This window comes from Piliocolobus tephrosceles, chromosome 5, assembly GCF_002776525.5.
Source record: "Piliocolobus tephrosceles isolate RC106 chromosome 5, ASM277652v3, whole genome shotgun sequence".
In the NCBI taxonomy this organism is placed as follows: Eukaryota; Metazoa; Chordata; class Mammalia; order Primates; family Cercopithecidae; genus Piliocolobus; species Piliocolobus tephrosceles.
This window is the reverse complement of record NC_045438.1, coordinates 148,825,786-148,893,588: the sequence shown is the minus strand read 5'-3', so window position 1 is coordinate 148,893,588 and position 67,803 is coordinate 148,825,786. Positions and strand designations below refer to the sequence as shown.

Sequence of the window (67,803 nt, the reverse complement as noted above, 5' to 3'; positions counted from 1 at the left end):
ACTTTAAGTCAAGAATAGTTTTTTTAAAAAGGACAAAAAAGGTTATTATATAATGATAAAGGGATTAATCCAGCAAAAGGATATATAAAATTTCTGAACATATATGTACCCAACACTAGAGCACCCAGAATCATAAAGCAAATATTGTTAGTGGGGTACTTCACAAAACTAGTGGGGTACTTCAATACCCCACTCTCAGCACTAGACAAATCATCTAAATTAAAAAACCAACAAAGAAAAATTGGATTTAAACTGTATTTTAGATTAAATGTGCCTAACAGACATTTACAAAACATTCTATTCAGTGACTGAATATATGAAGCGTTTTCTAGGACAGACCATGTTTGGCCACAAAACTGTCTTAACAAATTTTTAAAAATCAAAATCATATCCAGTATCATTTCAGACCACGATGGAATAAAACTGGAAATCAATACCTAGAGGAACTTTGGAAACAATACAAATACATAGAAATTAAACAATATGCTCATGAATGACGATGAGGTCAATGAAGAAATTAAAATGAAAATCAAAGAGTTTCTTAAAATAAAAGAAAATGACAAAACAGTGTACCAAAACCTGTGGAATACAGCAAAAGCAGTGCTGAGGGGAATTTGTAGCAATAAACCCCTAGATCAAAATGTAGAAGTGCTACAAATTAACAATCTAATGACACACCTCAAGAAACTAGAAAAGCAAAAACAAAATAAACCCAAAGTTAGCAGAAGAAAAGAAATAATGAAAATCAAAATAGAATTAAATGAAATAGAGACTTAAAAATACAAAGGATCAATTTTTTAAAAAGTTGATTCCTTTAAACCAGTAGCTACACTAACCGAGAAGAGAGAAGACCCAAATAAACAAAATCAGAAATGAAAAAAGGGGACATGAAAACTGATACCACAGAAATATAAAACAATACAGAGACTATTATGAACAACTATATGCTGACAAATGGAAAACCTAGAGAAAATGAACAGATTCCTAGCAACATACAACCTCCAAAGACTAAATCAGGAAGAAATAGAAAACCTGAACAGACCAATAATGAGTAGCAGGATTGAATCAGTAATAAAAAGTCTCCTGACAAAGAAAAGCCCAGAACTAAATGTATTAATAGCCAAATTCTACCAATCATACAAAGAATTACTAATATTAATCCTCCTGAAACTCTTTCAAAAAAAATCAAAGAGGAAGGAATTTTCTCTAACTCATTCTATGAGGCCTGCATCACCCTAATGCCAAAAACCAGAGAAAGGCACAACAAGAAAAAAATAATTACAAGCCAATGTTTCTTTTTTTTTCTTTTCTTTTTTTGAGATGGAGTCTCGCTCTGTCACCCACGCTGGAGTGCAATGACATGATCTCGGCCCACTGCAACCTCCGCCTCCTGGGTTCAAGCGACTGTCCTGCCTCAGCCTCCCAAGTAGGTGGGACTACAGGTGCACTCCACCATGCCCAGATAATTTTTGTATTTTTAGCAGAGACGGGGTTTCACCATATTGGCCAGGCCAGTCTCGAACTCCTGATATCGTGATCCGCCTGGCCTCCTAAAGTGCTGGGATTACAGGCATGAGCCACTACACCCAGCAGGCCAATGTTTCTGATTAACATAGACACCAAAGTCCTCAATAAAATACTAGCAAACCAAATACAACAGTACATCAAAAAAAAATATACCTCAATCAAGCGGGATTTATACTGAAGATGCAAGAAGGGTTCTGCATACATAAGTCAACAAATATGATACATCACATAAACATAATTTAGGACAAAAACCATATGATCATCTCAATAGATGTGTAGAAAAAACATCTGATAAAAATCCATCATATTTTCATGATAAAAGCTCTCAACAAATTAGACATAAAAGGAACACACTTCAAATTAATAAAGACCATATTCAACAAACCCACAGCTAACATCATACTGAATGGGAAGAACTTGAAAGCCTTTCCTCTAAGCATTAGAACAAGACAAGAATGCCCACTTTCACCACTCCCACTCAACATAGTACTGAAAGTCCTACCTAGAGCATGGAAGAGAGGAAATCAAATTGTTCCTTTTTGCTGATGGTATAATCTTATATGTAAAGAAAAAAAAAAAAACCTAAAGACTTCACCAAAAGCTCTTAGATTTGATCAATGAATTAAGATGCGAAATACAAAATCAACATACAAATCTCAATAGTGTTTCTATAAACCAATAATAATTTAGCCAAGAAAGAAATCAAGAAGGCAATCCCATTTACAATAGCTACAAAAAAAATACTTAGGAATAAATTTAACCAAGTAGGTGACAGATCTTTACTAGGAAAATTATAAAACATTAATGACAGAAATTGAAGATGACACAAACAAATGGAAAAACACCCCATGTTCATGGATTGAAAGAATCAGTATCATTAAAATGACCACATTGCCCAAAGCAATCTACAGATTCAGTTCAGTCCCTATTAAATTAATGGCAATATTCTGTACAGAATTAAAGAAAACAGTCCTAAAATTCATATGGAACAAAAAGCCTGAAGAGTCAAAGCAATCCAGAGCAAAAAGAACAAAGCTGGAGGTATGACATTACCTGACTTCAAAATATATTACAAGGCTACTGTAACCAAAATAGCATGGTACTGGTATAAATATTTTATATATATATATTATATATATATATATGTAGATCAACGGAAAAAATAGAAAAAAATCCCAGAAATAAAGTCACATATTTACAGCCAACTGATATTTAACAAAGCCAAGATCTTTGGGGAAAGGACACCCTCTTCAACAAATGCTGCTGGGAAAATTGGATAGCTACATGCAGAGAATGGAACTGAGCCCTTATCTTTCACCATATACAAAATTCTAATCAAAATGAATTAAAGACTTAAATGAAAGACCCAAAATGTAAAAATACTAGAAGAAAATCTAGAAAAAAACTATCCTGAACATTGGTCTAAACAAAGAATTTATGATTAAGCCCTCAAAAGCACAGGAAACAAAAACAAAAATTGACAAATGGTACTTAAGTAAACTAAAAAGCTTCTGTACAACAAAATAAATAATCAACAGAGTGAAAAGACAACTTACTGAATGGGTAAAATATTTGCAAACTATTCATCCAACAGAATACTAATAATATTAAGAATATACAAGGAATTCAAACAACTCAACAGGAAACAAATAAATAATCCCATTAAAAAGTAGACAGAGGAAATAGACATTTCTCAAAAGAAGACATACAAATGGCCAACAGGTATATGAAAAAATGTTCACTGTCACTAATCATCAGAGAATTGCAAATCAAAACCACAATGAGATATCATCTTAACCTACTCAGAATGGCTATTACTAAAAAGACAAAAAAAAAAAAATAGCAGATGTTGGTGAAGATGCAGAGAAAAGAGAATTCTTATACACTGTTGGTGGGAAGGTAAACTAGTACAGGTAGTATGAAAAATAGCATAGAGTTTTCTCAAAAATATAAAAATAGAATTACCATTCAATCCAGCAATCCCACTACTGGGTATCTACCCAAGGGAAAAGAAGTAATATATCAAATGGATATCTGCACTTTCGTGTTTATTGAAGTACTTACTATTCAGAATATAGCAAAGATATAAAATCAACCAAAGTGTCTGTCAATGGAAGAATGGATAAAGAAAATGTGGTATAGATACATAATGGAATACTATTTAGCTATTTAAAAAGAATGAAATAATGTCATTTGTAGCAACATAGATGAAACTGGAGGTTGTCTTACAAATGAAATAAGCCAGGCACAAAAGAAAAATATCATATGCTTTCATTTATATGTGGGAGCTAAAAAGTCTGATTACATGGAGGTAGAGAGTGAAAAGACAGAAAACAGAGACTGGGAATCACGAATGGGGGAGCTGATGTGGGGAGGATGAAGAAAAATGTGTTAAAGGGTACAACCATACGGTAAGATAGAAGGAATATATTCAATGTTTAATAGCGAGTAGTATGACTATACTTAACAAAAATGTATTGTACATGAGTAATGAACACCTTAAATACCCTGACTTGATTACTATGCATTATATACATATTATAAAGTCACATGTACTCCATAAATAGGTACAAATAAAAAAAGAAGATGGGGACTTGATTCATTAGTAAGCAATTATCCTTACAAGGAAAGAAAAGTTTTTCATCATAATATTCTATTTGCTTAAACACTGGCCAGCCATTTGCCACAAACAAGACAAAAACGTTTGGATGAGTCTCTCCAAGTCAATACTTCATTGGAAAATCAACTTAAAATGTGTATCACACCATGAGTACCCAAGGAAAACACATTATAAGACAGTAGATGGAGAACCAAAAACTTTCCTATCCAACTGAGAACACTAGAGGTGGCCAATAAGTAGAGGATAATGATGGTGTTATCAACACCTATCTGTAGCTCTGTGAATATAAGAATAAATATTTTCTACATATATAATACATAACCTTTCATAGATTATTCAGTCAATGCTCAGTTCATACCTGCCAGTACTTATTCCCTTATATTATCTTTAAATAAAGGCCATATATTTAAAATTTTTTAAAAATTATAAATCAGTGTGTTACATTTATCACTAACATAGAACAGAGCTTTAAAATATGGCTAACCTGCACTTCAAGTCACCTCTTCCAGGCTGATGGTGGTGCCTATTTAGAATAGTAAAATTTCACCAAGCAGATTTCCTCCAGTTGTAGATAATGGTGAAAAGAATAAAAAATTAAGTGAGCAAAGAACATGAACAGACACTTCATGAAAGAAGACATTCATGTGGGGAAAATATGAAAAAAACTCATCATCACTGGTCAATAGAAAATGCAAATCAAAACCACAATAAGATGCCATCTCATGCCAGTCAGAATGGCAATTTTTAAAAGTCAAGAAACAACAGATGCTGGTGAGGTTGTGGAGAAATAAGAACGCTTTTACACTGTTGATGGGAATGAAAATTAGTTCAACCATTGAGGAAGATGGTGTGGTTATTCCTCAAAAGACCTAGAAGCAGAAATACCATTTGACCCAGCAATCCCATTACTGGATGTATACCCAAAGGAATATAAATCACTATAAAGATACATGCACACATATGTTTATTGCAGCACCATCTACAACAGCAAGGACATGGAATCAACCCAAATGCCCATCAATGATAGACTGGATAAAGAAAATGTGTTATATAGACACAATCGAATACTTTGAAGTCATAAAAAGGAACAAGATCATGTCCTTTGCAGGAACATGGACAGAGCTGGAAGCCATTATCCTCGGCAAACTAATGCAGAAACAGAAAACCAAACATTGCATGTTTTCTCTTATAAATGGGAGCTGAACAATGAGAACACATGGACACAGGGGAACAACACACACTGGGGCTCTTGGGGGATGGGGTAGGAGGAGCTAGACATCAGGAAAAATAGCTAATACATGCTGGGCTTAACACCTAGGTGATGGGTTGATAGGCGCAGCAAACCATCATGGCACACGTTAACCTATGTAACAAACCTGCACATCCTGCACAGGTACCCTAGAACTTAAAATTTAAATTAATTTTAAAAATTAAAGCATATTTTTAAGACAATTCTACATATTTGAAATAAAAAATATTATATCTTGGGTAATATTAATATACCAACATAATTAGGCAACTCTCCAAAATATTGATGAATAAAGATATATATTCGTGAACACTGAAAAGTTATCAAAATGACTCAGCATAAAGCTGTAATACATTAAAGTACAAGGGGGCACTGCCTCCACCCAACTATTTTTTTCATTTATTACATTAAAAAAATTAGTAAGATACTGCTGTACATAAAGTACTATTCTGGACATGAGAGGAACGTAAAAATAAATTAAGCAGTCTCTACCTTCGAAAATTTCATGACTTATTTAGTGTTCAAATACACCCTAATTTGGGGGATAGAAGCCTCAAAATCTGTGTCTGGCTCTGTCCATCCTTAGTTGCATGTTGCCACCTTATCACACTTTAACTTTGATTTATCCATCCTACTATTTTAGGATTTTATGAGACTCTATTCCTATTTAAGGTGAAAAGCTTTGTGCTTCCTTCTCCATTTCTATATATTTTTTTCTCTCTTCATTGACAGTTGAAAGAAAAGCCTCCAAGAAAATCTCCCTGCCCATAGTCTTCACTTATGTAATTGGCTAGAGTAACTACTACTCAGCTTTCAGGAGTGAATTCTCTACAGAAGATTCTCTTTGAAGGTCAGGTAAATTACACTGCATTGAATAGGGCTAACATGTTTAACGTATTAATTACTGAATTGCTGCTGACTCTTCAAAGCGTTGGGGTAAAAATTTTAAGAACCATTTTAAAACAAAAGTATACAGTGGTTATTTTGGATGGAACAATGAGCAACTTTTTTGCAAATTCTGACAACTAAAGGCACGCTTGAGACTCCAGTCCTGTATCACAGGCCTGAGGGTTACCATTACGAATAGAAAATGCAGCATTTCAGGGTTTGAGTAAGATGAGTTCCTACACTTCTTTTTTCTACTGATCAGATTAAGTCCTATTTAAATCATTGTCAGCCACCTGTCAGATTATCTCAGAAAGAGAACATATAGAAAAAAAAAATAAAGAAAAAAAAGACAAGAATTTTCCAAACCCTGGGTTAGCTAAAAGTATAAAGTGTGATAAATGTGATGGGTTCTTTCTATTTGCTATGACTCTAAATTATTCAGTAGCACTCTTGGATATAGAGAAAAATACACAAATCTTGAGTTTTTATGTTTGGTCTATTAATGTCACAGGTTCTATACAATGTGACAGCATTGCATAATGTACACTGGAAAAAATGCATTGTTCTATTCATTTCATTCTTATAAAGCTTAATTTCAAATCTTAGAGTGGAGGTAAATTTAGTGGCATTGTCCTAAGGCTATTATTTGAATCTCTGCAACCTTGGGCATGTAGTATATGACTATTCACTAATAAAGTTATTTAGTCTAAGGTCAGAAGGGTGTTCTGAAATCTATTTTCAGAACAATTACTATAGAGTTTCCAGTTAGGAACAGGCAAAGTCTGAAGACTCTCTTGATACAAACTTTTAGAAACAGTTAATAAAAGATAGCCAGACTCCTTTTAAATGCTTAGCTGAGCTTTCAGGAATTAGAAGGTAATCTCTAGAAGCCAGAAAGAAAAAGGAATTTAAAAATCAGATAGTAGGACTTGAGCATACTCTGTGGCTGTCTTGCTTGGGGAAAGGGGAAGATTCTATCTTGGTCACTTTGGGGCTGGTTTTTAGTATCCACGTGATGAGCAAACATAAGGCCACCCTCTATGTAAAAAAAAAGAGAAAGAAACCAGCTCATAAAACTAGGATCCTTGAAAAGCATATAAGGCAAAGAGGACAAGGGGGAAAATTTGACAGTAGGCACAGGAAGAGAACACGAAAGGCCAAAGAATCTTGTACTTTTCTGGGCTCTGCTGGAAAAGAAAAACAAGCAAACAAAAAACCTCCCTTGAAAATTTTGGCTGGGCGTGGTGGTTCACCCTTGTAATCCCAGCACTTTGGAGACGGAGGTGGGCAGATCACCTGAGGTCAGAAGTTCAAGACCAGCCTGGCAAACATGGTGAAATCCCGTCTCTACTAGAAATCCAAAAAAATTAGCCAGGCATGGTAGTGCATGCCTGTAGTCTCAGCTACTGAGGCAGAAGAATCACTTGAACCCAGGAGGCAGAGGTTGTAGTGAGTCAACAACACGCCACTGCATTCTAGCCTGGGCGAAAGAGTGAAACTCTAACTCAAAAAAAAAAAAAAAGGGAAAAGAAAATATCAACCCACATATATTTTCTCCATGGTCAGATACGACGACGTGGTCTAGGAAACTCCAAGTTGATAAGTAATACAGAACTTGGTCCTGAACCATTGATAGTCCCGGAGCACCTAGACATTTCCAAAGCTCAGACCCAAAGGATTCTCATAGAAAGAATAAGCCCTACCTAAAAGATGTGATCACAGTGAAAAATTGCTAAACACAAATCAATCCAACATGCACAAACCTAAGCAAGGTTTGAATTGGAAGAACTTCAGATGATAAAACAAAAATCAGAAAGTGAATAAAGAATAAGTAAAATAATTAAAAACATAAAAGCCAGTTGACAAGTTGCTTAGGCTAAAATAAGACAATGGGGGAAAAAACTGGAAAAAAAAAGTCACATAGAACTTATACAAATAACAAACATAATCATTGAAATTAAAAAGAGAAAGAGACTGCAGAAGTAACAACAACATCCATCAACAGATGCACAAAAATGAATAAACAAATATGGCATAGCCATACCCTGGAATATTTTTTGTCAATAAAAATAAACAAAGTACTGATACATGCTACAACATGGATGAAACTTGAAAACGTTTGGCTAAAAACATTATGCTAAAAATTCAATGCACAACTTAAAAGATTAGACACAGCTGAGGGAATTTGTGAACTATAATATGGATCTAAGGAAACTGCACAGAAGAAGGCAGTGAAAATCACAAAGTTAGAAAATATAAAGCAGTGATAAAGAGACATAATAGATAAAAATGAGAACTTTCAATACATGACTAAGATAACTTCCAGAAGAATAAAGGGAGATAATTTGCAAGGACACAATAGCCAAAATTTCTTAGAAAAAATGAAATACTTAAGTTCTCAGATTGAAGATGCATGTCCAGTGACTCTAAAAGAGCATAAATAAAAGTAAATCCACATCTAGACACATTATTGTGATACCAAAGAGTACTAGAAAAGATAAATGAATTGGCCGAGCGCAGTGGCTCATGCCTGTAATCCCAGCACTTTGGGAGGTCGAGGCGGGCGGATCACAAGGTCAGGAGATCGAGACCATCCTGGCTAACATGGTGAAACCCCGTCTCTACTAAAAATACAAAAAATTAGCCAGGCATGGTGGCGGGTACCTGTAGTCCCAGCTACTCAGGAAGCTGAGGCAGGAGAATGGCATGAACCGGGCAGGGTGTGGTGAGCCGAGATAGCGCCACTGCACTCCAGCCTGGGCAACAGAGCGAGACTCCGTTTCAAAAAAAAAAAAAAAGAGAGAGAGAGAGAAATGAGTTTAAAAGGCACCAGAAAGAATAGTAAATTATCTGCAAAGGGACAAAATTAAATAGGTAACAGACAATAGAGGCTACATGACAATGGAATTATATGCTGAAAATATTTACAGAAAATAATTGTCAAACAAGAATTTGTCTTTAACTAAACTATACTTTCCTAAAAGTGAGAAAAATAAATGTTGGCAAAAAGAAAGAAAATCAAAGGAAATGTACCACTTACAAATGTTCACTAAAAGAAATGCTAAGTAAGGCCAGGCGCGGTGACTCATGCCTCCAATCCCAGCACTTTGGGAGGCCGAGGCGGGCAAATCACAAGGTCAGGAGATGGAGACCATCCTGGCTAACATGGTGAAGCCCCATCTCTACTAAAAATACAAAAAATTAGTCGGGCGTGGTGCCGGGCGCCTGTAGTCGCAGCTACTCGGGAGGCTGAGGCACGAGAATGGTGTGAAAACTCGGGAGGCGGAGCTTGCAGTGAGCCCAGATCGAGCCACTGCACTCCAGCCTGGGTTACAGACCCGAAACTCTGTCTCAAAAAAAAAAAAAAAAAAAAGAAGAAGAAGAAAAAGAAAAAGAAAAGAAAGAAATGCTAAGTAATATTTACTGAAAAAGATAATTGAGGCTAAACTGAAGGAGTAAATGTGATAAACAATACTAAACAAATCAATCAATGAGCAAGTATGGACTTCATAAAATAACACCAACTAAATATAAGACAAGGTGCAAATTAAAATATTACACAAAATTACTCATATATGGCATAAGAGATTTGCAGATTTAAAAATTTAGCTTCTTTTGTCTTGAAAAAGTTAAAGATAACCAATACTTAACTTTAGGTTAAGTTTAGGATTTCTTATTCAAATTTTAAGTACAGCTATTAAGAAAATACAAACAAAATCTTTATTTTCAAAACCATTAGAAAAGGGAAAAAAATGAAGACAAACAAACTTTAATACATTTAATAGATACCCGTAGAGAAGAAAAAAAGCCAAGAAAAATGGAATAAATAACAGCATAAAAGTAGGAATTAGAAACACAAATTGAAATAAATGTAGATAGACACAAACCAACAGCTGAAAAACAGGGATTCTCAGATTGGATTTAAAAAGTTAAACCTACCCATAGACAAATTCGGCACTGTTGATACCCCTCATTTCACCTGAGCTCCCCTGCAGCTGCTACCTGTACCCTGACAGCTCCCCAAGTGTCCAGTGTGTCTCTAATATCTCTGTGCAGGACCTGTATGCTAAAAACTGCAAAACACTGATGAAAGAAATTAAACATGTCTATATAAATGAAGAAATATATCATGTTCACATATTTAATAACTTGATATTATTAACATGAAAATTTTTCTCAAATTGATGTATAGATTTAATATGAACCCAATCGAAATCCAAAGGGAAAAGTTTGAAAAAGAACAAAGTTGGAGGATGCATACTATGTGATTTTACAATCTACTATAAAGGTGTAGTTATCAAGACTAAACTTATAATATCAGAATAAACCCACACAAATATGCCCAACTGATTTTTATAAAGGTATAAAGGCAACTTGTTGAAAGAATAGGCTTTTCAACAAATGTTACTAGAATAATTAGACACTTGTATTCAAAAAGCTAATCAACCTATACTCACACCTATTACTGCAATTAAATTAGAATAGATCATAGGTATAAAAGTAAAGAACAATGTAAAACTGTTAAAACTTTTTAAATAAATCAGAAAAAAAAAACTTTTGATCTTGGGTTAGGCGAAGAATTCTTAGCCAAAATACCATAAGCACAACCAATAAAAGAAAAAAAGATCATTTGGACTTGCTCATAATTAAAATTGTTTGCTCTGTGAAATACATAGGAGAATGAAAGGCAAACCACCAACTGAGAAAAAATATTTGCAAATCACATGTCTGACAAAAGACTTGTATCCAGAATATATAAAAAACTATCAAAACTCAATAATAAGGAAACAAACCAATAAAAGAATGGACAAAAATCTGAATGAACACATTATCAAACAAGTTACAGATGGCAAACACCTGAAGCACAATGAGAAACTGCTACACACTTATTACAATGGCTAATGTTAAAAATTCATAGATAAGTAACTGACCATGCCAAGTGCTGGCGAGAATACAGAGCAACTGAAACTCTCACAGAGTGCCTACAGGAATGCAAAATTGTACAGTCACCATAAAAAGCTGTTTGATAGTTTCTTATAAAATAGAACACACTGAACAATTCTACTCCATTTGCCCAGTTAGAAACAGACCATTGTAGGTGTATGAGCTTAGGATATGACAGAGCTACCCTTACAAATCACTGGGGAAAGATGAGCTATTCAATTAAATGGTGATAAAATAATTACTGACGTATAGTAAAGGATGCAACTAGATCCTTACCTTGCATTGCAGACATGCATATGCACACATGCAAACACACACACACAGACAAATGGATTAAGACCTAAATGTGAAGAGTTAACTCTGAAATTTTGGAATAAAATATAAAGAATAATGTACAATATTTGGGTCAAAGAGAATTTATTTTTTTATGTTTTGCTTTTTATTTTTACCAGGAGCTCACTCTGTCACCCAGGCTGGAGTGCAGAGGTATGACCTCGGCTCACTGCAAGAGATTCTCCAGTCTCAGCCTCCCAAGTAGCTAGGACTACAGGCATGTGCCACCATGCCTGGCTAATTTTTGTATTTTTTGTAGAGACACAGTTTTGTCATGTTCCCCAGGCTGGTCTCAAACTACGGAGCTCAAAGAAATCCACCCGCCTCGGCCTCCCAAAGTACTGGGATTATAGGTGTGAGCCATCGCACCTGACATGAGGATTTTTATATAAACACCATACCACAATAAGGTAAAAGAAAAGATGCTCAATCTGACCATTACAACTAAAAAATTTCAGTGTGAAAAGCATTCCCTAACTAAGGAAAAACAAACAAAAATGATCACAGATTGGGAGATTTTGTAGTACTATTTTGTAGAAGTCTATGTTCTGTATTATACAAGTACAAATGACTAATACTATCCAGGACATAGGAAGAAATCTTAAAAAAAAAAAAAAACACACACACACACACAAATTTCAAACAGTGAGCAAAGGATATAAATTGAAATGTTCTATGCCGGGTGCAGTGGCTCAAGCCTGTAATCCCAGCACTTTGGGAGGCCGAGACGGGCGGATCACGAGGTCAGAAGATCGAGACCATCCTGGCTAACCTGGTGAAACCCCGTCTCTACTAAAAAATACCGAAAAACTAGCCGGGCGAGGTGGCGGGCCCCTGTAGTCCCAGCTACTCGGGAGGCTGAGGCAGGAGAATGGCGTAAACCCAGGAGGTGGAGATTGCAGTGAGCTGAGATCCGGCCACTGCAGTCCAGCCTGGGCGACAGAGCGAGACTCCGTCTCAAAAAAAAAAAAAAAAAAAAAAAAAAGAAATGTTTTAAAAGCTTGAATAGCTGTTAATTTATAAAATACACTGATTTTTTATATAGTCTTTCAGGGAAAAAATTCATGAAAAAATCTGTGGTTTATTAATACAATGGAATACTACATAGCAGTTTAAATAAATGAACATATATCTACACAAACCTTAAAACATTTTGTTGAGCGAAAAAAATAAGTTGCAAAAGCACACTTTCAGGGGAACATAAAAAATAAACATTTTTAAATCATATTGTAAGTTTTCATGCATTTATAGTTTCAAAAACATTTCAAAATGCCTGGGAAAAGTCCACATCAATTTCTCAAAAGTGTGTTCCTCTGAGGGTGAAAACGTAGATGTAGCCGTAGAGTGCTGTTTGTATAAAAATCTGTGTGTGTCTGTGTGTGTGTGTGTCTGTGTGTGTGTGTTGTGAAAACAAAGAGACAGAGAGAGAAAAAGAGAAAGACTTGAACTAAACATGGCAAATGTTAACAACTATTTATACTTGGTGTTGCATACATTTTCTGTGTGTTTGAATTTTTTATAACTTTTAGACAATTTATTTAGAGAATCACAGCATTTCATACATGTTTTAAACAATGTCAAAATTATTAGAGCACGCATTTATCCTCCCAAATAGCTCCATAAAAGGGCAACATTCTTATGTACTTCTGAAAAATAAACGTTGTTCCTAGTTCACATGTCACTCTTGTTTAAAGACTGAAGTAAGCCTGGCACAGTGGTGGGTGACTATAGTCCCACCTACCCGGAAGGCTGAGGCAGGGGGATCCTGTAACCCAGGAGTTCAAGACCAGTCTGAGCAACAGAGAAAGACTTTGTCTCAAAAAAAAAAAAGAAAAGAAAAGAAAAAAAAATAGATTGGAGTAAAACATTGAGCTTTAATATCATTAAGAATTAAGTTCATATCATTAAGAATTTCCAGCCAGGCATGGGTGGTTATGCCTGTAGTCTTAGCATTTTGAGAGGCCAAGGTTGGAGGATTACTTGAGGCCAGGAGTTCAAGGCCAGCCTGGGAAAGAGGGAGACCCTGTTTCAAAAATAATAATAATAATTTCCCAGGAAGAAAAGGGGTATAGTTTCAGACTAAAGCTGTATCACTTATGACCTGTCTCTTCAATGTTCTTATCTCTATTTAATTATTGGCATTGTATATTTTTTCAGCAAATATTAGAGTAACATTCTAAGAATATTTCTTCCTTTTGCCTGAGGGGGCACAGCCTTAGGTAAAGCAATGAGATTAGGACTGGAAACTAAGGAAAGTCAAGATTTTAATTGTATGCCCCAGTCTAGTTGCCCCTACTGATGCCCACAATTTACAAGAAGTTGTCAAAGTTGCACCCAGGAAATGATATTCAGAAAAGTCTTCATGTTTCCTCCACTTCTTGCAGGATGTAATGAATTATTTAATTTTCTAGAATTCCTTAAGCTTCTTTTTGCAAAAAATGTTTTCCCTCTACTTTGACAGTCATATCACTTTTTCTCTTCCGGTGTCTTCATGAAACTCTTGATGTGAAAACCTTGCCTTCCTAGACAACTGCTATTTGAAATGAAAAGCTGCATGGGTCTTGTCAGCCTCCATCTTACACTATTTAATTTTCACTCTGGAGTTCACAAAATGGCCATTTCTATAATGCATTTCATGTTTCCGGATAGAGAAGATTGCTAGCACAGTAAATATCCATCTAAGCCTCTTTCTCATCAACAAAACATGTCGTTTGTAGTACTCACACATCAACAGAACTTCCTCAAGCCTGCCACTATTGCTTTTTCATAATTATATTTTATAATCCTCCTTTACACACGAGAGCTCAATTCACTTCCTCCTACAATGCATTAGCATCCTCTTCAAATCCATTAGTGGTATCACAAGCTCCACAGCATCATTCCCTCTTCAAAATATTTTATTATTAAGTTACTGTACTGCGAGCTGGGAGTCTATGAATATTTAAGCAAGGCATCGTATGTTTATGTACACTCTGCCAAGCCAAAAAAAAAAAAAAGCCTATTCACCCTAATATTTTGGCAGTGGATTAAAAGCTGCTATGTACCTTAAGAAAAATGTTTGCTGAAGTTGCAAATGATTGTTAAAAATAAGTAAATAATTTATTTTTAGAAATTCTTTATGATTTAATCCTTACCTTTTCTTCATTCTGCAAACGAAGTCTCAGTGCGAGCTAGCAGCAGGGATAGGAACAGGCGAACTGACTCTAGTATTCCAAGAAACGTGGACAGTCCTTAGCACTGAAAACGCATTTCAATTTTGCTGGCTCTGCTTCACTTTTTAGCATTTGAAACTCATCAGCTCTACGTATTGTTGGTTATGGTAAAATAACCAACATTATTGTTTATAATTTTCTAAGCTTACTACTCTCTTGAGTTAATTTGGTACATGGATAACCACTAATATCCATTAACTTCATCCGGAATAATTATATGATTTGATGCACTGCATAGTTGAGATGCAAAGATACAAAAAGAAGGAAGAGACTGCAGAAGTAACACTAATGTCCATCCATAGATGAGCAAAAATGAATAAACAAATATGGCATAGCCATACCCTGGAATAATTTTGGCAATAAAGATAAACAAAGCACTGATACATGCTACAACATGGATGAAACTTGAAAACATTACGCTAAGGAAAAGAAGCCAGTCACATACACAGACACAAATACACACACACACACACACACACACACACACACAGAGAGAGAACATGAATTATATGATGAGTTCATAGGAAATGTCCAGATTAGGAAAATCTATTAGTGGTTATTTAGAACTATGGGTCTCAGAGTTGGGGATAAGAGACAAGGGGGTGATAGCTAAAGGGTAGACGGTTTCTCTTTGCAATGATGGAAACATTATAAAATTGACTGTGGGGATGGATACACATATCTGTAACTACACTAAAAACCACAGAATTGTCCAGTTTACATGAGTAAATTGTATCATGCATGAATTATATCCCAATACATTTTTTTCAGAAAATGAATTTAGTAATCAACTTCATTTTCTGAACAAAAAAAGCCGTGAATTAATTCATTAGTTACACCATCTTGGACCCTTGCCATCAGGTTCTCAAGGTGTGTATGGAAAGGAAGGTGGGATAGGAAGAGTATCGATGTATGAGATGGCAAGGAAGGGATGACCTAGAGCAGAATCACTGTGCAGTTTATCAAACTACGTGCATCTCTTTTCCCTACAGGTAGAGTGCGGTTCCCCACCCCTATGTCAGGAACTACTGCTCCATGAGGAAGCTATTGAAGGTGATGGGTCATCTGTCTAAAAAAGAGTGATGGAAAATGTCTGTTCAACTGATGGTATCTATAAGGTGCTAACAACAATAAACAAATGCAGTGATCAACATTAGAAATTTATTTAAGGAAACGTCACTACCATGCTATCATTTAACAAATCTTTGTTTGTTAATTGGCAACCTCTTTCTCTTTAGCAATGTTTGACCTTATTCCACGCAGGTTAATGCACACGATAAGGCGGCGGGGGGAGGGGAGGCATTTTTTTTAAGCCAAATCAAGCTAGCAATACTTAGGTCAGCCAGATCCGCAGTAAAAGTTTCCGAAGGAAACATGATGTGGAGAGATGAAATCATTGTGTAAAATAAATAAACGCTAACTTTATGAAGCCCTGAGTATTAGGTTTCCTTCCCTGTTTGATTTTTTTTCTTTTAATGTTGAGAGTCTTCCTGAAACCATCCTCCCTTTGTTCTTTTGACACTGTGTCAGCTACTGTTGCTTCTTTTCAAATGATACCTAACTCTTGCATAGTATTTATTATGTGTCAATCACTGTTCTAGGGGTCTTATTTACCCCATGTAATCCTCTCAACAACTCTGTGATATGGTACTATTAACCCCTATCTTTAACCATGAGGAAATTCAAGGGCAGAAGTTTAAGTAACCTTTCACTTATACTCTTCCTGCCCCATCTTGAAGTGGCTTCTGACTCCTTCATGGCACATGGGCCAGGGGAAATAGAAGTTTTCATTCAACTGATAATTGTTGTGAGTTGGCATCCCACACTGAAAGTCAGGAGGGTGGTGAGAAGTATTCTCTCTCAGGGTTCCTTTTGTGGGTTCTTGGAGACTCCCATCACTTGGAGAACTTTGACCTGCCGTTCCCTTGAGGCAGGCAATGCAATGATCCTTGGTTACTACTGCCTCTGCTCCTGCACTCAAGGAATTAGACAGATTGGGTCTGTTTGGTGAAGTCTGTTTCCTTCTTCAAAGATAATTTGACCTTAGAATCTGAGATCATCTCAAGCTGACGTTCTTTCTCTTACTTGTCTCACATTTAATGCACAGGAAACATTCACTTGTCTCAGCCGCACCTGCTAATCCAGGCTTTATAACACTGCAGTCACTTCTGGCTCAGCTTTTCCAATGGAAGTCAGCCAGTGGATCCCATGCCTGTTACATGTCTTAGGCAGGAGTTGGACTGTCCCCTGGGTCTTCTCACTTTGAGGAACATGCATCAACCCTCAGGATTATCTCAATGAGTCCTTTCTTAATAAGTTGAGGAACTGAACTCAATTAGTATCTTTTATTGTGATGAGGTGGGAAGGAAGAACTCAGAGAACCCATGCAGGTCTCCCTAAAAATTCTCTCTCTCTACATGTTCCCCTTTCTGGATCCTTTTAAATCCTTTACTTTTAGGGAGGGAGTTAAAAGTTTTCTACATGGTTTTTGCCACCTACTTGTAAAATCTTAGTTTAGCACCACTTCATTTTGGAGACATAAAATGGTGTCTGAAACATCTATTTTATGTATATGTTCATATATAATATAAAGGTATGTTCATATTTATTTCTGTTCCCTCTATAGAACTATTTGTTCACTGATGGCATGAACCAGGTCTATTGTATTCACCATACTAGGTGAATACCAACATAATAGGCATTCGTACAATATTTGTGCCATGAATGAATGCATAAACACGTATTTTTTACTTATTCATACAAATATAGAGAGAGAGCTCAGAAAGACACACCACCCAGCTCTAACCATGAAGCCATATGGTCCCAAAAGCAATTATCATTGTTTCTACCAAAAAAATGTTTTTTACATTTTTGAGCCTTTCCTGTAAATCCATCAGTTAAGTAACAAACATTATTTTCAGAGTTCTACACAGTTCTGCCAAAATGTCAATCACGCCGTGACACAAACAGGCACTTTTTAAAATAAAGCAATTTACAATACAATTGTGTACTAAGTGCCATGAATTCTCAGCTGTACAAAAATATCTGGCCTCTCTGCTAATGAAATGAAGGAAAATATAATTGACAGTTATCTTATGAGATTTCATTGTAATGCACATGATGTTATAATAAATCTGGTTACTGGAAATTCTGTGGTACACTGTTTAAAGGATATTAATTGATTGCCTTGGAGTCAGCTTATTTTGAAATTCCTGTTGGCGAGCTTTGATACGACTGTACTATATATATGAAGTAGGTTATAACAGGTCTTTTCTAAGCCCAGTGCATATGATCAGTGAAATAGGAGTTTTATAAAAACCTCTGTTACCATCTATGACCAACTTATAACAGATGTGGCAATAAAAATTCCAATGTGAAACTAATAAAAAGATTCTCCATATTAGTCTTTCCATGGTACCTTTTCTGGATTAGTAATTCTAGATCAAATAAAGGAAAACTAACTCTCTGCAAAACAAAACCACCCAAAAATTTAAAAACTGAAATAAAATAATTTTTAATATGAAATAATCTGACAATTATGTCATGAGTGAGAATTTGTTTAGCTTTTAAAATGTAGGGGCTTTGGGCCGGGTATGGTGTCTCACACCTGTAATCCCAGTACTTTGGGAGGCCGAGGCAGGTGGATCACGAGGTCAGGAGATCGAGACCATCCTGGCTAATACGGTGAAACCCCGTCTCTACTAAAAACACAAAAAATTAGCCAGGCATGGTGGCGGGTACCTGTAGTCCCAGCTACTCAGGAAGCTGAGGCAGGAGAATCAGTTAAACCTGGGGGGAAGAGGTTGCAGTGAGCCGAGATCGCGTCACTGCCCTCTAGCCTGCGCAACAGAGCGAGACTCTGTCTCACAAAAAAAAAAAAAAAAAAAAGCAAAGAAAAGAGACAGAAAGACAGACAGACAGACAGAGAGAGAGAGAGAGAAAGAAAGAAAGGAAAGGAAAGGAAAGGAAAGGAAAGAAGGAAGGAAGGAAGGAAGGAAGGAAGGAAGGAAGGAAGGAAGGAAGGAAAGAGAAAGAAAGAAAGAAAAGAAAGAAAGAAAGAAAGAAAGAAAGAAAGAAAGAAAGAAAGAAAGAAAGAAAGAAAGAAAGAAAGAAAGAAAGAAAGAAAGAAAGAAAGAAAAGAAAAGAAAGAAAAATGTAGGGGCTTTGTTGGTTTAATTTTAAGAAAACAAATGGGAGGGTATTGTTTTTTCCACTGTTGGTGTTTTTACAGCAACACCCTAACAAGATTCATTAACATAAAAGTTGGGTGGAGGTTTATAACATGCTTCAGAGAGAATCTTCAAAATTTGTGAACATCAAGTTAGGAAAGTAAGTTGTGATCATTGTCATCTAAAGTACTCAGAATACCTATACTTAAAGTTAAAATTTCATGTTTTACTTACACACATACAAACTTAATTTGAGTAACATATAGAAAAATATGTAGATGTTTTAATAAACTTATTTTTATTCTTCCAGCCATTCTTTGATAGTATGTAGACATAATTTGGGTTCTGAAACCAGGCATTGGCAGATGCACAGAGCAGGGGCTGAAAAGAAACAAGGAAGGAGCATCCAGATGTAACGTGATGGGGAGAAGCAACCCGGCAGAGCCTACCAGAGGTCCAGAGGTCATTACAAAAGGATGGAATGCTCGAAAGGTCTTCCAGGTTCCAACCTTGCTGTTCACCTTCCTCACTTGGTATCCTTTCCTGGTTGAATGCATCCACTCCCTGGAGTAGCAGAAACTGAGAGTGACCTCCAAATATTCACTGTTCTCCCATATTTTGTTTGTACACCAGTCTGTAATTTTTAATTAAAATTAGCTAAAACATTAAAATTTTAACTAAAATTAGCTAAAAGATATTGCACTTTTCAAGTGTATGACTGAGCTTAATAATGTTTAATCATGGCTTTATTAAGTGAATACTTGGGTCTTCAACATTAAATTCAACTTACTTCACATTAATGTTTGCAAATACATTATCATCAATTCTTACATATTTCATATCAACTAACTTGAAGTGCAGAAGGCTTGCACTCAAATAACTCTTCTGAGGTGACAAAGAAGCCCAAGACTTGAGCCAAGTCTCGAACCAACAATGACCATATCTACACTGGTGAACTCATAAGAAGGAACTTCAAGGTTGGGAGGTGCAGGCCCCTTCCTAATCATGTGAAAGGCATCATAGTGTGACCCATGGCAAGGGCCGTAATAACTACCAGAATGTCCTGCAAATGCAGTGAGTACATAACCAAGGCGAATGCAAACACTTATCAGGATAACTACTTTAAGTTATGGGATATATGTGCAGAACGTGCAGGTTTGTTACATAGGTACGCATGTCCCATGGTGGTTTGCCGCACCCATCAACCCGTCATCTACATTAGGTATTTCACCTAATGCTATCCCTCCCTTAGACCTCCACCCCCTGACAGGCCCTGGTGTGTGACGTTCCCCTGCCTGTGTCCATGTGTTCTCATTGTTCAACTCCCACTTATTGGAGTTGTTTGGTTTTGTGTTCTTGTGTTAATAATGGTTTCCAGCTTCATTCATGTCCCTGCAAAGAACATGAACTCATCCTGTTTTATGGCTGCATAGTATTCCATGATGTATATGTGCCACATTTTCTTTATCCAGTCTATCATTGATGGTGATAGACTGGATAAAGAAAGTGGCGTTTCTTTACTTGTTCTAAATCATGCTGTGGATCCTACCAATGGGGCCTTTCAACTGCAGCTTCCTAGTCAGTTTCCTTCTTGGTTCTGTGGCCCACAAACAGGAGTTTGCCTCTTCCTTTGAAAGGCATATTGTTGCCTTCTGGAATATCGGATAACTTGGATTTGATTTCGACATGACCAACACATCAGCAGAAGCCCTCATGCTGGGAACAAACTGGGGGAAGACATTGTTGGCACCATATGTGACAGTAGCTGTTGCAGTTAACAAATAAGAGAAGCCTTTTCTAGCCTTGCTGCTCTTTTTTGAAGACTTTGTGCTATCTAAAACTTCATTGTAATGCTACCCAGAAAAGGCAAGCACTTTGATGTCCATAAGGGAACAACTAACAGAAGCAGGGACATTGGGGCCCACGTCCTGGCCACTCAGCGGCTCCCAGCACAGGAAGGGCCGCTTCAGGTCCAGCACAAGCAGCTCCGGAGCAGCAAGCACCACGGCCCACACCAGGGGTCGCAGTGCACCTGCCACTTCATGGCACGTGGCCAACAGGATGGGCGCTAATCTACATTTATAACAGAACTCCAAGTAGCTGGGCATATATCCATCCAGTTAAATTACCACATTACCCAGAATCCCATGACTTGACTATGTTCTAGTCAATGAGAAATAAACAGAAGTGTGGTACTCCCAAGGAGTTTCTTTTGAAAGGAAGATCACAGCCTTCTTTTCTTCTCCAAATTGCAACCCATAACAACATGCAAAGATATGAATGTTAGAACTCCAGTAGCAGCTTTTGACCTAGGTAGCTGAGAAGTGAGCTGGAAAGAGACAAAACTGTCGTAGAATTATGATTCTCTCTCTGAATTATATATCTCCAAAATTATTTTAGGTGAGATAGAAATGCATTTTTGTCTTCATTAAGTCACTGTCACGTGCAGTACATGTAGTAAAATGGAAACCTAAAGTGTGGCTTTAGGACACAACTCCAAAATCAATGCTCCAAACCCTGCTTTCTTCCCAAAGATTATGACCTAGATATCCAGTCATCTTCTGGATAACTTTATCTGAATATATCAACACTCCCCAACACGCACATACACACAAAACTTAGCAAGAATAAAACACAACTCATATTGCCTCCAAAGTATGCTCTTTAAGCTATATTTCTTAGCTCAGTTTGAAGGAAGATTCAACCATTTATTTGCTGAGTGACATATCAGGGGAATCTTTTTGCTTCCCATTCCTTCATCATCTGCCAGTAACCAGCACTCCTCCTGCAAGACGTCTGGGATCTTCCTACCAGCAGCTATCACGTATTGCTCTCCCTCCCATTGTCACCATTCTGGTTTTGACCCTTACCAAGCCTTGCCTGAACTGTAGCAACAGCCTCTTAACTGGTGTGCCTGCCTCTAGTTTCAACTCTACTAACAGCTTCCTACAATCCTATATGAAAATCTAATAGCATCATTTTCCGGCTTAAAATCTTTTCATGGCTCTCATTAAGGACGGAAAAAAGCCAAGTTCCTTGGCATGGTATTCAGGGCCCTTCAGGATCTAGCCAGCACTAAGTCCCCTAAAGCAAATCCTAATATACCTCTCTTTACTCTCTTCTCCCATTGCCCACTAAAGCAATACTCACTCTCTGGAAAGCCAGGCTTTTCCAGTCCCCAGCACCTTTGTCATAGTGTTCTTGTCACCTGGAATGACTTTTCCCTTACTTACATATCCAGATAATTCACCTAAATATCCAGCTCAGGTGACAACATTGCTGTGAAGCTGTCACTGATGTCTGCCCAATAAAATTCATACATACCTTTAAACTTGTACCTTGAAAGCTGCATGGCAATTGTTTATTTGCACACTTGACTCCCATGTTAAACTGTGAAGTTGTTAAATCGAGGATTGTGTCTATTCATCTTGGCAGTCCCACCTGAAAAATAATAGGTATTTATTACAATGGTAATAATAATAATGGCTAACTCTAATTGAGAATATCCTATACACTGACACCTTTGTAAGTACTCTATTTGCATCTCAATTAATTACCAATGAGGAAGCACTATTACTATTTTACATGTAAAAACAAGCAAAGGCACAAACACATAAAGTAACACACAGCTAGAGAGTCAGGCTTTGGATCTAGGAAGCCAGCTTCGTGTCTGTGCATTTAACCTTGGAATGGCTACATTAAGATGCTCCCAAATAAGCATCCTTGTTTTCTTCCCATCTTTCTCAAATTGTCCAAGACCTTATGAGGTTCCAAAACAGATGCTAAATCTATGAGTAGAGAGTGGAGTTCAAAAGAAATGTATTCATATTTGCTAGGAAAAAAAATGGATTGCCCAATTTTAAAAAAAATGGATTGCCCAACATAAAGATTTCCAAATACAGAAGATGATCAGAACTCCCTAGGGAACTTTGTAAAATACACATTCCCTGCTGGGCATGTTGGCTCAGGCCTGTAATCCCAGCACTTTGGGAGGCCGAGGCTGGTGGATCAAGAGGTCAGGAGATCGAGACCATCCTGGCTAACACGGTGAAAACCCGTCTCTACTAAAAATACAAAAAATTAACCGGGGCGTGGTGGCAGCGCCTGTAGTCCCAGCTACTCGGGAGGCTGAGGCAGGAGAATAGTGTGAACCTGGGAGGCGGAGCTTGCAGTGAGCCGAGATCGCACCACTGCACTCCAGCCTGGGCGACAGAGCGAGAGTCCGTCTCAAACAAAACAAAACAAAACAAAACACATTCCCGGTCCCAACCAAGATCTAGTAAATCGGCATCCCAAAAGTTAAAGGAAAATTTGTTTAAAGTAAATACAAAATTTCTGGGATTTTTAAGCAATATGTTGCTATTTAGACTCAAGTCCAGAAATATATTTACATACTATGTCTACAAAATTCCCCAAACATGTAAGTCTAATTTATTAAAATGTGAAATTAGCTACCCTGGCATTGCTCATTCTCAGTGAACCCATGCTGACTCCTCGTGACCATTCCTCCACAAACTGTTCCTTTCATAACCTACTACAGAGGGCTGCAGGGTTATCAGTGTGCAGTTTTGCAGCTTTAAAACATATATTTTGTCTCCTTTATGATGATTGAGGCAACATTTTCCATTCAACAGTATTTCGTTTCTCCATAAATTCTCAAAATATTTCTGGCAGTAATTCTACAAGTTACTTCTGTATCTTAGGGTGTGATGGATCTAAATCCAGTGTGTGCAACTCATTTCAAAGAACTGGGCATTGTCTTCCTCTTAGCTATGTTTGTCCTCTCCTTTCAAAATGATAGAGAATTTAATAATGTTATTCTTTCAAATATTATTTTATGTTTATATGACTTCTTATTAAGTTAAAACATGTTTTTTAGTGTTAACTGTTTTATTCATATTTTATTTTACATTTCTTCATGTTAATTTACTAAAGAATGAGCAATTCAGACAAAAGCACTATGAGAAGGGAAGGAGCGTATATATCACATAAGATGTGGAGAGATATAGGCCATAGCTTAAATGCTTGACTTCCTTTAGCCTGTATGATACAAGTTTAATTGAATTTTGTTAGTTTAAAAAAAAAAAAAAACTGTTTTATGGACAAAGTGAGATTAGTGTCAGAATGAGAACACAGATCTTCTGATTCTTAAATTGAGACCCTTCTCCCCTTATCACCTAAGTGGTTTTCAATGCAGTATGATGCACATACAATGCAAGTTTGAGCATTTCTTGAGTTAGAATGATTGTATCCGACAACCAAAGTTCAAAGGCAGAAAATATCTTTTACAAATAAAGTGACTCTGGGCAAGTCCCCCATCCTCCCTAAAACCCAGTTCCTCATCTTAAAGTTGTCCACATCTCATATTCTCACTATTTGTGTTGAATCAAATAAGTTAACACATATAGGGCTTTACATAGTGTCTAGGGATATTATTATTAGTCAGATGATATCCCTTAACATGAATAATAGAATGGCAATGACAGAAATAATTCTTGGCATACTTATCTGGTCTAAAACAATAGAACTTGTTCTATTTTCTGAAATCTTCCTTCTCATCTTTCTTAAATGTAATTGCTATATTTATTTTCATTTATTTCTTTTAAAATATGGAATGCTTTTTATGAATATGCATGTCATTCCTGTGCAAGAACCATGTGAATCTTCTCTGTATCCAATTTTAGTATATGTGCCGCCAATGCCAGCACTAATGGACATATTTAATTATATCTATTTTTATATCTCACAGAATTTTATGAAACAGCATTAGTATTTGGCATTTTGAACTAATCAAAAGCAGGATGCTTAAGAATTTAACTCAAATTAACATTAACATTGCCACTTTCACAGGGATGGTATAAAAAGTTATGATGTTACTAAAGACTCAGCTGGATTCCTGTCAGTGCTAATAATGCTTGAACTTCATCAGTTATTAGTGCAATTTAAAAATGCTTTCAACATTTCCTCACAAACCACACCTCCTCCTAAATAATTCCTCTTGATCATTCCAAAGCATGTCTTTAACGTGCTGACTTCATCAGCTCATCAGACTGAATAGGACAAATGAGGAGAGGAACTTTGACCCCTCTTCCAGTCACATATAATCAGAATGCAGAGCTTCTACGTTCTCCAAAGAGCAACAAGGGATTTACTTATAAGAAATTCCCAACTGGGCGTGGTAGCTCACGCCTGTAATCCCAGCACTTTGGGAGGCCGAGGTGGGTGGATCACCTGAGGTCAGGAGTTCGAGACCAGCCTGACAAACATAGAGAAACCCTGTCTCTACTAAAAATACAAAATTAGCCAGGCATGGTGGCACATGCCTATAATCCCAGCTACTTGGGAGGCTGAGCCAGGAGAATTGCTTGAACCCAGGAGGCAGAGGTTGCGGTGAGCCGAGATCACACCATTGCACTCCAACCTGGGCAACAAGAGTGAAACTCTGTCTCAAAAAAAAAAAAAAGAAAAAAAGAAAAAAATAATTCCCAAGCCCCTTGATATGAGACACAGTATTGGGTCTCCAATTATTACAGAGCAAATTAAGCTTTATTTCATTTAATTTTTATTAAATCCATCACTTAATGTTTTAAAGTAAGTAGAGTGGGTGTTTTATAATATGGTTGCATTGGGGAGACAGCAAATGAAGAGTGTCCCACACAAATATTGATGGAGCCATCGCTTTTCTAAAAATTAAAAATCAAGACTTGAGACAGTGTAGTACTGAATTTTTGTAATTAACTGTGATAAAAGTCTAACAATCAGACATTTCTCTGCAGTAAATTTTACATCTCCCTTAAAAAATTCATACCTTGTCCATTGTGACAGATCAGAGGAAAAGTTTGAGGGTTTATATAATGCGTTAAGTATGAAAGTTATCTAGCTTCAAGTAAAACTACTTTTTTATTCAAAAGAATTCAACAATAACCCTTCAAATATGATTGATCATTAAATCCATCAAAGACACAGTACAGGACAAAATTTTTATCACTACCTAGTAAAATCTGTCTAAAGAAATTCAAGTGAAAAGAAGGCATGATTAAAGTATTTCAATTCTCTTTGGGGGTATGTAAATGTAGGTCAGTATGTTTCAGTAGTCAAAAAGAGGTTAACACCAGCTCTAGACTTATTCAAAAGGTCCATTCCAGGTTATAATAATTTTGATAGCATGGTATTAATTTCCCGACATCCCCCCCACCTCGCCATTTTCCCAAACCTTGAGAAAGCCTTCTGATTCTTCCCATATATGCCACTTTTACAAAGGAGCAGAGCCTTTGAAAGAAAAACATTTTTGGCTCTGTTAATGCTAGTGTATTCTTCCAGCCCAGTATTCAGTGTTCAGGACTGGACAGGCAATTACATGCAAATTTGTTGGGAGCTAGGAGGTTCATTTACTACATTCAACCCCATAGAGGAAGATCAATAGAAGTGCAAAACTTAATCCTAGATGAAAGCACCATGTTCAGGTAATGGTTATAGAGTTAAGGCCCTCAGAAGAATGTTAGGAATCAAAAGGGCATGCTAGAGAAAGGCATTATGCATAGTGCTTTTTTGAACCATATGGGAAAGACAACAGACAAAGTGAACCAAAGAGTTGGAACACAAGAAGGTAGACACGCAGTTCAACACAAATTGTTAGGGTTTTTCAAAAGATATGAATAAGGATTGGACCAATTAAAAATGGCTGCCTCGAAAACCTTTTGTTGGCTATTTAAAGAATAGTGGGGTACAAACAATTGCTCAAACGTAAACCATGCAAGCCATGCTTGCATTTAACTCTAAACTAAAAGGGGGACTCTTTACTGCTAGTTTTCCTGTCTCTTAGTTTTTGTGTAGGTTTTCCTGATGTCTCCCCCTGCCCGAGGCCACATACTTTGTTGACATTTAATAAAAGTTATTGAGCAGTTCATAATAAATATCAAGAAGAATATATACATTAAGAATTATCGTCGATTTCATGGAAGACAGATAACGGAAAAGAACAGGGTGAGAACTAGTTTGTGTTGTAGAGGCTAGTGATTGTTCTGATCAGTTGTTAAGTAATTTGAATATCACCACAGAGTATGAATGGGTATGTAGCCTGCATTACCAGGGGAAGATAAAAGTCCTTAAAGCATATAATTAGTCTTCATCAATACTAACTATCAATGTCTTCAGAAAGAATTCTGGGGATACTTGACCCGGTGTCCAGTGGATTTTCAGAGGATCCTTGAGTTATTTCCAAAATTCTCATGCACCAACTAAAATTGCATGCCAATTTTTATGTACGTTTTGCCATTTATTGTTCCCATTTACTGAAGAAAGAAGTCTTTAAGAAGATTTAGAAATTTTTTGAAACAAACAAAAAAAAACAGGGTCTCTAAGGAATAAGAAAATTGGCCAACAATTTCTCTGTAGATTAATCTAGGTCCCCTAAGAAGGAGATGTCAAAGACAAGATTAAACATGCAAGGACTTTATCAGAGAAAATGCCTGTGAGAAGAAAATGGGGGAAGAATAGGAAAGACAAAAAGACTCATTAGATCAAGATGCAGGTCTGGCCCTGAGAGAAGAGAGGAGAGAAATCACCCCCAGACCATCATGTGGTCTATGGAAGATTATAGGAGAGTTCCTGAACCAAAGTTGGTCATCAGTGGAGTTTCATGTCTCACAAGAACAGGTATGCCTTGGTTATCTCTGCCATACTCACTTTTGGGGAAACAGGTGGGAAGCGTGGCCTCAGCCCAGACATGGCAATGGATTTTAGAGCCTAGCAGCTAGGGCCCTTCATCAGTCTTGTTTGCTGTAGTTGAAAGTCTGCAAAGCACATTTCTTTTGATGCCCCCTCCCCAAACCAACACACACATTCTAAGTCATGTTATTGGTCAACTCTGGTCTCCACCCAGCCCATACACTTGTTCAGGAAATCAGACTGAATTACATGCAGTTGGAACTAGTCGCTTACTTTCCTCATGTTTCATTGTCTTGATCTATATGATAATCCCAATTTGAAACTTGTTTAGATATCTAATCCTTTAATACATTCTAGACATACTACCAGGTTATGTCTTCATAATTTATTCTTGCTTTTATTCAAAACTGAAAAAAAAAAGATTTCTCTCTTTTTCCACCTAGTTATCTTTGAATTAGGCATTCACAAATAGAGTTCAGAGTTCATTATGGTAAGATACTATATTAGGTGCAGTGTAGAATATGATTAAACACAAGCTATTAACTGTATAATCCCAGATTGAGTTTTTTAAACTGAATGAGAGAGGCAGGCAGGAAAGAGCATGACCAATAGATAAAATTCCATAAGAAAGCCTCAGCAGTCACAACCTAGAAACATAATGTATATGCCTCAACATGATTACTTTGGTGAATTACAATGTCATTTCAGAAAACCGCTCTCATAGTACTTTGATAATGATACATATAAGTGATACATTAAAGAAAAAAGTATTCTGGCTAGAAGGCCTTAGTTTAGTGACATTGACCCAATTCTGACTTTGAAGTTTACAGTAGCATGCTTAATCTATGTTACTTAAGGGAATCTAATCAAAGACAGTTATTTCCATGAGAAAATTGTCTAAAATCTTGTCTTAATTCTCTGTATTGAAACGTAAAGAAGGGAGAGAAAGCAACTTCAAGAACAATAACAATATAATTTAAAAACAAATAACAAACTAGAAAAGTATTTACAGTACACATTGCAAATCCTTAATTTATGAAACACTTTCACAAACCAATAATAAAATGAGAAACATTCAAATTTTAAAATTGGCAAAAGCAATGAATACAAAATGTGCAGAAGAAATACACACAGATCATATATGAAAAAAATCACCTTCACTTATAATGAATGAAATGCAAGTTACATAATAAGCTTCCATTTTCATTTATATAACTAACAATTCATAGAAATAATAAAATTTACCATTGTTAAGGATATTGGGAAGCAGTTCTCTCCTGGAAATAGTTTGAAATTTCTGTTGAAGGCAATATAATACACTAAAGGCCTTAAACAAGGTCTGTTTCTGACCTACATTCTACTTTCAGAAATATAGCCTAAAGAAACATTACAGATATGTAAAAAGCATGTAACAATATTTAATAAATGGATTCATAACTATAAAATACAGGCTTGTTTAAGGATATTACTAAAATGAAATATTACATAGCCATTAAAAATCATGTTTGGAAAAAATATTAACATATGACAGATAACATGTTTCAATAAGTTTCTGCATTAGTTTGTTCTTGCACTGCTATAAAGAACTACCTGAGACTGGGTAATTTATGAAGAAAACAGGATTAATTGACTCACAGTTCCACAGGCTGTATAGCAAGCATGGCTGAGGAGGCCTCAGGAGACTTACAATCATGGCAGAAAGTGAAGCAGAAGGAGCCACGTTTTACATGACCAAAGAAGGAGAAAGAGTGTGAAGGGGAAGATGCCACATTTTTTTTTTTTTGTTGAGGTGGAGTCTCGCTCTGTCGCCCAGGCTGGAGTGCAGTGGCCAGATCTCAGCTCACTGCAAGCTCCGCCTCCCGGGTTCACGCCATTCTCCTGCCTCAGCCTCCCGAGTAGCTGGGACTACAGGCGCCCGCCACCTCGCCCGGCTAGTTTTTTGTATTTTTTTAGTAGAGACGGGGTTTCACCGTGTTAGCCAGGATGGTCTCGATCTCCTGACCTCGTGATCCGCCCGTCTCGGCCTCCCAAAGTGCTGGGATTACAGGCTTGAGCCACCGCGCCCGGCCGATGCCACACACTTTTACACAATGAGGTCTTGTGAGAGTCACTGACTATCTTGAAAACAGCAAGGAGGAAATCCACCCCCATAATCCAATCACCTCCTACTAGGCCCCTCCTCCAACACTGGGGATTACAATTTGATGTGAGATTTGGGTAGGGACACAAATCCAAACTATATCAGTTTCTAAATGAAATGGCAGGTTCCACTTTTGTATTTTGTATCTACATTTCTATTGATTTTGCAGGACAGTTCCAAGATAATAATAATTTGATGGCAGCAAATTTCTGGTTTCGATTAAAAGTTCTGCTGTAGGCCGGGCACGGTGGCTCAAGCCTGTAATCCCAGCACTTTGGGAGGCCGAGACGGGCGGATCACGAGGTCAGGGGATCGAGACCATCCTGGCTAACACGGTGAAACCCCGTCTCTATTAAAAATACAAAAACCAGCTGGGCGAGGTGGCGGGCGCCTGTAGTCTCAGCTACTCCGGAGGCTGAGGCAGGAGAATGGCATAAACCCGGGAGGCGGAGCTTGCAGTGAGCTGAGATCCGGCCACTGCACTCCAGTCCCGCGACAGAGCAAGACTCCGCCTCAAAAAAAAAAAAACAAAAAAGTTCTGCTGTAAAATCAATAGCTCCATGCCTATTACTTGAAAAATATGCCAGACAATAGAGTTTTTGACAATACACCAGTGCTTATTTTATGTGAATGTAAAGAACATATGGGCAGGGATATTATTCAAATACTCCAGTCATGATTTATCAACCCCAAACAAATAGCCAAGCTGATAGTGTGAAACAGACTATGGAGGATGACCTAAAGTAAACTCTTAGAAAAGAGGACCCAGTATGACCTGGTCAAGTGCAGAGAGAGGGCCAGCCTCACAGTCAGCAGATTCTAGGAAGAGTCCTGCTCTGTCACCCTCTAAGGATGGAGCCCTTTTCATCTTTCAACTTCAGTTGCCTCACCAGTAAGATGAGGATACTGCCCTCCGGAGAGGACTCATATGAAGATTAGGGATGATGTATGTAAAGGCTTCACCCTTCCCATATCTAACAGAAGGTCGGTATTTCTGAAGCACTAGCAATTAAAAGTGATTTCATCACTTTTAAAAACAGGAGTAGTCCTACTGAATTACTAATGGAGCCACAACCCTATCCAGCCAGACTTAAAAAAGGATTCACAAGGCAAATAAGCAAATGGATGTTTATTTCACCCAAGAAGATAAACTTCAAGAAGAAAACCTCAAAATTTGTTAGTGGTCCTACCAGTTTGACCTGGATTTATTTATCATCATGCACTTGGAATTTGGGGATACTGCATGCTCTGTGGACCTTATCTAGATGTGTATGCCTTTGCATTGTTTTCAGAAGAAAAATCATCTAATGTCCTATCATTGCCTATATGATAATAACTAGCGTGATTTATTAAGCAACTATTATGTGTCAAGCCCTCAGTTGGATGCTCTACATATATAACTTTATCTACAAAACTCTTGCTAAGTATGTACTATTCCCACTTAATAGATAGGAAAATGGTGTCTAAGGAATTAAAACTCTTAGACCAGGAACGGTGGCTCACGCCTGTAATCCCAGCACTTTAGGAGGCTGAGGTGGGTGGATCACCTGAGGTCAGGAGTTTGAGACCAGCCTGGTCAACGTGGTGAAACCTCATCTCTACTAAAAATACAAAAATTAGCCTGGCATTGTGGCAGGCGCTTGTAATCCCAGCTGCCTGGGAGGCTGAGGCAGGAGAATCACTTGAACCCAGGAGGTGGAGGTTGCAGTGAGCCAAGATCACGCCACTGCATGCGGCCTGGGTGACAAGAGCGAGACTATGTCTCAAAAAAAAAAAAAAAAAAAAAAAGTGTTCACGGTTATTTTAAGAGTCATATGTTCTTTTTTCTTTTTTTTTTTTTTTTTGAGACGGAGTCTCGCTCTGTTGCCCAGGCTGGAGTGCAGTGGCTGGATCTCAGCTCACTGCAAGCTCCGCCTCCTGGGTTCACGCCATTCTCCTGCCTCAGGCTCCCGAGTAGCTGGGACTATAGGCGCCTGCCACCTCGCCCAGCTAGTTTTTTGTATTTTTTAGTAGAGACGGGGTTTCACCGTGTTAGCCAGGATGGTCTCGATCCCCTGACCTCGTGATCCGCCCGTCTCGGCCTCCCAAAGTGCTGGGATTACAGGCTTGAGCCACTGTGCCCGGCCTCATATGTTCTTTAGCATGGCACACAAGGCTCTTCACAACTTTGTAACTAGGCTGCAATTTTCTCGTGCATAAAATGTTTAAAAGACAATAGTAGTATCTGGGATGACAGAGGATAGTGGTGAATGAGGATCACCTTGAGCTGCGTTATTTGTGGGAAACTTGATAGAGGTAGGGGAATCAATTGGTCCTTGCATAGAAAAGATTTAGAGAAGCAAAGAGTAAGATATGAACCCCATGTATGACAGGAAAAAAATGATGTTCTCAAGCAGCATCAGTGGCCCAGATGGGGAAAGTCCAAATGAATTTGTAGTGAACTAGCTCCATAAAGAACTGGAAAATATTCAGTAAATGGTGTTTGTAATTGTAGATCATATTTCTTGCAAGGTTCAAAATTAGAACCCAAACTGTGATATCAATATATAGAGGGAAAAAATAGGAAGATATACAAGTGCTAATCCGCTTGCCAACTCTAAAGAGAATAACAAGATTGCAAATAATGCTAATTTGAGCAATACATTGATAGATTCATATAAGCAGATATATCTGTAATTAATTCAAGTAAAAATGTTTTAAAACTCCATGCCATATTTCTTATTACAAATACACACCTTTTTCGTTCTTAATGTCTTCAAAATAGAAGTGCATCTTAGAGTCAAAGGTACCTTAAAGTCACTGTAACCAGGCAGCACTCTTGACTTAGTTATCTTCTTACTCATGAGCAAAGTTGGTTGCTTTTCTTGGTGGCTTACCTGGCAAACTGCAACTTCTTAGTTTTCAGCCAACAAAACATTTAAGGACCATTAGAAAAAAAAAATATGAGCTCTAATAGTTGCTTGAAATCCTTCCATTGACATTTTCTGGGAAGACTGTGTAGACATAAAACTAGTGAAAAGTTGTCAATTACTTAGAATTTAATGCCAATGACAATCGTGCAATAGTCCTGGAAATATCCTGACTCACTAGTCCACTTCATGCACAGAAGAAAACACTTTGTGGAAAACATGGATATAAGTGATTCTGAGTTGAAAAATAATTCAGAAGAGTGAAACTCTGAATTTGAAGACAGTTTGGGAATACCTTTAATATACTTTACCTCTGTTTTCCCTTTTTTGAATGTATAAGAGTAATATGTGATTAAAACTTCTATATCTGAATCAGTCTAAAGAGCTCTATCAACAAGTATGAAATAAAAATTCTTCAGTAATAAGAATACATTGTGTCAGAGTTTAATTAGCATTTTTTTATGTCTTGGTATAATAAATGGTGTTTTGGAGTTGAGGAAATAAAGCACTAACTGAAGAATACCTTTAAATGCTTTCAAAACTCCTTAATTCCAATCAAAAGAGATGGAAACCCTGTCAAGAATAGTGGTCCATCAGCTGGTGAACGGAATAAATAATGCAGAAATTGTACAGTATAATTATCCATTATTATGGCAAACATGTTCCTTTAGCCCCAAAATGAGTAATCCTATAATGAATTTACTCCAAAGTATCTAAGGTGAGTAAGCAATTCTTTTGTAGTAAACTACTTGCTGCTATGAGGTAAATCAACTCTTCCAGACACCATTTAAAAAATCACTTCTTACAAAGTACTAAACTGTACGCTGATGTTCTAGGCAGTTAATTTGCCACACAGGAGAATTTTTCTCCTGTGGGGTATTTTATTCCTCTTACCTCACATGGATCATGTAGAGTCTAAGAAAGGCATCTAGATTACTGTGACTATTTAAATTTGTGCCATTTAAATGAAACACACTGTGAGGTTCATAACAAAAATAAGTTGAATTGAATATTGTTAGAAAACTTGGTAGAATTTCAGACAACAATTTGGGGAGTGGTTTTTAGTGTTTTGTTATTAAGGAAAAAAATATGAGTAGGTTTAGGGTTTGATGCTTCTTTGACTCTAGTTTCTTACAGAGTCTCTGTTTTGATATATATTTTATTACCTGTCCTCTTTCTGTTGCTAAGCAGATGGAACGTGTTGCTATGTGACATTTTACACGACCACTTTTATGCAGTTTCAACAATAATGACCAGGGGTCATGAAAACATAATCACACACACACTAAAAACTGGAGCACTTACCTTTTTGTTTCTGGAAAACTACAAATAATATACTCAAAATAGTTTCTCAGGGTATAACACTCAACGGTAATATATTTATTAAGTAAGTTTTTTTCTATATATCACTCCTTTGACAGTTCACAAAGACCCAGTATAAACATCGTCATCATATTTCAGGTAAGAAAAATGAGACTATGAAAAGTCAGATCAAATGAGAAATACATGGCAACGAGGGGAAATGAGTTCTATTCATTGGATTTTTTAACCCAGAAAATATCAAAATTATCTCCAAAGCAAAGGAAAGCTGGAAGTTTTACACTTGCACTAACAGCTAATTTCAAGGTATATTTTTACTTCCTGTAGCTCTAGGTGCTAACTTTAATCTTTCTTACTCTTTAATGATACTTACTAATAATGTTGACAGATATCAGTCACCTGATACTGAGTTCTACTAGGTAGCCAAATAAATGTTTCCCTATACCAGCCCACAAAATCCTCACAACAGTGGAAGATTATGAAGAATCCAAGACTCAGAAATCTAAAATCAAGGTCATTGAATAAATAGTGGAGTCAGGATTAAAAGTGACATGTGCTGACTTTTCAACCTACACCTCTAGGCCGGGCGCGGTGGCTCAAGCCTGTAATCCCAGCACTTTGGGAGGCCGAGACGGGCGGATCACGAGGTCAGGAGATGGAGACCATTCTGGCTAACACAGTGAAACCCTGTCTCTACTAAAAAAAAAAAATACAAAAAACTAGCTGGACGAGGTGGTGGACACCTGTAGTCCCAGCTACTCGGGAGGCTGAGGCAGGAGAATGGCCTAAACCCGGGAGGCGGAGCTTGCAGTGAGCTGAGATCCAGCCACTGCACTCCAGCCTGGGCGACAGAGCCAGACTCCATCTAAAAAAAAAAAAAAAAAAAAAAAAAACTACACCTCTAACCACTACACTGTACTGTCCCAGCTGCCAGGTCTTTCAGAATTATCAGAAGTTTCTCTTTCCATTTGAGTATAGGTTGTTCTTTCATACCTACAGTTTTAATTAATGTTTTTCATTCTCAAAGAACACAGTACAAGTGCGTTTAAAAAGCAATAAAACATTTGCCTGCAGAAGGCATGGTAAATAGCTGGAAGAATAGAATTGAACTGGAAGACAATTAGCATACAATGACAATAATGCAGGTATATGTGCATGTAATTAATCGCTCTAGAACACACGAAATAGAGAAAAGCCAGTGGCCAGGTATGTGGTTCACTAGAATGAGCATTGCATCAGGGACCCAAAACCTGATTTTTGGTCCATTTTTAACATGCATTTATTAACTATTGAATAGATGCAAAGAAACATTTGTAAATATCTGTAGTTTAAGAACCGCAGCAAAATCAGTGCTTATCTCTGGACCATACTGTTAAATAGAGCATTAACGTGATCTGTGGAGTCCCTGCTTCCCCCCTTCCATGAGGAACTACTTTCCTAAATCTGTTTCTCATTCCCTTTGTTTCTTTGTAATTTTACTACACAATTTGCATCCAGAAACAATGTGTTGCTTAGTCGCTTTTAATTTAGCACATAAACGTTCCTATATTCATCAGTAGTATTATGTGACTCGCTTTTTCCTTAACATTAGATTTCTGAAACTCATGCATGTACTTGCTTGTTGTTACTTGTGGCTGCAGTTCATTTCCTTGAATTTCTGCATGTATGTGGATACATCTTTTTTTTTTATGACTATACCATATTTTTTATCCATGCTCATTTTAATGGGCATTTTCATTGCTTCCAGTTTTTTGCTAGTATAAAAGTTACCAGCCTAAAGATTTTAGCCTAAAGAGTTTCCTATCTTTCTTATACAAAAATTTCTCTAGACTATATCCCTGCAAGGAAACTGGCTGGCTCACAGGATAAGCATGGTCAACTTTCCTAGATAATGTCTAGTGATATTCCACAGTGCTTGTACAAGGTATACACCTGCAGTGTGCAAAAGTTACAGTTGCTCCATAAACTTACCAACAATTGTTTCAGTCAACCTCCTAATTTTCACCTATCTGCTGATGAGTATGAAATGCTGTTTCATTATGGTTTTGACTTTGATTTCTTTGAAAACTATTGAAATTAAGCTTCCTTTCATTTATTTAGAAACCGTTCAAGTTTCTTCTTGTGTGAAGTACCTGTTCTAGTCTTATCGTCCATTTCCGCACTGGGTTTTCTTTCTCAGTCTGATTTGCATGCATTCCTTATGTGTCCTGAATACTAATCAATGTTTAGCTATGTGTGCTACAAATACCTTCTCTCAGTCAGAGGCATATATTTTCACATTCTCTGTGAGGTCTTTTTATGAACAAAAGTTCTAAACATTATTGAAGTCAATTTTTCAAGTTGGTGGTTCTTTTTAAAGACATCTATCCTTACACTAAGGTTATATGGATCATCTCATACATCATTTTCTAAAAGCTTCAGTTTTGCCTTTCACGCTTCAGTCTTCAATCATCCTAGAACAGGTATCTGTGTTGTATAAAATATGAGGCCTAATTTAACTGTTACAGTATATGGATGGTTCCAGTGTCATTTGTTGAAAAATGTATATTTTCCTTAGTGCCCTGCAATGCCATCTGGGTCATAAATCAAATTTCCAGTCATGTGAGGATCTATTTGGGGCCCTCTGTTCAATTTAATTATTGTCTTTATTAGCCCATTTGGTGATATCATGTTGTCTTAATTACTCTACACTTACATTAATTCTTGGTATCTGGCAGAAAAATTTCTTTACCTAAGTTTTTGGTACTTGACCCATGTCTGAGTTCTACATGGCTCCTGACTTTTTCAAATAAATTTTAGGATCAGTTTTAAAGCATCACCAAAAATATTATGTTATGAGTTTTAATGGAATTTTAATCTAGGTAATTTTTATTAAAATTTGCATCTTTAGGATATTGAATTTTCGTGTCCATGAATACCATAGAGTCCTCCATTTACATAGGGCTTTTCCAATGTGTTCTCACAGAACTTTATTATTTTCCCTGTAAAAGTCATGCATATCTTTTACAGATTTTGTTCTGAAAATGCTCTACATACTTTTGCTTTTATAAATCACATTCTCTTTTTAAATATTGCTTACTTATTTTTAAGTTATTAATAGAAATGTATTGATTTTTGTACATTGATTTTATATCTAGCCACCTTGCTAAATTATCTTGCTAATTCAAGAAATAATCTGCATATTATTTTGTTTTCTGCACAATTATATGCAAATAATTACCATCTCTTTTTTTAAAATCCATATATCATCACAATTTACTTATTTATTTATTTTCGTCTTTTTTTTTTTTTTTTTTTTGAGATGGAGTCTCGCTCTGTCGCCCAGGCTGGAGTGCAGTGGCCAAATCTCAGCTCACTGCAAGCTCCGCCTCCCAGGTTTATGCCATTCTCCTGCCTCAGCCTCCCGAGTAGCTGGGACCACACGGGCCCGCCACCTCGCCCAGCTATTTTTTTTTTTTTTTTTTTTTGTACTTGTTAGTAGAGACGGGATTTCACCGTGTGAGCCAGGATGGTCTCCATCTCCTGACCTTATGATCGGCCCATCTCGGCCTCCCAAAGTGCTGGGATTACAGGGTTGAGCCACCATGCCCAGCCCTATTTTTATCTTAATGAGCTGGTTAGAATCTCTAGCGTAATGTACATAAAAAATAGTAATGGTATGAAAATTTTCATGTTCTTGATCTTGAGTTAATTTTAAATTAACTGCGAATTATTCCACTAAAATGCTGCATGTTATTTGAAGATAAATATTATCTACTTTTAGTCTGCTAAAAGTTTTTATAATGAATAGATTATAGATCACGAATTTTATCAAAAGCTTTTTCCTTCTACTGAAGTGGTGTACTTTTCCTCCCTTTATTGATAATAAATTAGAATTTAATTTTTTCCATGTAAAGCAAGCCTTGTATTCCTGGAATAATGCCAGTTTAGTCCAGTATTCTTTTTTACATAGTATGTGATTCATTTTATTAATGTTTTGTTTAAGAAATGCTCTTCTCTACGTGCAAGATCAGACTTTCTAGTCCCTACATTCATTTGTATGAAATTTGAATAATTTATTCCATGAATGTTACATAATCCACATTGACTAAGTCAACTGGGAATAATGTTTTGTTTCAGTTTTGTTTGTTTCTTTGTGAAAAGGGGAAGTTTTTAACTGCTGAATCAATTTCTTTAATGATTATAGGATAATGTGATGATCTATTCTTACTGCATTAATTATGGTAAATTATATTCTGAAGACTGTTTCAGGTCTAATAAGACTTCAGTGTTAGCAAAATTTTGTTTATTATTCTTTGATTATGAAGACTGTGCAGTAATATCCTCTTTTATTTCAAAATTATTATTTTTGTCCTCCCTTTTCTTGATCAATTTGGCTGGTGGATTGGGATTGTCTTTGTAAAGAACAAAGTTTGGTTTTGTGGGTTCTATTGTACTCTTTTATTTTATTGTAAATTCCACTTAACCTATTTTTAGGTTACATTCCATTAGGATTTCTTAGTGTTATAAATAAAAGTCTTAGCTCATTAATGTTCTTTTTTTCTCTTTTAATGTATAGTATTTTTGGTTTTGTTCTATTCTAAAAATTTTCTAATTTTTATTATAATTTCCTATTTGGCCCATGCTTTACTTAAAATTATGTTTGTTTGTTTGTTTGTTTTGGGGTGGTGTTGTTGTTTGTTTTTTTGTTTGTTTTTGAGATGGAGTTTCACTCTGTCACCCAGACTGGAGTGCAGTGGTGCAGTCTCGGCTCACTGCAGCCTCTGCTTCCCAGGTTCAAACGATTCTCCTGCCTCAGCCTCCCAGGTAGCTGGGATTACAGGCATGTGCCACCATGTCCAGCTCATTTTTGTATTTTTAGTAGAGATGGGGTTTCACAGCTTGCCTCGAACTTGTGACGTCAAGTGAGTCACCCGCCTCAGCCTCCCAAAATGCTGGGATTACAGGCATGGACCACTTTGCCTAGCCTAAATTTATATTTCTTGATCTTCAAATGCCTATGGTTTTGTTGGTGATAGTTTGCTGTTGGTTTCTAACTCAATTGTTTAGTGCTCAAAAAAAACTCTGAATGAGATAAATCCTTTGAGTTTGTTGAGTCTTATGTGGTGGCCCAGTATATGATCTTTTATTTCCATAAATAACTTGAGATAAACATGGGGTTCACAATTAGCTCTGGTTAATTAAGCTCTTTAGGTCTCTATCTTTACTGATTTTTGTTTTTGTCTTAATCTAACAAGCACTAAGACACAATTACTATAATGATAGACTTGAGTATCAACGTCTCTTTGCAGGTCAGTCAATTTTTGCTTTATATGTTTTGAGGCTTGGTTACTAAGCACATATAAGCTCAATACACACACACACACACACACACAAACACACAGACAACTTCTTGTTAGCTAGAAATTTTTATCTTATAATCACTCCTTATCTCTAGTTAGCCATTTGATTTAATGTCTGTTTCCTCTGACATCAATAGAACTATCTCAAATTCCTTTGACTAGTATTTACCTGGTTACTTCTAAATACATATCTATCTATATATATATGATAATATATAAGAAGTATATAAAAGTACAGACATATATGTGTGTGTATGTACATATGAAAGAGATATATATTCTTCATATATGTATATGTTTGTGTATGTACATATATATGAAAAAGATATATAGATATCTTTTTCTCTCTGTCTGCTTTTAAGATCTTCTGTTTGTCTTTGGTGTCTTGAATCTACACTATAATATCTCTATGTGTAGATTTCTTTGTGACTATCCTATGTCATTTATTATGGTCTCTGGCTTTGAAGATTGGTAACCTTAATATCTGGAAAAATTTTCAGCCATTATTTATTTAATGATTGCCTCTTCTCCATTTTCTCTCTCCTTTCTTTAAGGACCCTAATTCATTTTAATCTCTTTCTCATTTTTCACCTGTTTTTCCTTATTCTGTATTACAAATACTCCTAGATATATCCCTATCTATCCTAATATGTATAATCCGTTTGTACCATTTGTCGAATGTTTATTTTCAAATATTGCCCGTTTTCTTATTCCTAAAAACAAACTATATTTGGTTTTTTAAATCTACTTGATCATGAAGTCTCTTGCTCATTTTCAATTCCCTTTTTAATCTTTAAACATATTGATAATGTATATTGTATTCTCCCTGCCAGATAACTCTAATATCTGACGTTTTTGAGATCGTGCCAACCTTTGTTTACACCAAGCCTCATTCACTGGGCCATATTTCCTTGTATATTTTGTTATACTTGTATCTGAATGATGAGGTTCAGGGCATGCTACCTCAAAACATGGCACCTTGACATTTGAAAAAAACAGCAGAAGCAAGAAGGTCTCACCGACCTTCTGCCATCAGGTCATCCAGAAAAGAATTTTCTGAACTTCCTCCAGAGTACATCATAAGATATTGAGGAAAGGATTAAAGACACGGAGTTGCCAAGAAGCATCCGAACAAACAGATCGTGCTATGTTCCCCCCGGTTTGTTACCATTAGAGCATACCCTTTTGTCCTCCAATCATACTTCTGCAATAGTCATTCATAAAAACAGATTTCCCTGTTTCTTTGTGTCTTCATTTCTGAAGGCTCCCACCTCATGTAAAAGTTATAAATAAATTTGTATGCTTTCCTGTTCTAATCTGTCTTTTGTTATAGGGGTCTCGGTCACAAACCTTGTAATGAATGGGTGAGGAATCTTTTCTCCCATACATGAGTTTATCTTTCTCAGCATCAGTCTTCACTTCTGTCAGATGCCTGGTCATACTGGTAACAAAAGTACACTTTAAGTTAAATTATTGGCTTGAGGTTCCTGAGACTATGCAGGTATAAAATTCAGATGTGAGTTCTCAGGGTAAACTCTCTCCCTTATCCACAGCCAACACCAAGGTTCAAGACAGGAAATTGCTCCTTCTATCAATGCTACCTGCTTCCACACATACAATCCAGGACAGGGACCAGATTTAATTCTAGCGACTTTTACAATGATGATGTAGCCTATTGGGGTCCCAGTTTTATTCTGCTGATCTCTTACTAGATTCTTGTCCTCTCCCCGCCTCTGTGGGAATGCAAAAGCCAAAGCTCAAGGTTATCTGGATTCATCAAATACCTTCTTGGTTGAAAGCAGCTTCCATGCTAAGTTACCTCTCCAGATCCCTGCTTTCACTTAGTTCTTAACCTCTGAGTAAGTTGTCAAATTTAGCAAATAAAAATGCAGGATGCTCAATTACATTTGAATTTCAGATAAATAATTTTGTATACATGTTTCATGCAATATTTGAGACATACTCATATAATAAAGTTATTTATTGCTTATCTGAAATTCAAATTCGACTGGATTGCCTGTGTTTGTTTTCTGGCAACACTGCACTGAAGAAATTCTTATTTTCTTGCCAGTTTGTTGATGTATCTAGGGAGCCTTTTAAAACTTAAACAGCATTTTTTGCCAGGCGCGGTGGCTCATGCCTGTAATCCCAGCACTTTGGGAGGCTGAGGTGGACAGATCACAAGGTCAAGAGATCAAGACTATCCTGGCCAACATGGTGAAACCCCATCTCCACTAAAAATACAAATATTAGCTGGTGTGGTCACGTGCACTTGTAGTCCCAGTCCCAGCTACTCAGGAGGCTGGGGCAGGAGAATCACTTGAACCCAGGAAGCGGAGGTTGCAGTGAGCTGAGATTGCATCACTGCACCCCAGCCTGGCAACAGAGCGAGACTCCATCTCAAAAAAAAAAAAAAAAAAAAAAAAAAAAAAAAAAAAAAAAAAAAAAAACGTAAACAGCATTTTTGTTGTTTTCTGCAAGAAGGTCAGTCAAGTTTGCATACTGCTAGAAGCAGAACTCATTTTTGCTTTTCTCTTACCACCTATCCACCTTATGAAACTGAGGAAGTCACTGACCTCTGTGAACCTTAATCACTCACAGTATTCTGACTGCATATCCTGAAATTTGGAAAGGACCTTGAGATCATCTCTTATAATCTCCTTATGTTAAAATACAGAAAACTGACACTCAGACAACTAAAACAACAAGGCCAATATTATACCCAATTTAGCATCAGGGTGGAAACCAGAAATCCTGCCTCCTCACTTATTCAGCATTCTTTCCATTCTACCATGTTGACCGTGAGGATCAAATGAGCTAAGTAATATCAAGGCACTAGGCAGAACATTGAAAGTACATAAAGCATTAGAATAAAATTAAGTATTCAAAATGATTTTGATTACAGAGTCTAACAAAAATTGGGTAGCTTAAATGTGAGATTTACTATGGAAAAATATTTATGGAAGGAACCTCATAGGAATATAATAACATATTTATACATTCTTCCCTTCTAGGAATCTTAAACATAACAAAGAGAATTTTCTACAAATATTTAAAGAAAATGATATTAAAATAAAATATCTGGCCAGAAATATAGTATATTAAGCAAGAATTTTTGACCTAGAACATAATATATTCTCCATAGCAAATAAGACAAAAAGCAGAACTTAATTAGCAAAAGCCCTCTCTTCTTTTTTCCTTCCTCTTTTCTTACAAAGAAATGCTTTCAGAATGCTTAAGACTCTCACCATGCTACTTTCTTTGCTACAATCAGTGCATGATTGCCACTCAAATTGCTATACTGGTCCTTTTTCCTCTAGCTCTGCATAAAAAGAAGATGCAGATGAATGGATTTTCTGTGGGTTAATTTATTAGGAGTGCAAAGCAATTATCAGCAAGGTAAATCATGGAACATGAAGTACACTGTTACATGCTGGTTGCTGTATAATGTAGGTCCCTTGGCCACAAATGCAATTAAAGTGTTATATTTTATTCCTTTTAATTTTATCTCCTAGTCTATCCTTGGCTTAACCCAGATAAGTTTAAACATATGTCAATATATGATCAATAGGTAGAAGTGTATATTATTTACCACAAAATAATTCTTTATTTTTGGTGATATGGGATAAATTTTCATGGTATTATAGCATAAATCTACAAAATGGGGGTTAGAAAATTTAACCATAGGACTCCATTCCCAGGACATCAGCTTGTCAGTTTCTTGTGTGGCTGTAATCGGGTGAAATTATATTACTGTCATGTGACCAGAGACTGGAGGGAGGTGAATTAAGCAGTGCTTGCAAATGCCTGTCACATGAATAGTATCTAAATCTTCTGTTTTTAATTTTAAAGGGCAGGTCCAAAGACAGTCATGTTTACCAGGCTTTCAGGACTCAAAAGAAAGCCCTGACAGCAGAAGCAAGCCTTTAACCTCACAGACCAGTCCAAGTCTGAATACTATGAACATGATAGAAAGGCTCCACTTCAACAAGGAGAGTGGGGCTAAAATCCCAGTCCTGTCATAGCTAAATCTGGTCATTAGGATGACTAATAATTTAAACCCCCTTTCTTCAATCCCTACAGTGAAATTCTAGTACAACCTGTATCACGCTGGATTGTAATGTGTCCTCATGTGTCTCTCTCCCTACCAGCTCCATCTTTAGCTCTTTGATGATGCTGAATGAAGGACAATCTTGTAAGAATCAGTGCTCCCCTGCTCAGAACAATTTAGATATTTTAGCAGCTCACCAATAACCAAGGCTTTTATTAATTTTTTTTTAAAAAAGGTTTTCATGGCCCTTTGTGCCATGATTTAGAATTTGACCTTGATTCAGTTTTCTCATTGTTTCTCCTTGCCTCAGTTTTCTCACAGAGTGGTGATAACAACTGCCTGGTAGGATTATTAATAACACATGAAAAAAATATCTATTCTGTAGATTAACAGAAGCTATTGTCATGATGGTGGTTATTCTTTGTTCACCAAGAGCTATAAGCCAACAGCAATATTTAAAATGATACCTCCGAGGCAATACATCAGGAAATACCAAGAAACAGGCCATTAAACTTGAAGAAAGTGACAAAACGGTACCAGTAAAGTAAGTGGTCAGAAAAAGTAAGGTTAGAAAGAAAAGATGATTGGATAAAGTGAGTCTGTATTCTGAAACAACACACATGGGTTAGAGGAAAGAGGACGGAGGCTGGGCCCAGTGGCTCATGCCTGTAATCCCAGCACTTTGGGAGGCCAAGAGGGGCGGATCACCTGACATCAGGACTTCAAGACCAGCCTGGCCAACATGGCAAAACCCCGTCTCTACAAAAATGCAAAAATTAGCCAGGTGTGGTGGCATGCATCTGTAGTCCCAGCTACTCGGTTGGCTAAGGCAAGAGAATTGCTTGAACCCAGGAGGCAGAAGTTGCAGTGAGCTGAGATTGCATCACTGCACTCCAGACTACATGACAGAGCAAGACTTTACCTCAAAAAAAAAAAAAAAAAAAAGATGATGGCAAATGTGAGACCATAGGGATTGCTGGGATTCAGTGGGAAATTGTTGATTTATTGTAAAGAAATGAGGTGGGAAGAGGTGCTCTATTAAAAATAGTGTAAAAAGCCCGGCGCGGTGGCTCAAGCCTGTAATCCCAGCACTTTGGGAGGCCGAGACGGGCGGATCACGAGGTCAGGAGATCGAGACCATCCTGGCTAACACGTTGAAACCCTGTCTCTACTAAAAAAATACAAAAAGCTAGCCGGGCGTGGTGGCGGGCGCCTGTAGTCCCAGCTACTCGGGAGGCTGAGGCAGGAGAATGGCGTGAACCCGGGAGGCGGAGCTTGCAGTGAGCTGAGATCCGGCCACTGCACTCCAGCCTGGGCGACAGAGCGAGACTCCGTCTCAAAACAAACAAACAAAAAAAAAAGTGTAAAAAACACAGTAAAAAAAAATACTGTCATGAGGTTGAAACATTCCTATTTGTCCTAATGAACAATTAGAAACTTTCGGGGATTCTGGAGCAACAGAGTAAGGCAGAGAAAGTCAGTAGTTTGACCATCATTCTGGCACATCTGTAGGGGAGGAAAAACATATTTTCCTCACCCATCTCGAGTTCATGGCTAAGGTCCCTGTAACAAAAGAAAGATTAACAAGGGGAAAGCATACCATTTTATTAATGTAAGTTTTTCATGACACAGGAGCCTTCCAAAGAAAATGAGACCCAAAGAAATAGTTAAATGTGTGTGTTTTAATGCTAAATTTGAAGGGTGGATAGTCGTGAAGAAACATAATATGACAAAAGCAGTATGATCTAATGGTAATAAACTGGGGAAAACTTAGCAGGGCCTGTTTGTTCCGATTCTTCTCTGTGACCCTTTGTCTTCAGAAATAAGGATAGCCTTTTCCTCTGGGTATAGGGAGGGTACCTCCCACATGAAGTTCTTATGAACTGCGTCAGAGGAAGGTCAGAAAATCCTCCCTAGGTTTTATGACCTGCTTTGGGGGAAAGGTCAGGGAGACCTTCCTGCTTTTGTGGTTTTCCCAAATTCCTTTAGCCTAAAATATTCAGGGATACTATATCCTGGACCCCAATACATGTTTATATCTTTTTTTTTTTTTTTTTTTTTTTTTTTTTTTTAGCTTACTTGGTTCTGTTACAGAAAAGGTCTTGGAAAATGGAAGAAACCCACCCGAAGGCTGCTGCCATCACACAGATAAGAGGTGGCGAAGGCGGTAGGTGTAGTAGGTGACTGATTCTGTGATGTATGCTCAAGGGTGAAGAAGATCAACATCTGTTCAGACTGTTTCTTCCCTAAACCAGCTGAATCCTGAAAATACAAGCAGACGCCTTCCCTGTAGCAAAAGTCTCTGTCCATAGTGATAGTGTAAATGCCCCACAGAAAGAGTTAAAATTAAACTTCTCACATTTTAGCACCTCTGTGTGAATACACTTGCTTGTTTGTTTTTCCTAAAGCAGATGCCCATAAGGGATTGTCAGGAAGGTGGTAAGAGCTCTGAGCCCTAAGTGGGTGGCAACCATCACGAGAAGGACATTAAAGGGGCGGCTGGGGGTGTTGAATGTTGGTTCTCTTCTGCAATTTTGCCTGAGGCTGCCTTTGAGGATGTTAGTGCTGACCATGACAATAAAACTCTGAATAATAACTAAATGTGGTCGGGGGAGAATTAAAAACTAATGTTAAAATAAGCAGTGATGCTAAAACAGTGTTTGTCCAAACTCACCCTTTTGCTTTTGGGGGAATTCAGTTATTGTGCATGCCCCTGCTCCTTTGTGTGAATAAATTTTTAGCTTCAATTCAGTTCTGCATTGCACTTCTATTACACAAATGTCTCTTTGGCTTCGTCTGCCTTCCTTCACTTGAGATAACCCATCATTATTGTCTCCACTTATCTATGAAACATGTGTTTTATGTTTAACTTGCATGTACAAATTGAAGCGGGTTGTCAACATTACTATGGACTGATATATTCTAAAATAAGTAGATGCAATGATATTGCCTCAGTGTTGTAAGCACCCTCTTTGCATCTGCAGCTATCCCCTCTCATGCTAAATTGTGTTCTTTTGAATAATTTAACGCTTTTGTTATTTAAAATGTGATGTATTCATGCTTTGTGTCCTCAATGCCAGTGAAAGCTCTTAGAGGCTTTATTCACCTCTATCCCTCAGCACCCAACACTAGTCTCTTTACTTAGGAAAATACTTGAGTTTTTCGGGCTTAACTACATATTACTCATTATGGATGGGAGTGCTTGCTCTTTTTAGGGTTGATAATTTTGCACTGTATGATACTTTAAGTAATTATGTTTATAATCAATTAGTGAGGGCAGGGGATGAGGGACTCTCAAAACCACTTTTGAGTGCATAGTGAAACATGATTAAATCAGATTCCACAACTTCGACATTTGTGTACATTTGAATGTGATTCGTGCATGGAGCTGTTGAGTCCCCTGTTCATCAACTTGGGGTACAAAATAAGGTTTCATATTCAAAATGAATTATTTTGAACACTCACGCTCTCTTCATCTTGCTCATAGCTGAATTCTTTTCCAAAATGCAGCTCTCTAAATGAGTCCTGGGGACCTCCAGGAATTCAGTCACCATTCCTGACTCTGTTCCCTCTATTGCTTGCCTTTTGTCGACCATCACATTGTTCCCCGCACATCATACTCCTGCGGCTGCATGGTCCATTGAACCATGACATCAGCACGTCCTGCTAATTCTACCTTTAGGTTCTAGGCTGCAACTACCCTCCTAATTTCCTCTCTTACCACTCTCTCCTTCATACTCCAGGTATTTTCACAGGTCTCTCATGGTAATCACACATTCACCACTTCCCACAGGCCCTTCCCACCATTCCCTCTGCTTAGAATGTCCTTTCTACACTGCACACCCCTCGTCCAAATGGGCAAACATTTAAATCTTAGCCAAATTGTTATGTCCTCCTTACCACTGTCCCTGACTCTCAGAATTAGCCATCTGCCCTCCTTTCTCCAATCCCTACAGTGAAATTCTAGTATAACCTGTATCACACTGCTGCCCTGCTCAGAACCATTTTGATATTTTAGCAGCTCACCAATAACCAAGCCTTTTATTAATTATTTAAAAAAAAAAAAAAAGGTTTTCATGGCTCTTTGTGCCATAATTTAGAATTTGACCTTGATTCAGTCCAAACCACATTCTAAGAAAATCTGATTTAGGTGAAGCAGTATGTGGCTATTATGTTAGTACATTTGGGAATGGCAGAGAAGATACGGATACATACAATAAGTCGTATAGAGGATAAGAGAGGTGGGTAAAATTAACTTACCTATTTAAACATTCCAGAAAATTTTAAAAACTGAGCTGTCAGAGAAAAAAAGCAAAGAACCCACATATTGCTACTCAGCATAATTTTGCTTAGAAAATAGCATTATTTCTGCTTGATTTGATTTCATGTGGTTAAGTTTGGAGGAAATGTTATTTATTATATCCACAACTAAGCTTATGTAATTATCCACAAATGTTCTAGTGTAGTACATACAGCCAACAACAGGGATGCTTGTTGCATCAATTTGGAAAAGAGAGGAAAAAAATTAGCCATGTAATAGTTAATTCAATTTATAAAATTAAATGTGTATTAAAAACATGTCTGGTAAATATTATGCCATCTGCACATGCTCAAACAGTGAGCCTGGTTAATATTTTATAGTTTATCTGATAAAGTTAACAAAAGAATTTAGTCAGAGTGGAGACATACACTGAATATTTCATCACCTTCTTAATTGCAGAATACAGACAAGACATTTTTTTTCCCTTTGGGAAAAATAAATGTTAAAAGTTATTACAGATGGAATCAGTTTGGCAATTAGGTTGAAATCCAACTGAAACCAAGCAGAAATGGATGGCTACAAACATCATAGTCCCAAAGTATTTTGAGCCAATTCCATCCATTTACATGATGAAGCAGAAATGTTGATAGCAATGCTGTGAAACTCGGCTAGCAGAGGTTATATTAACACAGAAGAAAAACTGGCTTTGTGCCTTTTTCCCCAATAGTTAATTCGCAGTCATCAAGAGCTGTCATTCTTATGCACAGCAGACAATATGATATACCTAAGGCTTTTCAGTCTGACTTCTGATTTAAAGGTCTTCAGCTTATGCTGTGGACCTTAACCTTGAAGCCAAGTGCAAATTAGCTTTAAATCAATGAAGCTGATTAAAGCTTCATTGTGGTTGAGCCTGTAATAGAAGAAGGGAGGGGAAGGAACCACTTGAAAACAGCAAGATTGGCCTCTCTTAACTTGGAACATATGTAATGCTTTTCAACTCTTCTCTACCCTGACAAAACCATGAATGGTTTTAAGGCTATTTACCTGCTAAGAGAATGGAACCAAATTTTCCAATTCAGTGGAAGAGGTCAAGTGAGAATCAAAGGTATTTTTCACAAGCACTAGGACATAAAAGGTTATTTTAAAAAGAAATAAAAAGGAGAACATCAAAACACCTCCCTAATGGAGGCCAAGAGAACCAAGTTTCTATCATGTGAAAAAAAAAAAAAAAATCTTAGATTGTAAAGGTGCTGAGGATTTCTGTTTGTTTTGTTTTATGTTTTTAGATTTACCATTTCTCAAAACAGGAGGATGCTGCAACTTCTGACCATCTACAGAAAATGTTTTTCTTCCTCACAAATGACTATGTCTGTAAAAAATATGCCTGCAGAAAAATTATTTGCTTTGAAAGTGGCCAGAATAAACTCCAGCCAAAGGCAGGGTCATTTGTTTATTTATAACCCGCCACCATTACCACCTTTCTATAGCCACAGGAATCACTTTTCCTGAGTGATTTACCAATTCTTCCTGATTTTTCTGGGGCTATCAGCATCTGGACAAATTCAATTTTTACAAAAGAATATATATATAGAGAGAGAGAGAGAGATGGGGGGCTCAGTCTTACTGTGTTGCCCAGACTAGACTCCAACTCCTGAATTCAAGTGATCTTCCCCTCTCAGACTCCTGAGAAGCTGGGACTCAGCTACTGTGCCAGGCAAGAACAATTATTTTTGTAACATCTTCAGAAACACTAAAATTATAGACTAGAAAGACTACTTCAAATAGAGAAAGACTCACTATTACTGCCTAATTTAATTCTTTAATGTTGCAATTCAATTTGCCCTTCACAGAAACACCATCCCATTGTAACAGATTATAGGGAGTGACCTTCTCAGTCCCATCCAAGGTATGGATGGGTCCTTGTCTTGATATTTCAGGCATGATGAATTTTAAATTAGGGAAAAGAAATTTTTACCAAGAACATTGAAGAAATAAAGCAAATAGAAAAAGGCAGGAGCTAAGGAGTCACAGAGTACAGGTAATTTAATAATACAGAGTTGACCATGCCTAGTTATTATTTATTAAGTGCTTACAACCATGCTTAGCAGAGAGCATGTGCTCAATGCATGTGAGCTGTTGTCTGTTACTCCACCGACTTGGATGCACACTTGACCAGTACAGAGTCCACAATCCTTCTTACTCCTCCCTTGAATGTACATGTTGCCAAAACTCTGCTTGGAAGCCCTCAGAATTTCCTCTCCCACTCCAATTTCTATGAAACTTTAATAGACAGAGAACAAGAGAGCTGAACTAAAAAAGAAATCAGTCACTTTGACCTAATCAAGTTACTAAAAACATGCTAACAGTCACCAAAGGCAGAGAAGTATCAACACATAAAAGCATGTATACTAGAAACAGAGCAAAGTACTTAATTCCCCAGTTTTGAAAGTCAAACAGGCCAGGCGCGGTGGCTCACGCCTGTAATCCCTGCACTTTGGGAAGCCAAGGCGGGTGAATCTCGAGGTCAGGAGTCCAAGACCAGCCTGACCAATATGGTGAAATCCCGTCTCTACTAAAAATACAAAAATTAGCCGGGCATAATGGCGTGCACCGGTGGTCCCAGCTACTCAGGAGGCTGAGGCAGGAGAATTGCTTGAACTCAGGAGGCAGAGGTTGCAGTGAGCCAAGACCGTGCCACTCTGTACTGCAGTCTGGGCAACAGAGTGAGACTCCGTCTCAAAAAAAAAAAAAAAAAAAAAAAACCAGAAAAGAAAGTCAAAGAGAGCTGTTTCCCCGCACGTATCTCTACATTTCTAGTTTATCTTGTATAAGCTTCCAAGACAAGGCAAACTAAGGAACAATAGAGACATGAACTGGCCATTGAAAATAGAAAGAGAATAGAGAATGGAGATAGGGGAGGCAGTAGAATGCTAGAAAAGACAGGAGAAAGAAAGGGGAAAAGACAGATTGCTGAGAAAAAGGAATGAGGCAACAGATGAACAGAATGAGCTGAGAGGAATTAGGTGTAATATTCCCCCAAGATGAGTGTGAATGGCAACTGACGAGAACAGAGAGCTCTGCTCTTCACAGACTCTGGGTGACAATGTTCTGCCCATTCACTGAACTGTTGCTACACAGCTCTAGAGGGAAACAAAAGTCAAGGAGAGAGAACAGATGCATCAGCATGACTAGACAGCCAGGACCCAGTGGGTGATAACCATCAGGATTTCTTAAAACACAACCACCTTCTGTCATTAACAGGATGTTGTGAGAACAACGAATTTTCTGTCAGATGCTGAAATCTCTGGAAATAGGTACCATTTAAATGCTAACAGTTATTATCAGTGGTGATGGTGGTGATCAAGATGATGATGGAATGATGATGACTTTCATTCAGAATCTCCTTACCTAGAACTATCTGCCTCAATGATGCCCAAGCACTTTTCAAATCTCATTAACTCTTACCTGTGTTTTAATTAATCATCATTTTAATAATCCTGGAAAGCATTCTAGAGGCTGCTGATAAAATGAGAAGCAAAATTAAATGATTAAGAGTAACTTTCATCTGACCATGGGAAAATCACAGGCACTTTTGATGGCCTCGTTTTGCTAGCGAACAATGCCATTCATCTGGATACATCCCATCCATGACTAGGACGAACCTTACAAGTAGATAAAGGCAGCACGCCAGAATGGTGTAATTTAAGAAGCTTTCCTTGCCCCAAAATACCTCCCTTGCCCAGACATAAAAATACCCAACAATCTGTCTTTAAAGGTCTGTTCCTCTGGATTTCTCAGCAACGAGGTCTCCATTTTTAAAATGCAAATGCTTCTGGATTTTATCAAGAAATTCAGCTATTTTCACATCCTATAAATAGCTGTGGTTGCTTTTAATCTGACGTTTTCGACCTCTCTGAGGAGGGATCCCTGGCTGCATGAAATCATTAGTCATCCTAAAAACTGGGGTGGCACCAAACAGTAACGAGCATTTGAAAAATTAAAATAAATAAAAGAGAACAGCAAGCCCCACAAACAAGTCATTCATTTGGAGACATTGCTTAAGACTGATTTACCCCAAGTTATTTTACACATCCAGAGCTAGAATATGCAAGATTGCAAGTTAAAAGAGGACGCAAAGTAAAACATCTTCTGTAGCTCTAATGGAAAACAGCATCCAGGGAGCCCCAGTGGTTGCGCCCAACTTTCTTCTGCTAATACTCAAAGCAGGGAGACGAATAGTGTCTCATCCCTTAGCCCCACACCCACCCCCTGCCCCGTTATTCTAGCTCTCATTTTTGCAGCCACAGAACTAGAGGAAGGAAGTGCTGGAAGTGCTGGAATTGCTGGCAGAGGGACCAAGACATATATACCCCATCCAGTCATTGGCACTCTCACTGCCAAAATTCCTCCTTTGTTTAACAAATTGCTCCCCTGCAGAGTCAGGGCTCTCACCCCTCACAGAGGGCACAGACAGGTGAGTATCTTTCTAAGGACCTACTGTACTTCCTTCCAGATGAAGGTGCCAGCGAGCTTTCAGAATTTTTTAAAATCTTTTTATGCATCATGGAAAGCGAAGTGAAACTTGTTTGAGCCTTGAATCCTGGAGGGGAAGTAGACTAACCTTCCACAGACCTGGATGCAGTTCAACACTTGGTTAGAAGAAAATTGCTTATTAGTCAGCTGCACAGGCTGAGATAGGTCACCAGCCCACAACCTAAGCCTCTCACCTCAGACAGACCACCCAAGTTCACCCACGGGGCAGAGCTGGCCCAGCACCTCAGGCACCCTGCCACTGACATATATGCACCCCAGGAAAAGGAAATTTCACTTTTCTTAAGCATCATGAAAATCTCCATGTATTGCCACCAGGTTGTTTGTGAGTGTGTGTGTATTTGTGTCTGTGTGTGTGTCTGTGTTGATATCTAACTATATGTAGATACACACACAAGGACAGAAACAGGGATATTCCCAACAGCAATACTGCATTACCTAGAGCTCATTTTCATCTGGCTGGCCAGCACTACAAAGTGGTCGTGTATTCTTGTGTAACACTCCCTATCACCTACACCAAAGTATGTGTACTGCCTAGAGAAGCCAGACTGAATCATGGTAGGGAAGACATCATCTCAAGTATCTTTAAGCTCATTATCAGCAAAGTTTATGTTAGCAGGGTTAATAGATGCTCTTCTGAGTCTATTTCTCTTCTCCCCACACTATCTACATTCCTATAACTCACCACTCTCCCTACCCCCTGTAAAACTTTACTTGTCCCATTGTTTGTGAGCAACTCAGTCTAGGGCTTGGGTTTTCATACGGGTTTCAAATGTGGTACCATTAATGTTGAGATGCATGAGAATCCTCCCAGATCTTGCCTGCTTATGTCATCCACATTTTATCCTCCATATTTCAGCTAAGAAAGTTTCAAGTAGGTCAATCCATATTTTAACTTCTGACTTTGAAAAATCTTGATGGAACCAGGATGAACTTCAGCCTGATGCTACTTGAGGATCACTTGTCTCCTCTCCACAGTAAGTCATGTTTACAGATGACAAAGGCTATCATCTAAGAAAGCCACTTTGCGAGAGCAGCAGAAGAGCCACAGGAAGTTGCTTACTCTAGCTTTGTTTCATATTCTACCGGATGGCAGAAGTGTGGATAAGTCTCGGCAGTCACTGCTGGTTGGATGGCATTTTGCTTAGACTCCCCAGTGACCCTGAAGAGCATGCATACTTCTATCTATTTTCTGAATAACAGTTTCTACAAATCCCCAGAGATAGCTTTTCAACGTACAAATGTCCCATCAATCTGCTCCTAAGACTACTTAAAGTCAGTATTTGCTGTAGTCCATATGACACTTAAGGAACAAGGGCCATTTTTTAGTGCACCATGACTCACAAAATCTCTTCCTGGGTAGCTTATGAAAAGAAAGGAAATCAGCTAGGGGAATATTGCTTTTATAAGTCAGCCTTAAGGAAAATAAGACAAAATAAATTGATTTTCAAAGCTATTCTCCTCAAACAAACTCAATATGTAGCTCTTGAAATAACATATTTTGTGGTGTGCCCCTAAAATGATGTGAGTAATACAGGGGAAACATTAAAACAGAAAGGCTTCCTTTACAGATGCTACTTAAGAAACTTAGACCCCAGAATTAAATTTAAATATTTTAATGCCTTTTTACATTCCGTTTTGCCCCATCCCGTTCTTCAAAAGAAGATGTTCTATGACACAGAACAAGATACCACTGAACACCAAAATATTTAAACTTTCTAGACGGGATATATTACTGTTTATTAGTTGATTTGATTGGGTAAAAGATTCTTCATGTGTATTTGATTTTTGTTTGGCATTCATTACTCCATTGAGTAGAAACTATTTAATAGCTTCCAAATATTTAAAATAAGTTCAAACGGGCTACGGGTATAAAGATTGTATCTATAACCAAGGCCAGGCACTGTGGCTCACTCCTGTAATCCCAGCACTTTGGGAGGTCAAGGTGGGTGGATCACTTGAGGTCAGAAGTTCGAGACCAGCCCGGTCAACATGGTGAAACACCATCTCTACTAAAAATACAAAAATTAACCAGGTGTGGTGGCACTCACTGTCATCTCAGTTACTTGGAAGGCTGGGGCAGGAGAATCGCTTGAACCCAGGAGGCAGAGGCTGCAGTGAGCCGAGATTGTACCACTGGACTCCAGCCTGGGTGACAGAGTGAGACTCCATCTCAATAATAATAATAATAATAATTACAAAATAAAGATTGTATCTATAACCAAACAAAGCATACATGATGGAAAATAATTTACATCTCAGCCTACATAAAATATGGAGGAATGTCAGATATCTCAACAGTGGTATGATTACTTGCCCTCAATTTGGGGAACTATTATTTGCTTCCCCAAACCACACCCCAACCTCAACTCCAAAAGCTTAAAATAAATTGATCCACACTGGGAGTACAAAATATATAGTTTCAGATAATTTCTTCACTCAGAGATTTAAAAGTGTAGGTCAATTTTGATCATCTTCTAAATTTTTTTAATTAAAAAAATTTTAGAATTTGACAAGAACCTAAATCTACTTTGTTGCAATTTGATAGCTGTAACAAGAAAAATTGACATATTGGTTTACAAGGTAGCATGTAGGAAACACTTATGAAGGGAAAAAAACTAAGACAAAAGAAAGATCTATATGTAGAAAATATGGGCCTGGCACAGTGGATCACTACTGTAATCACAGCACTTTGGGAGGCCAAGGTGGGTATACTACTTAAGGCCTGGGGTTCGAGACCAGCCTGGCCAACATGGTGAAACCAAGTCTGCTAAAAAGACAAAAATTAGCCGGATGTGGTCTGTGATCCCAGCTACTCGGGAGGCTGAGGCAAGAGAATCTTGCCACCTGCTTAACTGGCAGGTGGAGGCTGCAGTGAGCAGGGATCGCACCACTGCATTCCAGCCTGGGCAACAGAGTGAGCCTCTGTCTCAAAAAAACAGAAAGAAAGAAAATGATTTTAAAGCTGATAAAAATAATATATGATGTTTTCCTCCCTAGGAATTGGTGAAAAATCTCTATACAAAATATACCAAGACTTCCCTTAATTTCTAAAGCAGACATTCTTGGGACTAAAACACAAGCCAATCAAAAAACCATATGTTGACAGTGTAAGAATGTGAAAAAACTTTTCTGTTGGTAGAAAATTCCACCCCTATGGAAGACAAAAAAAAAAAAAAAAGGTGTTTAAGTAGAGTTAAGGGGGAAAAAAAGACCCGGTGAGTTTAATAAGCACCATTATTGCTGAGAAATCTAAAAGGGTGATAATATGAATCACAAAAGAAGTACAATAGGGCAGCTATTTGAAATTTGTTTTTCACACATCTAGTGTAAAAACAACGGCTCTTGCAAGAAAGGTCAATCCACCCACATGTTAATCTCCAATCAAACAGCACTTTGAGAATCCAAATGCGATTGCAAATCTCTCACATGCCAAGATGAAGGGGTTTTTCATTTCAATCTATTACTACCAGCATTTTATATTCATTATGGTCAGGGGTTGAAGGGCACATTAGGTACTTGGCTGGTGCTGAATTCCAGCACTTCCCTCATTATACTAGAATAGAATTAACATATGAACACGCACACAACTATGCTATAGTAACATGAAGTGTCTGACTTAACCTCACCCAAGTAATGAGATTCCGATGTAAGGCTTCCTCTCCAACCTTATTTCATCCCCTGACACCATTGCAGGGGGGCTCCTCAGCATGTCACAGCTTGCTGCATGTGCCCTAATAACAAGGCGCACCAGGAGGGGTGAAGAGCAAAGTTCAATTAGCAGAGTCTGTCCTTGCTTTTGTAAGTTTAGGTGAAACCCTGAAATTTCCTTTATCAACACATATGATTGTGTCTTCATTTTCATTTTAAACATAGTTCAGGTACCTTATTTGTAATTATCAAATATAATACATAAAGAGGAGTGCCTAATGAACTGTTGACTTGCACAGCAACATAACTGGTACTCATGGCAAGACATAATATAAGAGAGTCCCAGACTTGCCACTTCTTCAATATAAATGCCTCCCTTCCTGCAGCTGTAACCAGTATCCCTGAAATACCTATTTGCTTCCTGACTTTCTTTATGATTTTACATACAATTATACATGCCTAAAATATGATTACATTATGTCTGTTTTATTGACGTGATTCCATTTGCATAGGATATATCATGTCTGGCCTTTTTTTATTCGATATTATGCCCTTAAGGTGGATCCACATTTCTTGTGTATTTATAATTTATTCATTTTTATAGTTGCATACTACTCCAATGCATGAGTATGTCATAATTAACTCACGTATTTGACTGTTGATGGGCATTTTGGCTCATTTTAATATATACACACATGCATGCACACATACATTTTGGTCCATTGCAACACTACTTTGAAATATCTCAAGGCTGGGCATGGTGGCTCACACCTGTAATCCCAGCACTTTGGGAGGCCGAGGTGGGCAGATCATTTACAGTCAAGAGGTCAAAGCCAGCCTGGACAACATGGTGAAACCCAGTCTCTACAAAAAATACAAAAATTAACCTAGCGTGGTGGTACATGCTTGTAGTCCCAGCTACTTGGGAGGCCAAGGCAGGAGATTTGCTTGAACCCTGGAGGCAGAGGTTGCAGTGAGCTGAGATCGCACCACTGCACTCCAGCCTGGGTGACAGAGCAAGACTCCATCTCAAAAGAAAGAAAAAAAGGAAGGGAGGAAGGAAGGAAGGAAGGAAGGAAGGAAGGAAGGAAGGAAGGAAGGAAGGAAGGGAGGGAGGGAGGGAGGGAAGAAAAATATTAGAAATCTTCTGATATACTTCAGCAGGAATTTATGGTGAACATATACAGAAGAGTGAAATTACTGACTCATAGGGTTATGTATGTTTAGCTTTACTAGACACTAGCAAAAATTTTCCTACATTTCCATCTCACAAGCAATGCACGAGGGTTCTTGTTGCTTTACCTTCCCAGTAACACAGAGGGTTTTTTTGTTTGTTTGTATGATTGTTTTATTTTGTTTGGAATTTTGTTGCTGGTCTGGCTGGTGACCCTTCCCTTTTTAAGCAGAATAGTTTGAGGGGAAGGTCTCCTTGGACTTTCTGAACCTCTTAAAACCTATAATCATTGATCTACTCTAAAGGTCATAAACACTTCCTGTGCATTATTAAAGAATCTTAATTTAGAACCTATTGAGGTGATAAACTATATTAATTCCAAAGGACCTGCTACAATTTATAGTATCTGGAGAAAATTCAAAAGAAAAAAAGACTAAATTGATCAAAGAGCCAATAGACCTACAACTAAGATGACAGAAGAACAAAGCAGGGCTTGCTGTGTTGTCTGTAAATCAAATAAATAAACATGGGATTGGAGAAAAAACTCAGATCTTATTACTGTGTCTGAGAAAAATTAATCACAAAGAAATATAAATCTGAGAAAAGTAGTATGGGAATTAAATAAAGTAAAAACCTACTCTCCCTTAATTTCTATATCCTCCTACACATGCACGTACACTCACACACACACGTTCACTCACCACCTCCAGCATTAATTAGTGAGTGACTTCTTTCCCTTGAAATGCTGACAAGTTCCAGCTGAACATACTAAAAAAAGAAACTTGAAAATCATTTGAATATGGGTTTATATTTTTCCAAGAACGTATTTCTGTCATGACTGAGTTCCTACATACAGAGCCTTACACAAAATGGGCATTTTCTTCACAAGTTTTCTGCTAAACAGGGATCTACACGAACACCCCAAGGATGTTTACTAAACAACTCTTTTGTTTTCTATTTAGAAAATTGACAGGAAATATAAATTTGTATGTGAAAGCATAGAAAGGACACAGTCAATAGATGCCTCTATAACCCTTGGCAAAGTGTTTGATTCACAGGCTTTTAAAATCAGGACTATGTCTTTCCTTACCTATATCTTCCTAGACAGCAGAATGAATCAAAAATTTAATTTGTTTTGGAGATTATTTACTGTTGCATATCTCATCTGTGGCAAAATCCTACAATGCATAGATTAGATCAATAGCTAACCGGGAGAGAAAATATCTTGAATTGATCGCTCTTCTGACATGAACTCGTTTACAAAGAAAAGGAAGAGATTTTAGGAGGTATTTAATAGACGATGGACCAGTGAGTCACAATTATCATATTTATCTGAAGAAACTTTTAAAAATGCAGATACCAAAATTCTGATTCAATGGTATTGGAGTATCATACGTATTTTTAAGAAAGAGAAAACTTGGGACTGTAATAAACTCATATACTCCTTGGTGAGTAGATGAGTTCATTAGGTCTTATGTATAGGGCACTGCCAGGTGGCAACAGGACACCTCTAGACAGCTGCACTGTGGCCGGGCACGGTGGCTCATGCCTGTAATCCCAGCACACTGGGAGGCCGAGGTGGGTGAATCACCTGAGGTCAGGAGTTCGAGACCAGCCTGGCCAACATAGTGAAACTTTGCCTCTACTAAAAATACAAAATTACCTGGGCGTGGTGGCACGCGCCTGTAATCCTAGTTACTCGAGAGGCTGAGGCAGCAGAATTGCTTGAACCTGGGTGGTGAAGGTTGCCGTGAGCCAAGATCGCACCACTCCATTCCAGCCTAAGAGACAGAACAAGACTCTGTCTCAAAAAAAAAAAAAAAAAAAAGAAGAAGAAGAGAGTTGCACTACCTCCCATCTCTAAGTGGCTTTTAAGTTCATTTTCTGACCCTTTGTCTAGTGTGTGTGTGTGTGTGTGTGTGTGTGTGTGTGTGTGTGTGATGAGACAGTTTTCCTTGGTATGTTCCCAGCTATGCCTCAGGATGTTTGGGTTCTCAGGGACACCTGCTCCTGAGCTGGGCACCATGACCTTGGCTCATGATCCAGCCTTCAAGACCCAAGCAGCGGGCATACACACTTAAGTACCTTGGTGGGGGACCCATCACACCACCCCCTGGTGGCTCTGAAGACTAGTCAGTGTTAAAAACAAATGAAATGAAGAAGAAACTTGGGAAAAAATCAGATAACAAAGACTGAATCCTTAGATTTGAGACATTTTTAAAGATTATTAACATTAGTGAGTATGTCAAGTTTAAGGTGTGGCATGCCCAGGCTGCTCCTTTTACATCCTCCTTGCCACCCTCCCACCCATGGTAATAAAGAAATATGACAATGACTTTGTCAGTTGCACCCTATTTCTTTTCACAAGGGCTACCTTTAGCTAAGCTCATCGTGCGTTTTTTCACAATATGTAAGACTTTATTTCTGAGAGGTCACTAACAACATTCCACTATGTTCTGGTTGATGATAACTTTGTTCCACATATTGCCATTGTATCCAAACCATTTGTACTTTTTCAAATATGAAAGAATCAAAGAATCAAATTGGTCAAATGTTAGTTTTTTAAAAGTCACAGTATTTTTGGTCTACTTTTTTATTTGAAGAAAAGTATTCCCATGTGCTCTATTAAAATTGCTCTATGGAACAATTCACAAAAGCAGCAATCAAAACTCCAGATAAAAACCTGTGCATTTTAGCAGCCCTGCAAATTATCAGAATTTCACTGGAATAATATGTGTTGTTACCAAATGAAGTGAAAGTGGAATCCAAGTTACACTTTATTCAAAACAACTGAGACTCGGTGACTCCCCAGACACACATTGGCAAGGTTCCAACCCCTACCAAAAATAATGATCCTCAATCCTGCCCATCCCAAACCTGGCCTACCCCCTCAAAGATGGACAAGGAGATTTCCAATGTTAACGCTATAACCATGAGGATAAAACAAGCCACTAAATTCAACTATAAAGTAATTCACTACAAGTTTGCATTTTTCCTTTTCAAATAATTAATATAGATATCTTATCTAATAGCCAAAATGGCGTGCTTTCTATTAAAGTAGCACAGGCTAAAGCTGTGGTCATTCTAAATAGAAGACTATAAGGACCAACGCATCAAATGATTGCTGTATATCTGAACTAGAACTTTATGATTAATTCTATAAAAATAATAATGAATCTTTTGAATACCAAATGGCAGACACTATGCAGAATAAGAGAACCAAGAAACTCAGTGATAACAGATCATTAAGAAGCAATATGGTTTTCTTGAATAAAAGCAAAATGTCGTTTCCTTCCCTCTAAAAACAAAAAAACTATTAGCTAAAGCATTACTTGAATGGCCTATTAAAGCCAAATAACTAATAAAAAACATGAGGTTATTACCCTCAATGATCAAAAATTGCCACCCATTATAAATATATCCAGTAATTTGAAATTGCTTAAAAGGAAATCAGATATACACACCATTTCCCCAGGATGAAAGCTGATTTCTTTTCCTTTATTGCCAAAGTGCTCTCTTTTTTAAAGAAATGTTTCTTTCCCACAATGAATAAATAAACACAAACATTCGGAAATCCTTACAAACAAATGCAATGATACCCTGTTTTCATAGTAAATAATGTCAATTTTAAAGAAACGAGACATTCAAGTTTACCAGGTAAAGTCATTCTCATCCCTTCTCTCTGTTCCACACATTACATATAACCTAAGCTATTGTAACTGAACTGAGGTCAAAAAACACTCAAGATAAAAATATGATTCTTGGAATTAGAACATAACTTGGCTTTCTCTAGTCAAGTAAGAGTGCCAAATGCATTGTCCTCCCTGTGGTCAGCAAATTGGAAAAACTTTAATTTTTTTTTTTTTTTTGAGACGGAGTCTCGCTCTGTCGCCCAGGCTGGAGTGCAGTGGCCGGATCTCAGCTCACTGCAAGCTCCGCCTCCTGGGTTCACGCCATTCTCCCGCCTCAGCCTCCCGAGTAGCTGGGACTACAGGCGCCTGCCACCTCGCCCCGCTAGGTTTTGTATTTTTTTAGTAGAGACGGGGTTTCACCGTTTTGGCCAGGATAGTCTCGATATCCTGACCTCGTGATCCGCCCGTCTCGGCCTCCCGAAGTGCTGGGATTACAGGCTTGAGCCACCGCGCCCAGCCTACTTTAATTTTTTAAAGGTTCATTTGATATTCTTAAGGGTTGTCTCTTTAATATAGTACTTGAAAACAAACTTGTCTCACTTTCTTACACTCCTAAATGAAAAAAATAGTAATATGCTTTAAAAAATTAGAAAATGTTTTTGCTTTTATAAGTGTGATTATATAAACCAGTACCTGAAACCTCATTACTTTTTCTAACCCATATAGCATAACCAAATATAAGCCTTATATCATTTTTTCATTTTTTAACTTTGTAACTATTTTTTAACTTTGTAACTATTTTCTTAAAAAAAAGAAAAAACTTTATGTGAGAGTATGGTAGAACAAAATATAGTAAGAAAATATTTCAGGTATAGAACTAACATATTTTAAATATTCAAACATGTAACTGAGCTCTGTGTGTGTGTGCATGCATGTGTGTGTGTGTGTGTGTGTGTGTGTGTGTGTGGTGGATATTCTCAAAGGCTGAAAATATCCAGAAATCTTGAGTCTATAATTAACCAAGCAATGGAATTAGCAGTGGCCTTAGGACCTTCTGCCAAACCATGATGTCAGATAACTTCAGTTTTAATGGCCTGTTTTTTTATGGAAGTCAGAAGACCAAGTCTATAGTCATCCCCTGTGAACAAGTAGAGTGAATTAAGGAAACACACTCACATACACACACAGGGTATATGTGATATAGATATAGAACTTTGCCTATCTCTTCCTTGACTTGGGATAGAGGGGGAAAGTCTCCATTAAGATTTCAAACATGTAGCATTGGGACTACAATTCATACTATTTAACCCTAAAACTCTAAGCTGATAATTATTTTTAAATGGTCCTTTATTGGTAGTGGCTCCTAGAACTGAGTAAAGCCAAAGGTGAATCTCCATTTAAAGGAAACACTTTCAACCCAGGCCTACAAGAACCCTACAATCAAGAGTTAAATTCTCAGGCCGGGCGCGGTGGCTCAAGCCTGTAATCCCAGCACTTTGGGAGGCCGAGACGGACTGATCACTAGGTCAGGAGATCGAGACCATCCTGGCTAACACTGTGAAACTCCGTCTCTACTAAAAAACACAAAAAACTAGCCGGGCGAGGTGGCGGGCGCCTGTAGTCCCAGCTACTCGGGAGGCTGAGGCAGGAGAATGGTGTGAACCCGGGAGGCGGAGCTTGCAGTGAGCTGAGATCCGGCCACTGCACTCCAGCCCGGGCGACACAGTGAGAATCCGTCTCAAAAAAAAAAAAAAAAAAAAAAGAGTTAAATTCTCACAACTAAAAACAAAACAGTGTATTTGTTATTAGCTAGAGCTGGGAGGGACAACAAATAACAAATCAGGTCCATAAACTTACAGATACTAGAATAATCAGATAAAGAATAAAACATAAATTAATTTTATTGAATATGTTTAAATACGAGGGCATTTAAATTATTTCAGAAGAAGAGGAGACTAAATGATGTATATTTGAAATATAGCCACATATATTATATAGAAATGAAATATATAATAACTGAAATCAAAACTTTAATAAACTAGTTAAACATCTGGAAAGACAAAGCTGAAGATAAAATCAATGCACTGGAAAGTAGATCTGGGGAAATTATACAGTATGAAGTCCAGAAGGATAAAGAGAAAAAACATATGAAATTAAGGGTTAAAAAAAGGTGGGCCATAAATAGAGGTTATCTAATATTCATTAATGGACATGCATAAAAGAAATAACAGAAGAATGGCGGAGAGAATCTTCAAATAAATTTGCTAAGGTTTGTTTTAGAAGTAAGAAAAAATGCAAGTTTTTAGATTCCCAATATACCCTAAGTAGAATAAATAAATAGAAATCTCTCTGGACACACTGAAAAACCTGCAGAGCAACAAAAACAAAAAAAAGACCTTAAAAGAAGCCAGAGGTTAAAAACAAATTTTTTAAAAAATAATTAGGCAGCTGACTTTTCAACAGTAATAACAAAAGTCATAAAAGAGCAAAATTCTATCAAAAAGTGCTAAGGAAAAATGTCAATTTTATAAACAGTAAAATTACAATGTAGGAATATGGGCATAATAAAGGCAACAACAAGACTTTGAGTCTGTACTATTAACAGAGGCTCAATAAAGACATGCATATGTGATTTAGTTTAGTAAAAATAAAAATTAGGAAAAAAAGTAAAGTCTAAGAGACAAGAAAGAATGGTGAGAAGCTCAAGAAAAGAAACTAGTAAACATGGGTTAAGCTTTATAAACAACCCTGAATATATAAAACAATAGCTCTAGCCAAGTGTGGTGGTGCACGCCTATAGTCCCAGCTACTCAGGTGGCCGGCTGAGGTGGGAGGATCGCTTGAGGCCAGGAGGTCGAGGCTACAGTGAGCCATGTTTGTCAAATAAGAAAGGAGAAAAGTAATGCGAATTCAACTATTATAAAATCACTACATTGTTGGGCGAGTGAGGAATTAGTTTAAGATTATAAAATTTTAAATTCAGAGTCAACATTAAAGTCAAAACAAATACTAAAGTAAAAATAGAACAGAGGATTTACAGTAACACATTTGAAATAAATCCAAATGCATGATTAATCACAATAAACTTAGACAACACATGTTAAAAGTCAAGGTGTTTCAGGCTAGATTTTTAAAAATTCAGATATATTAAATATATCAAATATATTTAATATATCTGAATATATGTATTTTAATATATGTATTTTAATTTTAGTAAATCTGAATATATGTATATTAAATTTCAGATATATATGTATATTAAAATTCAGATATATATTCTGATTCATTTTACATTAAACATAAAATATAAAACTAATGTCAGAAATTATATAATTTAAGACAAAAAATAATTCTAGAGATAAAGAGAACACAATAGTGTAAAAGGTTAAATTCACCAGAAAGATACAATAATTTAAGTTTGTAAAGCTCAAAATATAATTTCAATATGAAAGTTGAATTTCACGAAATTCATGAAATTTGATGAAATTTGAGAGAACTACAAAGGTAAACTTACAAATCTGTTTTCATAGTAAGATTTTAAAACACCTTTCTCGTTAAGAAATAGGCAAAGATAGCGAGGCACAGTGATTCATGCCTCTAGTTCCAGCACTTTGGGAGGCCAAGGTGGGAGGATCACTTGAGGCCAGGAGTTTGAGACCAGCCTGGCCAACATGGTGAAACCCTGTCTCTACTGAAAATACAAAAATTAGCCGGGCATGGTGGCGTGCACCTGTGGTCTCAGCTACTTGGGAGGCTGAGGCATGAGAATTGCTTTAACCCAGGAAGCAGAGGTTGTTGCAGTGAACTGAGATCAACTGCCGGGTGACAGAGCAAGACTCTATCACAGAAAAAAAAAAAAAAGAAAGAAAGAAAGAAAGAAAAGAAAAGAAAAGAAAAGAAAAAGAAATAAATAGGAACATAGAACACAATTTGTATCCTCAATATTATAAACTATATTAAACTATTTCTAATAATTGGAAAATACAGATTTTCCTAAACCACATGCAGATCATTTGCAAATTATAAAATGTTCTTTTATGAAAATATAATAATTACAAAAATTGATAGTCACAGAGAACTTACTAAATGCTCATACACTTGAAAAGTAAAAATATTCTTGTAAGTAACTCAGTAATGGTAATAAAATATTTAGAGAATTTTCACATTACAATGCAAAAATTAATGCATTCAATGCTCTACAATATGAGTAAGAAGACTGAAAAATACTGAACTAAGGCAAAAACTTAGAAGTTAAAAAAATAAAATGGTACCAAATAAAGTAAGTGGAATGAAGTAATAAAAATTAAAGCTGAAATCACTAAAAAAGAATTAAAACATACAACAGGGGATCAAAAATGCAAAGTTGGCCCTTTAGAAAATACTATTAAATTCACAAACCTCTGCCAACTTTGATTAATAGAGACATCATACAAATAAACAATATTGTAATGAAATGGGTATGTAACTACAGGTGCTCCAACCATTTAAAAAAATAGTAAAAGAATATTATCAAGTTTACTCTACCAATAAAGTTATAGATAAATTCTCTAAAAAATATATTATACATACCTTGCAACATGGACTCAAGAAGAAATAGACCACATGAATAGTTTTAAAACTATTAAAGAAAAAATGGTTTTAAGGTTTGAAGTCTGATTTTATTAGGCAGCTGTGTGATGTTGGTTTAGTTATAAACTTTTATATATAAACGGGGATGGTATTAAGTAACTCACAAATACATTTCAGCTCAAATGTAGATGATTTATGGAGAAAGTACTTTGTGAAATGTTACTGGTAGTACTAGTTATAGTTGTATGGGCATTAGTAGCAACATGATCTCTGCATTGGGGTAGATTAAGTAACAAACATGATTCTCCCCTCACTTCCCCTCCACAAATTCAGACGCAGGTAAAATTGGAGGCAACCTTTAATATATCTGTGGGCTTTGGGATGGATTGGGCATAGGAGGAACCTGGTGACTACTGATCTTTTGGGTAGATGTCGGCCTCTTCATCCTTTAGTAGAATGAGATGGGGTAGAGTATTATAATTGTATTTCATTCTTTTTATTTTCTCTTTTCTCTTTTTTTCTGTGTTTGTTTTTTGACAACTCAAAATTATATATATTTATTGCGTACAGCATGATGCTTTGAAATCTGTATACATTACGGAATGATTAAATCAAGATAATTAATAAACGTATTATCTCATATACTTATTTTTTTGTGGTGAGAACACTTAAACTCTACTCTCAGCAATTTTCAAGAATACAATTTTTGAGAATGCATTGTTACTAACTGTAGTCACCGTGTTTTATGATAGATCTTTTGAACTTATTTCTCCTGTTTAACTGAAACTTTATACCCTTTGACCAACATTTCCCCAGCCCACTCCCAGTCCCAGCCCCTGGAAACCCGTATTCTGCTCTCAAATTCTATAAGTTTAATTTTTTTTAGATTCCACATATAAGTGAGGTCACATGATATTTTGCCTTTCTTTGCCTAGCTTATTTCACGTAACATAACATCCTCCAGTTTCACCCATGTTTTCACAAATGATAGAATTTGGGGTTTTTTTGTAAGGCTGAATAGTGTCCTATTGTGCGTATGTGTCACATTTTCTTTATTCTCCCATTGAAGGATCCTTAGATCGGTTCCATCTCTTGGCGATTGTGAATAATGCTGCAGCAAACATGGGAATGCAAATATCTCTTCAACGTACTGATTATATTTCCTTTGGAATACATCCTGCAGTGGGATTGCCAGATCATATGATAGTCCTATTTTAATTTTAGGAAGAAACAGAAAGTAGAATGGTGGTTGCCAGGGACTGAAGGAACAGGAAAAATGGGGAGTTGTTTAATCGGTATAGAATTTCAGTTCTGCAAGATGAAAAAGTTCTGGAGATTGGCTGCACAACAAAGTGGACATATTTAACACTACTGACTCTACACTTAGAAATGGTTAAGATGGTAAATTTTATTGTGTGCTTTTTTACTGCTACAATACAAAATTTAAAATTCCAATTTTAATTTCTTGAAAAATGTAAATTTCTTTCAACTTTAGAAAATGTATTAATATAATTTACTGCATTAACGAATTATAAGAAAAATATGATTAAAGAGATAGGGTAAAAAGCGTTGATAAAAATCAGTGTTCATTCTTGAGTTGAAAACAGCCTAAGTTTGAGTTCGAGACCAGCCTGGCCAACATGGTGAAACCCTGTCTCTACCAATAATACAAATATGAGCCGGCGTAGTGGCACCCGCCTGTAATCCCAGCTACTTGACAGGCTGAGGCAAGAATCGCTTGAACCCGGGAGGCGGAAGTTTCAGTGAGCCAAGATCATGCCACTGCACTCCAGCCTAGGCAACAGAGCAAGATTCTGTCTCAAAAAACAAAAACAGCCTAAGCTCTTCATCAAACTTATCTTCATATAGTTACACACACATACATACTTTACAGCAAACATCATACTTAATGGTAAAATATTTTAAAAACTCCCTTTTTAGGTTGTTTTTTGAGAAAGAGTCTTGCTTGCTGCCCAGACTGAAGTGCAGTGGTGCAATCTAGGCTCACTGCAACCTCCGCCTTCAGGGTTCAAGCGATTCTCCTGCCTAAGCCTCCCGATTACAGGCACCCGCCACCACACCTGGCTAATTTTTGTATTTTTAGTAGAGACAGGGTTTTGCTACGTTGGCCAGGTTGGTCTCGAACTCCTGACCTCAGGTGATCTGTCTGCCTTGGCTTCCCAAAGTTCTGGGATTACAGGCGTGAGCCACCGTGCCCGGCCCAAAGAACTAATTTTAAAATCTTGGAAAGACATGCGATTTCCACTCGTTTTTTGTTTTTTTTTGTTTTGTTTTGTTTTTGTTTTTGTTTTTTTTTGAGATGGAGTCTTGCTCTGTCACCCAGGTTGGAGTGCAGTGGCCGGATCTCAGCTCACTGCAAGCTCCCCCTCCCGGGTTTACGCCATTCTCCTGCCTCAGCCTCCCTAATAGCTGGGACTACAGTACAGGCGCCCGCCACCTCGCCCGGCTAGTTTTTTGTATTTTTTAGTAGAGACGGGGTTTCACCGTGTTAGCCAGGATGGTCTCGATCTCCTGACCTCGTGATCTGCCCGCCTCAGCCTCCCAAAGTGCTGGCATTACAGGCTTGAGCCACC

The 67,803-nt window shown here is 37.3% G+C and overlaps 1 non-coding gene and 1 pseudogene across 1 annotated transcript; both read right to left on the bottom strand.

The window, feature by feature from the left end:
- Positions 1 to 19,814: 19,814 nt before the first annotated feature.
- Positions 19,815 to 45,681, bottom strand: LOC111541150 (annotated as a pseudogene).
- LOC111541166 lies at positions 24,548 to 24,650 on the bottom strand. The gene has a single exon (XR_002731209.2). It is a non-coding gene; the product is annotated as a U6 spliceosomal RNA (small nuclear RNA).
- Positions 45,682 to 67,803: the final 22,122 nt, after the last annotated feature.